The sequence below is a fragment of the Neurospora tetrasperma genome (genome assembly GCF_000213175.1).
Source record: "Neurospora tetrasperma FGSC 2508 unplaced genomic scaffold NEUTE1scaffold_81, whole genome shotgun sequence".
NCBI classification, from domain to species: domain Eukaryota; kingdom Fungi; phylum Ascomycota; class Sordariomycetes; order Sordariales; family Sordariaceae; genus Neurospora; species Neurospora tetrasperma.
In genome coordinates, this window is record NW_009799179.1 from 9,737,622 (window position 1) to 9,809,541 (window position 71,920).

At 38.1% G+C, this 71,920-nt stretch overlaps 12 protein-coding genes across 12 annotated transcripts; 4 read left to right on the forward strand and 8 right to left on the reverse strand.

The window, feature by feature from the left end:
• Nucleotides 1-18,865: 18,865 nt before the first annotated feature.
• On the forward strand, nt 18,866-20,746 carry NEUTE1DRAFT_52989 (uncharacterized protein; the record flags this gene model as incomplete). Its single annotated transcript, XM_009858314.1, has 3 exons — nt 18,866-18,978; nt 19,061-20,497; nt 20,557-20,746. The coding sequence occupies 3 exons, from the start codon at nt 18,866-18,868 to the stop codon at nt 20,744-20,746; spliced, it is 1,740 nt and encodes a 579-aa protein (XP_009856616.1).
• A 193-nt stretch (nt 20,747-20,939) lies between these two features.
• NEUTE1DRAFT_127012 (uncharacterized protein) lies at nt 20,940-23,050 on the reverse strand (the record flags this gene model as incomplete). Its single annotated transcript, XM_009859067.1, has 5 exons — nt 20,940-21,079; nt 21,139-21,315; nt 21,373-21,762; nt 21,819-22,113; nt 22,382-23,050. 5 exons carry the CDS (start codon nt 23,048-23,050, stop codon nt 20,940-20,942), a joined length of 1,671 nt encoding a protein of 556 aa, XP_009857369.1.
• NEUTE1DRAFT_119322 (uncharacterized protein) lies at nt 23,037-23,722 on the reverse strand (the record flags this gene model as incomplete). The annotated part of the gene is made up of 1 exon (XM_009859068.1): nt 23,037-23,722. The coding sequence occupies one exon, from the start codon at nt 23,449-23,451 to the stop codon at nt 23,251-23,253; it is 201 nt and encodes a 66-aa protein (XP_009857370.1).
• Nucleotides 23,723-24,987: 1,265 nt separating this feature from the next.
• On the reverse strand, nt 24,988-25,515 carry NEUTE1DRAFT_106670 (uncharacterized protein; the record flags this gene model as incomplete). The annotated part of the gene is made up of 3 exons (XM_009859069.1): nt 24,988-25,053; nt 25,091-25,340; nt 25,385-25,515. 3 exons carry the CDS (start codon nt 25,513-25,515, stop codon nt 24,988-24,990), a joined length of 447 nt encoding a protein of 148 aa, XP_009857371.1.
• A 3,387-nt stretch (nt 25,516-28,902) lies between these two features.
• On the reverse strand, nt 28,903-31,213 carry NEUTE1DRAFT_93419 (uncharacterized protein; the record flags this gene model as incomplete). The annotated part of the gene is made up of 5 exons (XM_009859070.1): nt 28,903-29,107; nt 29,273-30,294; nt 30,351-30,616; nt 30,674-30,808; nt 30,910-31,213. The coding sequence occupies 5 exons, from the start codon at nt 31,211-31,213 to the stop codon at nt 28,903-28,905; spliced, it is 1,932 nt and encodes a 643-aa protein (XP_009857372.1).
• A 1,443-nt stretch (nt 31,214-32,656) lies between these two features.
• On the reverse strand, nt 32,657-36,578 carry NEUTE1DRAFT_74716 (DNA-directed RNA polymerase I subunit RPA2; the record flags this gene model as incomplete). Its single annotated transcript, XM_009859071.1, has 2 exons — nt 32,657-36,027; nt 36,099-36,578. The coding sequence occupies 2 exons, from the start codon at nt 36,576-36,578 to the stop codon at nt 32,803-32,805; spliced, it is 3,705 nt and encodes a 1,234-aa protein (XP_009857373.1).
• A 3,814-nt stretch (nt 36,579-40,392) lies between these two features.
• NEUTE1DRAFT_93426 (uncharacterized protein) lies at nt 40,393-41,291 on the forward strand (the record flags this gene model as incomplete). Its single annotated transcript, XM_009859072.1, has 4 exons — nt 40,393-40,490; nt 40,558-40,630; nt 40,690-40,709; nt 40,812-41,291. 4 exons carry the CDS (start codon nt 40,441-40,443, stop codon nt 41,218-41,220), a joined length of 552 nt encoding a protein of 183 aa, XP_009857374.1.
• Nucleotides 41,292-43,802: 2,511 nt separating this feature from the next.
• Nucleotides 43,803-45,169, reverse strand: NEUTE1DRAFT_119323 (40S ribosomal protein S16; the record flags this gene model as incomplete). The annotated part of the gene is made up of 4 exons (XM_009859073.1): nt 43,803-44,483; nt 44,615-44,629; nt 44,702-44,901; nt 44,984-45,169. The coding sequence occupies 4 exons, from the start codon at nt 45,030-45,032 to the stop codon at nt 44,319-44,321; spliced, it is 429 nt and encodes a 142-aa protein (XP_009857375.1).
• A 1,578-nt stretch (nt 45,170-46,747) lies between these two features.
• Nucleotides 46,748-48,081, forward strand: NEUTE1DRAFT_93432 (uncharacterized protein; the record flags this gene model as incomplete). The annotated part of the gene is made up of 3 exons (XM_009859074.1): nt 46,748-46,972; nt 47,034-47,156; nt 47,222-48,081. The coding sequence occupies 3 exons, from the start codon at nt 46,920-46,922 to the stop codon at nt 47,532-47,534; spliced, it is 489 nt and encodes a 162-aa protein (XP_009857376.1).
• A 1,039-nt stretch (nt 48,082-49,120) lies between these two features.
• On the reverse strand, nt 49,121-49,558 carry NEUTE1DRAFT_143548 (uncharacterized protein; the record flags this gene model as incomplete). The annotated part of the gene is made up of 1 exon (XM_009859075.1): nt 49,121-49,558. The coding sequence occupies one exon, from the start codon at nt 49,556-49,558 to the stop codon at nt 49,121-49,123; it is 438 nt and encodes a 145-aa protein (XP_009857377.1).
• A 979-nt stretch (nt 49,559-50,537) lies between these two features.
• On the forward strand, nt 50,538-51,108 carry NEUTE1DRAFT_106677 (uncharacterized protein; the record flags this gene model as incomplete). The annotated part of the gene is made up of 3 exons (XM_009859076.1): nt 50,538-50,631; nt 50,692-50,912; nt 51,028-51,108. The coding sequence occupies 3 exons, from the start codon at nt 50,538-50,540 to the stop codon at nt 51,106-51,108; spliced, it is 396 nt and encodes a 131-aa protein (XP_009857378.1).
• A 275-nt stretch (nt 51,109-51,383) lies between these two features.
• NEUTE1DRAFT_127019 (uncharacterized protein) lies at nt 51,384-53,079 on the reverse strand (the record flags this gene model as incomplete). Its single annotated transcript, XM_009859077.1, has 5 exons — nt 51,384-51,452; nt 51,598-52,159; nt 52,224-52,597; nt 52,670-52,746; nt 52,815-53,079. The coding sequence occupies 5 exons, from the start codon at nt 53,077-53,079 to the stop codon at nt 51,384-51,386; spliced, it is 1,347 nt and encodes a 448-aa protein (XP_009857379.1).
• Nucleotides 53,080-71,920: the final 18,841 nt, after the last annotated feature.

Below are 71,920 nucleotides of genomic sequence, written 5' to 3' on the forward strand. Positions count from 1 at the left end.
TTATTAATAACTACCACTATATTAACTAAATATACTCTTGAAGTAAATTAATTAATTTCCATAGGGTTTCTACAACCTCTTTTTTTCTGTAGGGTTTTCGCAGAATTAATTTCTTTTCTATACAAATTTTGCAGGGTTGACTTTTTTTTATATAGTTTTTATAAGGTTAATTTTTTTCTTACTTTCTTTTCAAATATAAAGTAATATAATTTTTTTGGAAAGTCTTTAATAAATACTAGAAGTTTAAAACTTAGCCGAAAGGTTTGCCTGCGGTTATAGTTATAATTAATATACTACCTGCCAGAATAAGTATAGAGTTTTTTAAATCTTATAAAAGCGTTGGAGACTATTTAGAAACCTCTTACTAACCCTTTATTTTTACTAAAATAAATGATACCGTACGGCCGAACTTTACTTATATAAGAAGTTCTATTATATATTAGCCGATGGTAATAATATTTATTTTCATACTAAAATAATAAATAAGAACGCTCTTTATTACTATTATAAAAATAAATATAATATTATTTTAGGTATTAAAAAGGACGAATTTATGAGTATAAATATTAATAATCGTTCCAACTATAATAAATAAACTATAGTTATTAGTAAATTAATACTTTCCCCTATATTTTCTAAAGGGTTTATCGGAGGGTTTAGAATAAAATTTGAAAGGGGTAATTAAGGGTAAAAAAACCGCTAATGAATATAAATATAATATGGCTTAATATAAATTATTAAAATATATTTTGAATACTATTACTATAGATATTATAATATTTAATAAATAAATCGCTAAACTTAAGAAAGCGGTATCCTCCCCGGCCAAAAAGAAATTTAAACGCGCCTTAGAGCGCTAAACTATTATCCAAACTACTATTATTAAAATTAAATACCGCACTATAGTTTCTAGGGGGGTTTAGAGGGGTATATATAAGGATTATAAAGGGCCTTTAAAACGCTTAAAAACTCCTAAAAAAAACCCTTAGGAAACTATTTAGAAACCCTTTAAAAATATTTTGGAAACCCTTTACTAATATATTATTAAAAGCTAAAAAAACCGCTATTAAAGCTATTTATACTGAGGGTATTAAATACGAATAGTGTAAGGAGGTAAAGGTTTGTAAATGTATTATCTATTATATAAAGTATAATATTATATTTAAATAAAAGTTTAGAAAGGATTTTAAAAGCCCTCTTATTAATAATACCCGTAAGGCTTTTTGCTAGTTTACTAATATAAACGTTAATTTAAACGAATTATTAAATAGCGGAAAATACTATTCCGGCTATAGATACTCTAGGCGTAAACTTTTATCCCCTTTTTTAACCCCTTTAATATCTACTTTTTTAGGGGTTATTAAAAGCTTATTAATTTCTTAAAAACCCTGGCTAATTAGTAAATTTATAATTACCTTTTACAATTATAAGAATATATAAAACTATTACTTAATTCGCTCCTTTAGCATTCTAAAGGATATTATTGTTATTATTAATATAGTAGGTATAAAACTCTATTATAAGAATGTAGAGGTTTAAAACTTTGTAAAAGTGACTATGTAAATTAAATATACTAAATACAATTTAAAGAAATATATTAACGAACGCTATTAATATTATACTATTAATAAAATATATTTCAAACCCGAGGATAATAATAATAATAAGGACGAGGGTAGTAAGGCCGATACTAGTAATACCTAATTTTAAAGTTGGGTAGGGGTTTTTTAATAATTAGTTATAAATTTCCTATAATCTTCTTATAATATTTTTCTTAATAAAATTAAAGCGTAGGTGTAGGCTGGAAAAAGGGTTCAAAAACGGTTCCGGAAGGGTTTTAAAAAGGTTTTAAAAGGGTTTATAAACGGTTAATAATCAGTTTCTAGAGGGTTATTTCCTTATTTTAAAGGGGTTATTAAAGGGTTATTATATAGTTATAAAGTAATATATTATAATATTACATAGAATTTAGTATTCCGTTCCTACCGCCTAATAATATTTAATTCTTACCCTTAATTTAATCTTTGCTTGGTCTTTTCTTATAGTATATTACTATAAAAAAAACCTCTTTAATTTTTATATACGTAGTCTATAAATACTAAGTTTTTTTAGGAAAAAAATTTTTTGCTAAGTTTTTTTTCAAAGAATCCAAAAAAGAAATCGCCTAGTTTTTTTTTAAATAAAATAAAAAGAAATCGCTAAGTTCTTTTTAAAGAAAATAAAAAAAAACCGCTAAGTTTTTTTTTTTAAGAAAATATAAAAAAATCGCTAAGTTGTTTTTTCAAAAAAAAATAAAATAATTCGCTAAGTTTTTTTTCTAAAAGAGATTATAAGAAAATTATTAAATTTTATGATTTGTTTATAAAAAGAAACATGAATTATTGAATACTTTTTAATAATAGAAATTTAAAAAAATTATTTATTTTTCCTTTTTTAAAAGAATTGGAAATTATTTTATGATTTATAAATAAGACTAATTAATCACTTTTAAAATAAATAATAAAAGAAATATTAAAATTAAAATCTCTATAAAGAATATTAATTATATAGAAGTAAGTTAAATAATTAAGTCTCTAATTATAAAATATTTGAATTAAAATTATTTATTTATATATATATATACGTTTAACGCCGTACGGTTTTCCCCTCCAGAGAATTGGAGAAGAACCCCATGCTGATAAAACACTATAGTTATATAGTATAGGGTAAAAGATTATTATTATTATTATATATATATGTATTTATTTTTATAAAAGGTTCAAATATAAAAGAAAGTAAAAAAAAAGAACAATTTTCCTTTTTTATAAAAAAGAATATTATTATTATTTCTCTTTCAAATACTTAAATTATATTTTATAATTAAGAACTATATAGAAATATCTATAGAAACAAATATCTTCAAATTATAGCATATTAAATAGATAAAATAGGTATATATATATATACTTTATATATTCTATTAAAAACTTAAATAAATTTTGAAAATTGTATGAAAACTAATTCTTTCTCTTTAATAATAATAAAAATATAATCATTATAATAATATTAACAATTGATAAAAAAAGGTTCCAATTTTGAATTTTTACAATTTTATTAAATTATTTATAAAATATGAATAATTTAATAAAAGAGAATTTAAATTATATTAAATGCTCTTAAGAGTATGAAAAAATTACCTTCTTTTAAATATAATATATTATCGTTTAAATAAAAAAGACTGAATAAAAAGGTTTATTCTTTTCTAAACTAGAAATAAGAATTATAATTTTCTTTTTTAATTTTATTAGATTTTATTTATATAAAAAATACGTGATTTCTGAAATAAAATATATGGTTAAACTTTAATATAATTATATTTTAATTATATACTATAATTTACAAAGTATTCACTAACTCTTTACAATCTATATTTCAATAACAATTTATAAATAGTTTAGCCTAACTACTAACTATATATAGTACCAAACGCGCGTCCTATATACTATTCTATATAGATTATCTATATAAGTAAGGGGTTTTTTATATTGAAATAACCCTATAATAAATATTTATAGACTAATTACTAATATAAAGTAGGGTAGTTGTATAATTATCTCCTACATTGAAGTATATTATTACTTTCCCGCTTTTAAGAGAATGATAATTATTATATATAATATTATTAAGCGCTTTCTTACTATGCGTAAACTTTATACTTATTTCGAAATATACTATAATTAAAAGCGGACAATCGCGTCGCTTTATAATAATAAACCCTCTACCTTGATTATTTTGAAGAGAAAGCATATATTGGAAAACTATATAATTTAATTAATACTAGACTAAGATTTATAATTTAAAATACTATAATAGGTTTCTCCAAACCCTTTTAACTAATATAGAATATTCCGAATAATAGCGCTATTATAATTATAAATAATTAGAAGAACTAATTCTTACAATCGAATCTACAAATAATACAAATATAAAAATAAATTTATATAAATAATACATCAACTATATAATTATAATTCATTTTATATAGTATAACTATATAAATAACCTTATATATTTATTAATATGAATTATTATTAATATACGTATATAAATTACGGACACTACCTCCCTTTATTCTATTCCAATATAGAACGATAGAGGTTTAGAAACTAATTTTTAAAATTATAAAAGTTAAGAATCTTATACTATTTTCGAATATTCGAATATTAATTCGGAAGGCCGAGCTGAGCCGAACCTTAAATAGAGTAATATATCTACGGACAATAATATAAATCTTTCTTATACTATACTAACGGGTAACCTACTATTAAATAACGCCTATTTAATACAAATACTATATACCTTCTTTGCCAGTAGAAGGTAATAACGTATCGGTAGTATCCTTAAATTCCTACTGGCCTAAATATCGCCCCACCTATGGACAAAGCAAAGAATTAATTATAGATTCCCAAAATAACCCTCTGGACTAGAACGTACTCGGGCCTCTACAAATTAACCTCTCTACCGAATTACTAGTTATTAGCAATAATATAAATAAGTACTTATTACTATTAAATAGATAATAATAATAAATTTTACGTAAATTTATTAAACTATAATAAAAGACCCAACTAATATTAACTCTTATAATAAATATTAAAGTTATAGGGATAAATACTACAAAGGTACTAATATTATAAGCTTTTATATTTATATACCCTACTAATCTTCCTTAAATTACCCTCTTAAAACGAATTATTTAAATAAGGACTATAATATAATTAAATTCTAAATATACTAACTCTAAGAATAGGTAAATAATAATAATAGCTAATAAATTGGAAAGCAGCCTAAAAAGAGTAGAAATAAAGACAGTGGAAATATTATATAAAAATAGTATAGAATATAATTGCCGAAAATATTTTATATTTTTTTCTAGTCTTTTTATTTAATTAGTATACAATTTATATTATTCATTTATAAATATATTCTTTAATAAAATTAAAATATTATATACCTAAAACCTTATTCTACTGCCTATTTCCTTTGGCCCTACTAATGTATGATTAATACTATACTTACGCCTTTTTATTACCTCTATAATACAAAACTAATAGAACCTTTACAATACCTCTAATCTTAATTTCCTATAGCCTAAATTCCGTTTAGACTTATTCTCTTACTAAAATTACAACCTCCTTAATTTATAATATCCTTATCTTTGCCGGCTATTATAATATTACTTTCAAAAGTTATATTCCGCCCCACCCCACTACTAGCTCCACCTAGAACTTAATTATTACTACTATAAAATTATTATATATTATAAAATTAATTAAATTTACTATTTCATATTACGTTACTTTAAACTAAAACTATAATTCTAACCTCCGGTTCTCTTCCCGCTTAATCTTTAATTTAATTTATTTAAGAGTCTTTTTCACCTCTACCTTATATTTTTCTACTTTGATTATTTCTTTCTCTTTTTTAATTAAATAGTTTTATTTTTCAAAAACTTCGCTATCAATAGTAGCTATTCGTTCTTAATATTCAACTTCGGCTAAATTAAATTTATAGGCCTTTCCTTTACTGATGCGGGAGCTCTGGAGTATGTGAAAATATAGTATTATAAAGGTTAATACCTCGAAAAGAGGTTTCTAAGATAGACTGCCCTGACGGTGGGATAGATATATCCCGTGGTAGTCTTATTTTATTGGGCGTTCCGGCAGGCAAGTGCCTGCTGGGCGGGGTTGGTCCATGACCTTCACCTCCAGAGATCTATGTAAATACATGGGTCCGGTATCATTTACCCTTTAGATTTTATTAACGAAGGGTAGTTCGAATATTAACCGTTGCTTATTTAGATACTAATTTCTAGTTTACAAATAATATATATTTTCTTATATATACTAAATAATAATTTATTTATAATATTAGTTAAGAGGTAATAATAGATTTATAAGACTTTACTTACTTACTACAAATAAGCGCACTAAACGAACTATAAATATTAAATTAATAAATTACATCCTATACTTTATCATTATATAATTTATTATCCCGGCTATACTTTATACTTATAGTACAAGAAAATTCGCCTTTAATAAAATATTATAATAAAGCGGGTAAAATAGAACTATTCGGTAGTAGTATTATTATTATAATATTCTCCTTCCTAATAATATTAACGGAGGGAATTAATACTCTAATAAATAGAAAGTCCAAGTTAAAATCCAATTCAGTACTAATAATTATATAATTAATTATAAGGATCAGATTACCTAGATCTTTACTATAATAAACCATATCTACCATTTTACTAAATTTAATAATAATTATATTAATATCTCCATCCTTCCCCTTTCCCTTCTTATTCTCTAATAAACTATAAATTATACTAGTATAATTTTAATATTATATAGCCTTTATTTACCTTTTACTAAGGCCTAAATAAATTTACTTATAGAAGGGTTAATAATAAAAGTCGGGTCGTCCTTCTACTAACTATAATAGTATTTCTACTTACTCTATATATAAGAAATACTTTAGAAATTAAAATAATATTGAAAATTAATTTCATATCGAAAATACGTTTATTATAAAAGAGATTAATATATATTTTATAAAAAAAAAAGAATACTATAATAATATACGCTACAAAGGCTTCAATGAGGCTCAAATTTTTACTATACGTATAAAAAATACGGTAATTTACTTTTGTAATTTGAATATACTCTAAAATCCCTTAACAAACTTTCCTCAATATACTTAAAATATTTTTATTAAAAGTAGAAGCCCAAGCTCACTCTAATTTATATTCGGTTAAATTATTAAACCTATCTTAGAACTTACTACCTTCCAATATATAATCTTCTTAATAGTAGAATTTTTATTAGTTTAAATTTTATTAATAAATAAAGAAGGGGTTAGTAAAACTATAGTAATTTACTAAGAATTATAATATAAATATCTAACTATTATTTATAATCTTTTATATAGAATATAGACTCTATTAATTGCTATACTATAAAAGATGTCACGGCACTGGCGGACAGGCCTTGGCATAGGGTGCAGCCGTGTAGCCAGACATGTGACCGACCCATTGCCGGGCCGGCGCACAGGCTCTAGGCCGGCGCACAGGCTCTGGGTCAAAACCCCAGACCCCGCGTGCACCTTTGCACGTTTCCCTCTTTTCTTCTTCATCTTGTGATTCTACAATAGACCTGGTATCAACGTGTTAGCTTGCCTCTCGTAACCACGTCGCTCGTGACAAAAGACTCTATAATACTATAACTTCGGAAGGCGTATTTAAAATATACTTTATACTCTATTAGTATTTACTATAAATAATACTTCTAAGGACTATAGTTAAAGTTAGTATTATATAAATAAATACCGAAGGTTAACTATATATTAATAAATATACTACTAAATAGAGTACTTATTAATATACTACCAAGCTATTACTAATCTATATCCAATATAATAACTTTCTAATAAAAGTTATTGGAACTATAATATTTAGGGTATATATAAAACTATTTTTATAAAATATAATACTTCTTTTTTAGAATATAAAAAAGTTCTCGAAAGATTTTAAAATAGAAAATAAAGTAATGACGGTTAATATAAGCTCGTACAAAAATATAAATTATGGGGTATTAATTATAGTTTAAATAATATTTAAGTAGGAGAATAGTTATACTTAATTTAGAAATATAATTTTTGAATACAAATATAATTTGAAAAAGGGTTAGTAAATCCTTTTAAAAGATATATTTACTTTAAAGTACTCTGTTTATATTAGTTTATCGAATTATTCTAGAAAGAAACAAATATATAAAAATTACTTTCCCTTCTAATAAAAATATTAAATATATTAGAACGCTATTAGTAAAAGGTTTAAGAAGGGTAGGTAAAAAGTTTCCAAAGGGTTCCCGAAGTGTGACGAACAGGCAGTCTGATCTGCCTAAGTAAGATAGCTGAAGGTAAAGACTATTAGTACTATTCAGTAAAGCTAAAAGGTTTATAATAAGTATAATTGTAATATTAGTCTCAGTAATAATAATCTATTGACTACTATCGAACTATCTAATAATCTGAATTCTCCAGTCGTCCCTTTATACTTCCTAAGTTCATACTTAACTCCTTAGTTCTAAGTATCTATTCATAATAATATCCTTACTTACTATAAATACTTATTCACTAGTAAATGCTTACTTACTGTAAACTCTTATTTACTAGTAAATATTTACTTACTATAAACTCTTACTCACCCGTAAACACTTATATATAGTAAGCCTATATATAGTAAATTTATATTTATTTATACGCCTTTCTTAACTATTAAGGGTTATATTAGTCGGTTTGGGTAGGGCTATTGGGTCCCGAGGGCCTAAGCGACCCTTATATTATTTAAGTTCGTAATATAATACCCTTCCTCTTTAATTAACGTCCTTAACGGTTTATTAATCCTCTAATATTTCTACCCCTTTTCTTATTTTTAGTACTACTCCTTCTATTATTCTATCTATAGTAAATTCTTCCCTTATATATCCGCTATTATATCTAACCGTATTTCTAAAAATTTATTTATATTATCCGGGCGGCGTCGAAACTTGTTGGTTTATATTGAATTTTTTAGTTTTATAATTATACTTTACTAACGTTATTCCGATTATAAACTTATTTATAAGAAACTTCCTAAATACCCGAAATATAGCGAATACGTCCGTAGCGCCCACCCTTACAAAAAAGTTAATTATAATTTAGAATATAAATTACCTATTATTACCTAATTAGTTCCTTTATTAATATTATAGTAGCGCGAATAATCGTAGAAAATAAAAAATTGAAATAGGAGTAGGAAGTATTATTAAAAATAATATAGGATAATATTTTTCGTTTTAGCGGAAGTAAAGCGCTAATAGAAAGAATTAGTAATTAAAGTTAGTAATATATCCCGGGTCGCTACAACCGAATTAGAAGTATAGGAGGAAGAGGATAGAGCTACCGGGAAGGAATTTAAACTTTTATTTAAAGAGCCTTCAGCAGGGATATTTATTTCTTCTATTTTTATAATTATAAATTAAATTTCGTTAAATATATCGGCCTTCCCCTCTTCTTAATTAAATAGTCCTTTTATTCCAGTCGATCCGGATTCCTCCAATAGAATTCCTCTAGCTTTTTAGGGTAATTTAAATACCTAACGGGTTCTTACATATTATTTTCGGGTCTAAATCCTTTTTATTTAATAAGGTATTCTAATTCCCTATTTTCTAAAATTAAATCTAAAATTTATTCTATATTTTATTTTTCTTCCTTATCTTCAATATTAGTTTGTATATTAACCCACGCGTTTTTAGGTGCCGGTTTTAATAGTACAATATAGAATAAATGTAACCTTAGTTTTATAGTATTAGGAATATTTAATTAATATATTATATTGGAGATTTTCTTCTTAATTTTAAATAGTCCTACCCGTCGGTCGTTAAACTTCTTATTTAGCCTTTTTATCCTAAAGTTTCTAATTAATAAAAGGACTTTATCCCCCTCCTTAAAGCAAAGTCCCTCGAACTTTTTTAAGTTAAAATACCAGCTCATTTTTTATTAAACGAATTCTAATTCCTCCTTAAATTTCTTATATAATATATATAATTTTCCGGCCTTAACTAAAGCCCGGGGGACGTTCGTATTTAATCCTTCTACAAATTCCAATTTATATTTATAATTAGTAAAGAAAGGTAAAACTTTAGTAATTTCTATAGGGGAGGTATTATATACCAATTGTACTATAAATAGCAATTCTACTTAATTACTCTATTTAAAATTAACATAATTCCTCAAATATTATTCTATAATCTAATTAATCCTTTCTATTTATCTGTCCGTCTACGGGTAATAGGCTATTAATATTTTACTCTTAGTACCGAATTTAATTATTAACGTTTATTAGAATTTGGATACGAATTTAATATTTTTATCCATAATTTATTCCTTCGGCCAACCGTATACCGAAGTAACATTACAATAAATTATATTTATAAATTACTCTACTAATTATATCTCTTTATAGGGTAAAAAATAACTTTATTTAATTAGCCTATTTACTATTATTAAAATACTATTATAGGTAATTCCTATTATAGTATTTATAGACGGTAGTAATTTAGTAATGAAATTTATAGTTATTAAACTCTATAGCCGTTTTACGATTTTTAAGGGTTCGAAGAATCTATATAGCTTATATTTTATAACCCTAGTTTTACTATAGCGCTTATAGGCCTACAATATTCGAGCTACTTCGTTTTTTATTCTTAGAAAATCGTAATATTATTATATCCGTACTATAATTTTTATAATACCTATATATCCTCCTATTTTGGACGTATATATTCCTATAATAAAATCTTTACGTTACTTTAGCTATACATAGGCCTTATTATAGTACTATAGTTTATTATTCTAGAAGACGACTCCGTCTTTTTAATTATCTTCCTATCTCTATTATTCTTCTAGTATAACAATAATAGTATAAAATTTAGGGTCTTACAATTTAACCCTATAGATAGTACAATATTTTACCTATTTTTATAAAAGGTATATAAATAATTTATTTAATTATTCCTAAAATAAAAGTATAAAGGCTTTTATAATATTTTTTATATAGTCCGTTCGACGGTTCAAAGCGTTGGTACGGGCGTTTTCCAATCCCTTCTTGTAATTAATTTTAAAATTGAATTCCGATAAGAATTTAGCCCAATATATCTAACGGCTATTAAGTACCTTAATAGTTATAAAGTATTGGAAATTATTATAGTCTATATAGATTTATACTTTATATATAGTTTTACTAAAATATAGCTTCCATTCTTAAAATACTTCAATAATAATTAAGAATTCCTTATTATAAATAGGGTAATTACAATAGGGCCCTTCTAACTTCTTAGAAAAGAAGGTTATAGGGTAAAATTTTCCTTAATCGTTATATTATTCTAATTATCTTTTAATAGTATAGTCTAATATATTAATTTCTACTTCGAAAGGTTTATTTAAATTAGGAAGCTTTAGTATAAAGTTTATAATAATTACGTTGCAAATAGTTTTAAAGGCTACTTCTTCTTCCTTTCCCTATATAAAAGCAACCTCTTTCTTCGTAAATTCGTATAATAATCTAATAATTTTCCTATAATTATATATAAATATACAGTAAAAATTAGTAAATCTTAGGAACCTATAAATATTTATTATATTCCTAGGGATTAACTAATTCCGTATAGCTTCTACCTTACTTAATTCTATCCTAACCTTATTCTCTAAAATTAGATACCTAAGAAATACGGTTTCTTTTATATAGAATTCGCTTTTCTCTATATTAATTGAAAGTTTATATTCATATAGTACATCTAGTACTTTTTTTATATATTCCTTATATTCTACTAAAGTTTTAGAATAAATAAGAATATTATTTAAATAGTAAATAGCGAATTTATCGAAGTACGGGCAAATTGTATAATCGATAATAAATTGGAATATTATAGGTATATTAATTAACCCGAAGGGTATAATAAAGTACTTATAATATCCGTAGGGTATACGAAATACTATTTTCTATTTATTACCTTCTTTAATTCGGATATAGGTATAAATAATAAGTAAATTAAAGCGCGTAAAGTATTATACTCCTCCTAATTAACTTTGGATATATAAAATTAGGGGTAGGGGATAATTATTTTTTATAGTCTCTTAATTTAATTGCCTATAATTAATATAAAGGCATAACTTTTTATCCTTCTTCAGTATAAAGAGGATAGGGTACCCTATTAATAATATAAATTCCTAAATATATCTTCGTTCTAAATTTTTGTTTAAATACTTCTTTAATTCCGCGTTTTATTTTTCGTTAATATAATATATCTTAAAGAATTTAAATTTAATTCCTTCCTTAAGTTTAATCTTATAGTCCTATAGTCCGTATAGTAGTAATCCTTCAAAATATTTATTAACGAAAGCCGGGTATCCTTAATATTCTATTAGGATTACTGTCTTCGGTTTCTCCGCTTATTAATTCTAGTAATAATCGAATTTATATTGAACGTTAATTACCAATACTTCTACTAACGTTACTAACCCTTTTTCTATAACTTTACCGCTCTATTTATTAATAATATAAATTATAATTTCTTATACCTTACGCAGTAGGGCCTTAGGAATAATACCTTCCTAGTTTGCTTCCTTTTATACTCCTAGTTTTCTATTAGTAATTAAGTACGTCCTTAGATATAAGTAGCTACTATCCTTCTAATTAATATTTGGGTTATATATTTTATACTATAGGTACTCTAGGATTATATCCTTAAATAGCCCTATATCGACGATATCGAATTTAACTTCGACCGTCTTTCCTTCTACTATAATAGGGAGTAGATATATTTCCTATTTTACGAATTATATTTTAAAGGGTCCTTTTATTATAAAAGGGACCTTCTTCTTCTAATAAAGAATTTTTAATTAATTAACGAACTTAAATATAATAAGGTTTAATTAAATTCCGGAATTTACTAGCGCAAATACTTAGTAATTCTTTTAGTAAATTACAACTTTTAATCGTCGGTCCTCTTTTCCCTCCTCTATAATAGCGACCTCTATTATTACTATAGGATTTTAGATCCTATTTTTCCGGCGGTTACTTCGCCGAATAATCTATTTTTCTTAGGGATTTAATTTTCGTTGGGCCTCCCTAAAGGCTTTAAACCGTTTCCTAACTTTTAGCGTTAATTATAGAGAGCGTTCTCTCCCTCGGATTATTACTCGTCCTATAAATTATATTCCTATAATTATACTAAATATTTAGCTTTTTCTTCTTTAGTATATTTGGCCGTCTTAGCCTTTTAAATATAAATTTTAATTTCTACCTCAATATTTTCCACCTTCTATTTTATATAAATAAGATAATTAGGCGTCGGGTAATATCGCTATTAATAATTAATATTTCCCTATTGTATATAAGTATAGATATTATATAATTAAACTACTAGTCTTATAGGCGCTAATTAATTATTTATTTATTCGAACAATTGAAATTTAAATATAAATTATTTATCAATAACAGAAGTAAATTCCGAATTTCTATAGCTAAACGTACATTTAACAGGTCGGAACTAGCTATACGTATTAATTTTCCTAATAGGTTAAAAGTAATAATCTTATTTCTTCTTAAAATATTTAAAGTAATTATCCGTAATATATTGGAATTATAGTATTTTATAATAGGCGAAGTAGTAGGGGTATATTTAAACAGTATTTTTTTCAATTAATTTGTAGGGTTTAAGCGGGTTGGGGACTTTTCTTTAGGTAGCCTATAGCTTCCTTTTAATAATAATTACTCTTTTCTCTTAAAATTTATCTTATATTTAGTAGTTTTAATTCCTATTAAAGTACTAATTTAATAGTTCCTTCTATCGTTTTTAATCGGCGCTATTGGGGTAGCCGTATTAAAGTAGGTTAATAAATTTTAATATAGGACTCTTTTTAATATCGGGTAATACCGGGGGAGTAAAAGGACGATTAATATTTATTATATATATAATAGTAGAGAGGCTACGGTCCGTAGTAGGAAATTAATTAATAGCGTCCTCTATTAATAGTTCGATATTCTTTACTTCGAAATTCGTTTAATCGTATTCGTTATCCTCCTCTTAATAAATCTCCGGATTATAATTGTAACTTCTTTTTAAAGCGTCTTTAAAATTATTCTATCTATATTTAGTATTAACGATTTTAATTACCCGGGTTCCTTCTACGGCGGTTATTTCCGCCTTTTTCTATTTTAATTATTTAGGGGTACAATAATCCTTCTTTATATATCCCTTTTTATTATAATTGAAGTATTTAATTTATAATATATTTTACTGTCCTTTATTAAGCTATATAGTATTAATATTTATTAGGTCTCTTTTATCGTCCTATATATTATTCTTACCCTAATTGTACTTTAATTTAAAATTATTCTATTGCATAGCTATTTAATACTTTAAGGGTAGGTTATATTATTCTTAACTATATTACTATAATTAATTATTAATACGAATAGCATATACTATATATTCATCGAAATAGGTAAATTAATCTTCCTTATATAATTTATCCTTAATAGAGTTTTTTAATTTTTAATAGAATATTTATATAAGGTTTTCTTTGTTAAATTTGCTCTTAATAGTATACTATTTGAAAATAGTAGTATAAATTAATATAAATATAATTTAACGAAAATAAAGGAATTTCTTTTAGGTTCGTAGATCCTAGTCGGGTTTTTTAAATATATTAATTAAAATATTCGTAAAATAATATAGATTCGTTATAAACTGCTTAATACTATCTTTAGCCTTATCTCTTTAAGTATATTAATCCTAAAGGATAGGTTTGTATTAAGTAAATACTCTATTTTAGAAACGGGTTCTAGTAAAAACGATTTTATTAGTCTCCGTAGGAAAACTCTCGGGGTAATAATTAAAGTAAGTACGTATTTATAATAGGAATCCTTATAGCCGGTTTTATTATCCTTTATATTTATCCGGAATTTCGATTTTAATGTTCTTTTAGGGTAGGGTCGGCTTTTTAATCGGAGGCTCTACCAGGAGGGCCGCCGGAGGATCTATTAAATTAGTACTAATTAAAGGTTCCTTAGGGTTTTTACTATCGGTTCTTCTATTAATTCCGAATTGTATTTTAAATTATTAGATTCGGTTGTATAGCTCTTAAATAAGGCGAGTAATAGAATTAATATTATTATCGGTACCTTTTATAATAGTATTAATTAGTTTAATATAGGAAGATATAATAAGGTAAAGATACTTTTAGTACTATTTGAAATAGGCCAAAGGGAGTAATTAACGTATAACGAATAGGCAATTTAATTTACCTAAATAAAATAATTGAAGGTAAAGACTATTAATACTATTTAATAAAGCCAAAAGGTTTATAATAAGTATAATTATAATACTAGTCTTAATAATAATAATCTATTAATTATTATCGAACTATTTAATAATTTGAATTTTTTAATTATCCCTTTATACTTCCAAAATTTATACTTAATTCCTTAATTCTAAGTATTTATTTACAATAATATCCTTACTCACTGTAAGTATTTATTCACCAATAAGCGCTTACTTACTATAAATTCCTACTTACTAGTAAATACCTACTTATTGTAAGCTCTTACTCACCCGTGAGCACCTATATATGGTGAGCCTGTATATAATAAGCCTATACTTACTTATACGCCTTTCCTAACTATTGAGGGTTATATTAGTCGGCCTAGGTGGGGCTGTCGGGTCCCGAGGGCCTAAGCGACCCTTGTATCGCTTAAGTTCGTAACACGAAGGGTTCTTAAAGGCTTATAAACCGCTTTATAAAGAGTTATATACTTTATTTATTCAGTTTTATTCTCTTATATATTATACTACAAATATTACTTCGTTAATATTAGAAGGGTATTAAATAAATTTGGACCTACAAATTATAGCCCTAATTTAATCATTATTATCAAATTTATTAGTAAATTCAATAAGGGATATAGCCCCCTAGCGTTAATAAAATTCGAATATAGCTAGGTATAAATATAATTTTATTAAATATGTTAATTAAATAAATAATTAATATTATCGATAGGGAAACCTACCCAGGGTTAGGGTTAAATTATAAATTATTATAATCCTTTTAAAAATACCTTTCTAAAGAATACTAAGAATTTTATTAGGTATAGGCAGATTATAATTATATTTTCTGTAGATATATAGAATATAATATAGAATATTTCTTTAATCTACTAACGTAAGAATCTTAAAGCGAATTTAATAAGGATACTAACTATTTATAACCTATATAGAATTGAAAATATATTATACCTCTATACTAGGTAATATATTAATTAGATATTATATAATACTAATTAAAACCTAAACTAGGCTTAAATAAATTATAGTAAGGACGGAGGGAAGGGAAATATACTATAGTATTTTCTCTTCGATTTATTCTGTATAATCTCTATATAAAAATCGTTTTTATTCTTCTTATACCCAAAACTAATTATAATTACCCACCTTCTTCTATTATAATTCTATAAGGCTTCTATAACTAAATCCTAGTAACGTTACTTCGTAGCGTCCTTATAGAATATAAAGAAATACTTTCCTTACTATAGTTTAAATTTTACTCTTTAGTATTAATATTTAATACTATATATAATATAGTATGTTATTTAAATAATAATAATTATTAATATATATTCTAACTAGTCTAAAGTGAAGCTAAACTTATAGAGTTCTTAAAAGTAATTAAATAATAATTTTCTTTAGGAGTTCCGTACTTTACCTTCGTTATACTCGGGTTCTTATAATCGGGAAGGAATTTAATAAACTATAATATTATAGCCTACTTTCCGTCCTAATTGTATAAATATTGCCTATCTACAAACTCTTCTCGTACATTATATTATAATTATAAAATATTATTTATATTCTTTCTATTATTAATTACTTTTTAAATACGAGGATAAAGACGAAAGTAAATCTTTATGCCAGTATATCCTTTCTTAATACAACTAAATTCCGCTTAACTAAAAAAAAGTAGCAAACGGACCTATATTCGCTTTTGCTATAAGCGGAAGCCTAATATTATTAAACCTATTATTAACCTATTAATAAAACTAATATAAAATAAGCTAAATACTATATAAAAACCTACCTAATCCTATTAATTCCTTACCTTAATAGGAGTTCTACACTTAGTTATATATATATATACAATGCCCAACCCCTTAATATTATCTTTAAAAAAGTTCGGGAAATTGTAATAGTACGTAGAATATTTAATTTGAAATTAAAAGGCCTAATTCCCTTTACTAGGGTTAAAAAAGGTATAGGTAATTTACCGGATATTTTAGAATAGAATTGTCTCAATATTATTGTCCGAAGGTATATTTAAATCTACATTAAAAGTAATATTAAGGACTAATTCGCTAAGTAGTTATAAACCTTCTTCTTTATATTATAAATTTAATACTATAACTATATTAATAATTTATACTTCTTTAAAGTTTATAGCATTGAAGCTTAAACTCTCTATACTGATTAAAGTATTCCAATCCTTAATAAACAGTTCTAGAGGGATACCCTCTAATATATTTAAATAATACTAATATTAGTAAATAATTAGCTACAAGAAGAATATAGGAAAAAAGAAGACGTATTGCCCCCTATATTACCTATAGCAAATAAAAGTTAAGAAGAATAAAATAAATATAAGGAAGGAAATAGTAATAAAAGGAAAGAAAAGAATATAATTTATTTATATATTTAAACTTATATTAGGGCCGGCGTATTTAATTACTAAGTAAAATTATATAAATACTTCGTAAATACTTTATAAATACTTTGTAAACATTTTATAATAGTTTTATATATACTTTATACACACTTTATATTTAGTTTCGTATATAAAAAATACACACCCTAAAAGGCTATACTACTATATATATTAATTTAGACCTATATTTTTAAATATCTAAGAATTACATTCGAAGTATTCTATAGTAGTATAAAAACGCTATTCGGATAGTTAATATAAGTAGAGTAATTTATATAAATATAATAGTATATTTAAAAATATAAATAGAAATATAGGCAGATAGTATATAACTATTATATTATATCAATAAACTTGCTAGAAATAAATTTTAATTATAAGAAATATTATAAAATAGTATGTAAGGACTTAATAACTCCTTCTATTTATACTATATACTATAGATATATTAAAGGTTGCAATATGCCGATTTAGTTATTTCGCTATTAAATAGGATATATTTAGTATAACCTATACCTTACAAAAATACAATAATGCAATGTACTTCCGAATACTCTATACGCTGTATGTTAATGTATATGTTATTCGGGATAGGGTTATATATATAAAAGAATTTGTGAGTCCGACAAGGGGGGGGGGGGTCGCCTGAGCTATACGTCCGTTTCGCGTTCTGTAGCACCGAACTGAATAAACTGGATGTCCGTCTGTTGTTCCTGTTCAGTTCTCTTACCTGGGCCCGGTTCTCAGTTATATCTGAACAAAATCACAAAACCATCAAGAACATTGTCGATGAAGTTTAGGATGAGGCCAATTCGGACTTTATTTGCGTCCTAGTACTTGTAACTGTAAAGGCCTGTCATGCCTCAGGCTCCCGTCTTGTTGACATCAAACTTGAAGCCATAATGACGATGGCATTGAGCTTGGCACAGTAACAGGACCAGTTGGAGATTCGTCGTGGTGATGCGTGGACTCTTAACAGCCAGGATAAGAGCTCATTGCGGGGTCAAAGCATAAGGTGGGGTTAATGACCGCGGTTGGAGTGTTCAGATTCAGACTTCAGTTCCCGTCTCGTTCGTTCAAACAACAACAATCATTTTTCGCGGCGTAAACAGTCCGTCCCTCGCCTTTCTGTTGGCAGTCGGTTGGCGATTGAAGCTTGATCATTGAAAGGGCCCTCTTTGAAGCATATTCTCGTTCAGTTATCTTCTTGATCCGGTTCTCCCACTTTCGGCAGTCAGTGCTTCTACCCAAGGTACTTCATGTACACCAGCTGAGCTGGGCAGGAACAGCCAGTGTAGCTCCAGGTCCTTCCCACTCTGGGTGAACTACACAATCCAGCAGCTTTGATGATTGGCCGAATCACAGCAGTGTGGAGCTTCCAGTCGTCTTGCTGGCCGACATTGGGCATCATCGGCGTCAGTTCCTTCACATGATCTTTGAACTTTGCTTTCTTTTCTTCCTTTGGCTTTCGATTTCGAGTTCCTCCTGGAGTGACATCTCAGCTCCTCAGTTTACCCAAAGGATGGCATCAACAGAATCAGTCAACTTGGTCACACTGGACAATCTCGACGAGGTATGGCCTCGCTGGGACCCCGCCGACTCGAACCACCTCTATGCCTTGGTTGATATGGGCAGGTAAGCTGGCTACAGTACCATATTTGCACTTTTCTCCCTCGTGGCGTTCATATCCTGATCAATTTTCTTATTTCTTTCACAGTAATGGCATTCGGTTCTCCATTTCCGACCTCTCCCCGCCACAGACTCGCTTGCTCAAGTGTCTTTACCAGGAGCGAGCCGCCATCTCCCTCTTCGATGCCCTGAGCGAGTCTTCATCTGGTAGCCCCCCGCTTTTCCCCGACAAAACCATCGCCCTTGTGGCCGAGACACTGGCCCGGTTCCATGCCATTGCTGTCAACGATTACGGCGTACCCCCCGACCATGTCACCGTCTTTGCTACAGAGGCCATGCGGAAAGCGGGCAACGCTGCTGTAATGCTACAGACCATCGAGGCCGAGGTCCCTGGACTTGCTATCAAGATTCTGCACCCCCAGGTTGAGACCCTGTTCGGCTCACTGGGAGCCAGATCGGCCTTTTCTCGTCCCAAGGGTCTCTTCCTTGACCTTGGCGGTGGCAGTGTCCAGATGTCTTATCTGGACACCACCGGTCAAGATGCCGACTATCACATCCACGCAGCACAGGTCGGCAAGAGTTTGCCTTTTGGTGCTGCTCGCTTGATTAAAATCCTTGAACACGACGATGCTGACTTCAAGACCAACGAGGTTTCGAAGCTCAACCAAGGTATGAAGCTGGCTTTTGCCAGGCTTTGCGAGACCTTCCCTGCCCTTGCGGACGAAGCCAAGGGCACACAAGGCATTGATATTTATCTCTGCGGAGGAGGGTTCCGAGGCTACGGCAGCATGCTGATGCACAACGACCCAATCTCCCCGTATCCCATACCAGCAATAGGCTCCTACAAAGTCACGGGCGAATTCTTTGCCAAGACCAGTCATATGCTCGAAGTGAACACCAACTTCAAGAAGAAGATCGTCGGAATGTCCAAGCGTCGCCGAGCCCAATTTCCTGCCATCGTCACGGTCGTTGAGGCTCTCATCTCGGCCGTTCCACGCATACGATCGGTCACGTTTTGTGCCGGAGGAAACAGAGAGGGTGCGCTAATGATCAGGCTGCCCCAGGAGATTCGCGAGAGCGATCCTTTGGATTGTCTTCAAGCCGAGGCATCACTCCAAAGTATCGTTGATTTGCTGTCATCGGCTCTTCCAGCTGACTACAGCAGCCCAAAAACGGTCTTTGGTCTTGGTCTTGGCCGCCTGTTCGTGAGCAAGATTTGGTCTGACATCGGCGTTGATGCCCTTGACCATGCCTCTGCCGCATTGCACAGCGCCATCACGGAGCACCCGGATTATCCTGGTCTATCGCACGCGGCCCGGGCTGTAATGGCTCTGACACTTTGTGCAAGATGGGGCGGTAGCGTCACTCCGGCGGATGAACAGCTGTTGAAGAATTTGCGGGCATTGGCCGACACTGTCAACCCTGACACTGTGTTTTGGGCGGGCTACATTGGAGCTGTAGCTGCTACACTTGCGAAACTGGCACCAACGGTCCAGGATGCTCATCAATTTGGAGACAAGGTTCAGTAAGTTGATTGATGGACTAAACAGCTGTTTGATAGTGTACTGATCATGCTGGCGCCAGGTTTAGATCGACCGTGGAACAGTCCGATGATAACAAAGGGTTTCAAGTTCGCCTCAACCTCCAGGTTGTCGAAACAGCTCTTCGAGGCATTGACACCGGAGACCTGATATCCCATTTCGAACAATTCGGCACGCAGAGAGAGCAAGATGCCAGCAAAAAGGTCATTGTGGACATAAGCACGCTTCCTTGATGTGGCAAGTTGTTATGATGCTGTCGACAGTGATTATTCTATCTCTACGTCCATTGACATTATGTCAATATGCCATTACGATATTGTTCTACTTCTGTAAGCCCTTCGCAGTCTATCATACCCTTCCTCTAGTACCAAACGCCTGTATAGTCGGACCTATGTACTAGTATCTCTTTGTCTTCTGCTTGGGGACTCAAGCTTGCTTCTTCTCGCACACTTTCCCTTTTCCTTCGTTACTCCGCCGGTTCAAGACCAACTCTTCCCAGGTTACGACGTGTGTTTTTAGAAGCGTATCTTGACTGTTGGATGATGGCCCGTTTTTCAATTCGCAATCTATTGAGATGTCAACCCAAGAGTGTCAATAGGGGCAGGAAGGCTGATTTTTTGCTTACAGAAATCAAGACGCGTCCCCCAAGCTTTCCGAAAGGCTTGTCTAACTTGACCGTTATCGAATGCATCTGCACTGTCGAACGCCTTTTCCACGGTTCTGAGCACTTCTGCCGTACGGAAGAGCCTCGAGTATATCGTCACCATGCTCTGGAAGAGTTCATTAGTCTCCTCATGGAATGCTATTGCCAGTCAAATTAGCATATTAGTAGGGGGGATACTGGATGGGGTAGACTCACCAGTGCCAGGCGGCGTCAGGTTGAGCACGCTACGGTATGTCAACATCATCTGCCACAGAGCAGTCCAGACAGCAATAACAAGTGCTGAACCCATAGTGGACTCGAGGTCAGGTGTGATCTTGGTCTCCTGGGAGTTTGAGAACGCCTTCGTGATCTTGGTCTCCGTGGAGGTTGAGAACGCCTTGAGCAGCTCCAGTATCTGCCCTTCGATTGGCCCTATCACCTTCCCAGCACGCTGGCGCAAGAAAACCGACACTGGTTCAGGGTCGAAACCGAAGGGTACTCCGCTTACAGAGAATCGCCTAGCAGTCCAGATCCTTGCCATACACGCCACATACTGCGCGTTGTCCATCAGTTTGTGGAACTTGCCAGGCCTGGTCTGATCAGAGCCTGTGTAGATCGCGTTAGTCGACATGTTGCAAGAAAATCGAGGCTTTGAGGCTTACTCTTGACGTTCGCAACATAACGTTGATGAAACATCTGCTCATAGAGCAAGAGGAACTTCTCAAGACAATTCGGGAAATTTTCCTCGGTGTCGGCATGGGCCTCCACATCACGTTTGCCCCAGTCATAAAGATCCTTATCACTGGGACCCTCATCAGGGGCAATGCCTACCATATAATAGGAGCGAAGGTCTGGCCCCGATTCGATGAACTCGCAACCGTGAACCAACAGTATTGCGTTGCCGGCGTTGGTGCAGTGGGAGATGAGGAGCGCAGTACGCTTTGCATTGCCCCAGGCCTGTTCGCGTGTCGGTTGACACAAAACCTGGTTTGTCAGTGGCCAATCTTCGACAAGGTCAGCTATTTTCACCTGGTACGATGTCTTTTGGGCTACCTACCAGCCTTCGTCCTGATCATGGTCAAAATTGCCCGGTTGCACACAGTAAAAGGGCTCCCGACCTTTTTACTGAACTTGTCGCAGCGCGGACAAGGACCGTCAGGCTTACACTTTTATCCTTGTCAGCGAATCCGTCAAAAATTTCATATTTCGGATTAAGTTGTCTTACCCTGGTCTTCTGAATTTTGCAAGAGAGGCACGCTCTGTTTTCTCGGGTACGCGCTGTCTCTTCAGGATTTGATAGAATGCGCTCGCGCTTAGCAGTCTGCTTGCCAAGTCGGCTTCGAGATGAGGCCTGCGTTTCATCTGCATCATGACTGTCGGGTTCGGATAAATGGATATCGATGTCTTCAGACGTTGGATATCGTTTAGGGTCGAGATTTTCGCCGCGCGTCGGCTGATTGAGAAATGGGATAGCAAGGGGACTGGAGGTAGCGACAATGACAGTGCCTTCCGTCGTCTCGGATTCATGATCCAAGGTCATCCTAGTATCCTGGTCTTGTGTTGCGGACGGAGCCGAACGAACCAAGGAGTCCCCTTCGATGGAGGTCTCGGTCGTGACGGTAACCTCATCTTGTTTACTCCACAGGTCCCAGTCAAAGAACTCTTCGGTAATATCTCTGGTACCGGAAGAACTTTGGTCGAGGCCAAAGAGATGCTCGGTAGCATTCGGTATTCCTAAGGGATATTGGTTGAAATCCTCGGTGACTTGTCCGACCTCTGGGTAGGACGGCTGGCGGTTAAGGTACTCTCCAGGATGACAGGGACCTGGACAATCATCTCTCTGGAAGTCGGCACTTCCATTGAAGACACGACGGTGGAAAGGATGGTTCGCCATAGTCATACCTCCCTTATGGGCTCGGGCAGTTCTGCAGTGTCTGGGGATGTGCCGTTAACTGTAGGTTGGTGCAATAGGAGCCGGCAAGGCCGCGATGCGGAGGCAACTAGGAGGTACAACAAAGCAATCAGAAGATCAGGGTGTTTCGGTGTGACAGAATCGAGCATGCGGTATCGAGGCAATTGCAGGCTATTACTGTATCAGGCTCGGGATGGTGGAAACCAAGAGGAGAAGAGCGCGGGGGTCAAGTTGGGATGTCCTACGAGAGACTGTGCCTTAAAAGTAGCGCTGCCATCCGTTCGTCGAAGCTCATGTGGAAAAGGAGGCTCTTTCTCAGAGTCCTTCTCACAAGCCCTCTGCGAAAGCAGGCTGGAAGTCGGAATGGCTATGCCCCAGGCCATACTTGGTCCGTCTCCTGTCTCGGTCTGCCGTCTACTTTCCCATTGGTCAATATTGTTTACTTTGGGGTTGCACCCTTCCAATGAGTCGCTTGTCTCGACCGAGAATTGCGGTAGGTACCGTCAGGAGGTTGGGGAGATAGAGGGGTTGTGGTCACTCGTCATCTCTTCCACCATGGCCGCAGGTCTATCTTACAATCACAGGACAAATACGAAGAGACATGAAGAAAGAGTATGAGGCTTCCAACGCAATACACGACTCGCTGCAGACGAAATTACCCCGAAGACACCTGCATATTCTGTCAGGAGTACTTCGCTGCAAACCGTATTGGTTGATATCGCCCACAATTGCCCGTCATCATTTTCCAAAGTATCTGACGGGCTCGTCGGGGTAGCTAGTGCCACCCCCTCCAGCTTCTGTACCTGCGTGGCATGCTTCCAGGTGCCACGTATGATGCTTAGCTCCAATTACCTATTTGCGTACCTTGCGCAAGCGTGCAAAAAAAGCCCAATCACGACAATTACGGCGCACCGACAGGCGGAAGGGGAGCAATGAAGTCGAGGTCAGGTTGGACTGAACAACTTCACCGCCCTTGGATCACCTCGAAGCACACGCTTCCATACCGGTGCCTGAGCCAGACGTACACCCAGAATGATCCTTGTGTTCCCCAGTTTCTTTCCTTTCTGTTCATATGCCATGGCGCAGCAGTCACGAGTCCCAGATGCTCTACTAGCAGTTGCAGCCTAAGGTTGGGGTCAAACTTCGGCTCCCGGTTTGGACGAAGACGTCCCGAAAAGCTTAGTTGAAGCTGTCAAGACTGACTTACATGGTATGTCGTCATTAAGCCATGCCTGCTGCTTGCTGCAGTATCACAATGTCTCACATAACAACGAGAACGCCCTTGAAGAAAGAAGCAAAGAGGCAGTCAGCCTGCCGTCCAGATGCAGCTCCATGTCAGTCACCTTCCGTCGGGCCTTGTCGCCGCTAGGCTTGGATGGGCTTGCGCATAAGGGCCTCTCTATTCACTCGTGGAAATACCCTTCGTTGTTGTCGAGGCTTCAAGGTCCCCCTGCAACTTGCGGCGTCGTAAGAAGTGGATGCGCAAGAAGGCCGGGGGATATGCGGAGATAAGCCATCGCCATTTCTGATTGCGTACACACAGTCCGCCTTGATTGACAACGTAGAGTACAGCATGTTATAATCACCAAGCCCCTTTCACGGCACGTCCCGCATCTCTTGTCGTCGTGCTTCGATGACTTTGTCTTGTCGTCTACAGTTAAACATGCTACCGAGGCCCGAACAAGGGCGGCTTGCAGGCATAGCGGGGTGTCTATGCAGGGTTGCATTGACGCACCGCTATCACTCACGTGTACATACCTTGGCTATCAAACCTACAGCGCATCGTCACTGGTTAACTGGTAGCTGACTGGCCAATGGACTGACCCATGGGTGGCTGAAGCAAAATTTCCAAGATGCTGATCACTATCGCCAATCTTACCACCGCCGGCTTATAGAATCACGCCTTCGGAACTCGGCTTCTAGAAGTATGCCACTGTCACCTTTGACGTTTCATGACCACCAGGCTTCGGTCCCGGGACGGCAACCTTCGCAACTGAGTAGCTTGGATCGTACCATGGCGACAAGGCACAGAGTCTGATCGGATCGGCGGGCGGTGTGACTGCTACCGTTCATCACTGACACTAAAAACATGTGTGAGTGTCCCTGGAAGACAAACCGGTCACACATCTCGTCATGCATGATGAAGTTCTGGCCGCCGATGATCCGGAGAACGGGCGCCAGGCGACGGGATTGGGCTTGCTCTACTGGCCTTCTGACGAGGCGGACTTGGACGCGACTCTTGCCGGGCTTCAGAATAGCCTCCTCACGCGTCCTGACATGGAAATGTTTTGGGGTTCAACTGAGGCTTGAAAAGACGGTGAAGTTGATTTTCTCATTAAACTTGCATTGGCATCGTGGCGAAGCAGCTTCGAAGGAATTCCGCATGTGGTATTGCTGTTTCGCATGTAAGTCTGCTTGGCCGATTGGATGCCTTGAGCGGAGACCATGTTTTGAAGCCATTCAGATGCCATTCTCGAGGTCCGGCATGAGTGGGCCAAAAAATTTGAAACACCGATTTAATTGAAGGTTAAGCAGCCGGAGGGGAAAGGCTGAGGCCTTGGTCCAGGAACGGCAAAAGAAGCAAAAGAAGGAAATTGCGGCGACTGCGGTGCAGAAGGGCGGGATACGCTAAGGAAACCGCAAGGAAGCTAATGTTCGTTCAAAACTTGCCCTTTCCAAATTTGTGATAGTTTCAGAGGCCATTCCAAGTCTTGGACGCGAGTCGAGCTCTCATTTGCTGACTTGTTATGCATGTCCATGTAAGTCGATGGTTTGGGACTTCGGGTACCTGGACCTCGAACACTCCTTCATCACGCCTCCGAAGCTTTGTTCTCATTCGCCATTTGCTGACAGAGACGGCTTATCAGACGTGTCTATAGCGGGCGTTCGCGGGTTACTGTCTCACAAGCCAAAGAATCACTCCGGCCAAGATGGTGTGGACTGGCGGGGCTTGTGAAACGTTGACGGCCTTTCCAACGCTGAACCAGTGATATCATCCACGGCAGGAAGTCTTTCCACGGCAGAGGCGGGAAACTTTTCAGTCACAGTGCTGATACGCCCAAAAGAGATCAGCTACGAACTGGCAGCGAAAAAAAAGTTTGGTAATTTGGCCGCTCTCAGAGGCCGGTGCTGATCGTTGGGACTGCACAGATGTGGCGCAACGGCCACGCTGGGACGGCCGAAGACACTCGCACTTTTTCCATACCACACCAAGCCGAAATTCATTCTCAAGCACACATTTGGCATCTCCTATTTCCAATTCCTATACTTCGCATGAAAAGTTGCCAAAAATGGTGGTGTAAGCCGCTGATACGGGCAAGATATGACGATGACCATGACGACGAGAAGCAGAATTGGAAACGCGCCAAGCATCTCCGCCCAGCAACAAAAGTCAGCGAAAGCAAAAAGATCTTCAAATTTTCAGCTCACAAGCACAGAAAGACAGCTCCTAAACTCCCAAAATGCACTTCCAGTTTCCAAAAGCGGCAGACTGTCGTCGCATCATGTTCTCTTTTGGGCTTCAGTTTCCACACACACGACATTCTGGACTGCACACACAGGCCTCTCCGGCTTTGAGTTTGGGTGGCTATTGTAACACACCATCACTTCAGTGAGTGTCATCCCGCATGTTTCGAAACAAATTTGTTTCCGTCCTCACTGCCCCCTGTCTCTTTGTTCGGTCGTCGCTTCATTATCACAGCCTGCAGTGGGTGAAGTGTATACACTGGATGCCTATCGACACGACGACACCTGGGTGGACCAGTCCGTACTATTCGTTCTTGTCCATGATGCTCCTTCTGTTGTCCTCAGATTCACGGTCTTCAAGCGCGGTTCCCAATTATGATTCCACACACACCGCCAATTTCGACCGGTACACTGAGCTTGGGTGTCTCGAGGCGGCACAGCACATAACTTAGCATACCGACCTGGCATCAGGCTGGAGATGAGAGTATCGGATGCCTCCGAGCAACTGACCCGACTCACTAAGCCTCTCTTTGTTCATGTCTTGGACTTGCCGTCTTTCCGACCACGGTTTGCGACCGCGATGCCAACACTCGCACACGCACACTCAGATTCAAGCACTTGCCAGCGTACCTACCTAGTTACGTACCTACCTACCTACCTAAGAAGTATCAGCGACAACCGGACTGAGTAGACTGCACCCTGACCGTGAAACCAGCAGCACAACGAGGCGAAACAAGGCAAGACAAATTTGTCCAATACCTTGAGTCAGTCACTTCACCGCTCAAATTGTCAACTCGCCCGACTGCATACCTCTATGGTCTCATCCCGGGCTGGGAGTCCGTTCCTTCTCCTTCATTGAGGCAGTGACAAACAAATTCCTCCTCAGTCCGTCTCACCTTTCTGCCTTGTGCTCAAAAAACTCCACGTCAACCGGTTGGCGCTTCCTGGAAAGAACCAAAACTCACCAAATCATGACACTCCATCGAATCCAATCTCCGAGGACTGGAACTGCGGAATGTAGCTACTAGGCAAGCTTCCTAATGGCACAGCAACGAAGTTGACTACCTACCTTGAAGACTACTCACTGATCGCCTTACTGAGAAAAGGTGTCTGCTGTTCCGTTGATTGCCTCACATTGAAAATCTCCAACTTTCGACTACGTCTCCATGAGCTTCACTCCCTACAGGTAGGTAGGCACCTCGTCCTTTTCACTTACATCTTCCCAACAAGGTACATGTACCCACAACTTAACCGCCTTGTGTTCAGCCTGCTTGGTCTGTCCCCCTCATCAGCCAGTTCCAGTCATCAAACCACGTCAACACACATATCACCCGTATTCTTCAGAATAACCACCACACAGCCCTATTCTCCCTGGCTCTACATACATGTTTATGGTAGTATATGGTGGCTAGGTAGATGAGGTAGTGAAATCCTCAACGCCCAGCCGCCTCACCTCACCTTCCATGAAGCCACCAACAACAGCAACGTGACGCCTACAAGGCGGCTCCATACCATGAACTCGAAGGGGGCTTTGTCCCGAGCAGTCCTGCCCTGCCCCGTCTTGGCTGGGGCTGGCGATGAATGAAGCGGTGACGTGACAAATGGAAAAGGGATAGAAAACAGACAAGAGTACAAGAGACAAGTCTGGCTGGGAAGATGAGGCTCTACCCCCTTGCAGCAGTGGGCAGCTACCTAGCTTCGCCTCGAATTTTCCACGTGGATTTTCCTGTCATCCAAGCAGTTAGGCAGTCAGTCAGTCAGTCAGTCAGTCAGTCAGGCAGGCAGCTCCTAGCTACCTTATCTAGGTTTACCTTGAGTTAACGTCGAGGGGGTAGCTCTGAATTCTAGTGTCCAATAGCCACACAGTGTTCAGACTTCGCCTTGGTCATTGGTGCTTACCTACTACACCCTTGCCGCTTGCCTTGGCCGCCTTGTCAAGTTGTTGTCTTGAGGGCGGTGAGGCAACGGAGTTTCCAGTCTTGTTTTGACCTGACAAGGCGCAACAAAGTCTACCTACCTAATATACAGCTCCCTAGCTACAAGTTACATGGCTATACCCTACTATTCAACATGTCTTTGTCGAGAAATCATCGAGTGTCCTGGTGGTATCCACAACTGCAGACGAGCAGTGGCGAAGAACGTGGACATGTTCAACTCGCTGGGGGTATTTGGAATTTCTGTCGAATCTCCTCACTGAATAATCACTGCCTTTCATTAATCTCAGCTACAATTACACCCTAAAGGGCCATTATCATCCCCATATTCTAACAAAAAGCCATACCCTTATTTTCCATCACCACCAATACAACATATAACAACTACAAGTCTTGTCAAAGAACCAAGCCAACACCTCTTGACATGATTGTACCTCAGACAACATCAAACCCACTCTCCGCTTGGCCCCAAGCAGGTAACTCCTCCTCAACTCTTGCCGCCCTCACCCTAGAACTGACCACATGAATCCCCAAACCCTCCACATAACTCCCATGCATAACCACCTTCCCATCCACCTTGACGATATTCACCACCAAGTTTCTCCTTAGAAAGGGTTCCACGTCCTTGGGGTCCAGACTCCTCAACATCTCCCCCTGTCCTAACCAATCTCCATCTTCTCCATATCCTTCGTCTTCTCCCCTGAAGCCATTGCCAACGTCACCTTCGAAGCCCACAAAACGACCACCGACACTTCTGCCTCCCGCACCTGCAACAACACCCTTGACCGCACCGCCAACGCCGAACCTCCCCGTCCCCATCACCTTCTCAACTAGCGCCTTTGTCAACGGCACAGTTCCCGAAACCATAACTTCATCCATCCCATCCATCTTACTCTCCCCATACCGCTCATCCGACGCAAAAACCCCCATCGACCCGACATGATTCTTGGCCGACGCCCACTCCTTCGAGTCCTTTGGTGCTTCCCCGAGAAACAGATGAATGAAGAACGGCCCATCCAAGGCTTGTTTCTTCACCCTCACATTGGCTAGCCACTCCCTGTATTGCCCATTACCGCTGAAGACCCTTCCGGCAGGTAGATTGCCGGGGACCTTTTTCCCTGGTCCTAGTCTTCCGGCTCGTAGTTCCTTGCGGTAGAGACTCGAGGGAGTCGATGGACCGTAAAGGCGGTTGATCGCTGCCATTACCCTTTCCCTTGCCCTCCTTGACAGTGATCGGCTCTGGCTGTTCGGTACACTACCCGACACTCCAACCAGCTCGGGGTAGGTGTATCCAAACCTCGTATGATCGCGGACCATGTCCGATGTCCAGAACGTGCCGTTCGCGTTAAAGTAGAATGGTGTCAAAGGGGTGGCGGCGGTCTGGAACTCGCCTCGAGAGGTGGTGTAGGATGCGATGTAGGCTTGCATGGGGGTGACGTAGCTGCTTGGGTACAGGGACTGCCAGATGGCGAAGATGCGGTCGACCATGGCGTGGTGAAGAAAGAAAATGGGGTCAAAGGAGGAGTAGGGGATGTAAGCCATGTGGCCGCCTTGAGCGTTGGGTTGGCCTAGTCCGCCGCCGCCGGCTAGGTTGTGTACAGTGTCATGAATGGCTTCGAGGGAGTCGAAGGAGCCATTATTGATGTAGGGTATCCAGGCGTTGTTGCTAAAGGTGCTGTAGTTGCCGTAGTTGGAGAAAAGAATGTAAAGACGTTGGCCAATTGAGTCGAGATTTTGGTCAAAGTTCACAGCCACGAGGGAGTTGTTGGATTGCGCCTTGTTATCGCTGGTAGTCGGGCTTCTGAGAGTAGTTGTCCATATATCCCACTGTCGTACACCAAATGTCAGCAGAGGTCGCTTCGCCAAAGGTGACTTGCACTCACCGGATCCTGAAGAAAGGCAGTAGCATTCAGCGGCTTGAAGGAGTAACTGAACAAGGGGTTGGCAATTCTCTGCACTCCATTGGGGCCATTCACATCCACGTACGGGCTCCCACCAACACTAAGAGGCAGAACGCTCTGTCCTGAAGGCGGGCTGGAGGCCCAATCCCAGTAGGGTATGCGGAACCGGAGAGCAGCCGCCTGGTATCGGTTTCGTGGTTCGCCCTCGGGCCACCATTTGGCAATGTTTTGGATCAGGTTGTAAAGTACTTGCTGTGACGGGTCTTGGGTCAGCAGGCGTCATTATCTCAGGGACAGAGAGAGACGTACCTCGTAGAGGGCAAGATAAGGACGATGCCATGTCGGGAAGAGGATCGAGGAGTGAGTACAATATCCTGTTTCCTCATTTCCGGGAGTAGGAGTCACACCGCCCCAGGTTTGGTGAGGTATGCCGTGTATCCCTGGTTGACGTTGTTGGTTAGCATGACAGAAAGCACACGTGTAGCGTGTCAGTAGACAGAGAAGAATGAAGAGGGGGGAACCTCAAGTGTAACATTAGTACCAGTAATCCCGTACCACGACACCGGCGATGACTGATCGGTGAACTGCATCAGACTGAGCCCCAGGATATAGAGCGTCCATAGCTCTTTGTCCTGTTCCAGCTGACGGATTTCTTGTCGAGGTCGGATTGTCTCCCCACCCTCGGCTCCCGTTACTACCGGCACCGGTTCTTGCGAAGCGAGCTGGCGCTTTATGAGCTTTGCTGCGTCAAATCCGTAGTCGTACGCGCCATATTGTGCGAGAACGGAGTGCGCAGCGAACACAGCGAGAAATAGCAGAGCGAGTGGTAACCGAAAGCGTGCCATTGGCATGGGTTGCGATGTGCAAGTAGTGTCAATCTCGGTTGTCGTAATGATTGAGACGTAGTCTTTGCTCGGAGAAGAACCGGTGAAGCGTACGAATGACTGACCAAGAAGGAGATTGGTCGAGAAAGACGTGGGCGAGGTAAACGTCCGTTGCGGGTGGGTGGGAGAGACCGGAGAGGAATGGGATGTAACCAAGGCGGTGATGAGCTGCGATTAGGGGAGGTAAATGGGTGTCGAAGTAGTCATTGACGAAGTCCTTGAAGGTCCCGAGCCAGAATGGAATGCTGATGGTCGAGAATTATGGCAAAGATTGGGACGTGACTCGAGTATGCTGATTAGGAGGAGTTGGCGAGATGGACAGATTAGAAGAAAAGAAGAGAAAAGAGTTTCTGGATCCAGAACAAAAAAAATCTTGAAGTACGAAACGAGTGACTGATTGCTGTTCCGATCACGGTGGACAGTGGCTTTTCTGATTGTCAAGCATGCCTTGACTACCGATCATGGCAAAGTACAGATTGTCGTAGTAGGCAAGGTACTCGACCCAAAACACCAACACAGCGAGACGAACTGAAGCTTGCGATCGCCAGTCAGATGAAATTGAAGATGTCAAAGAAAAGTCTGAAACTGCCCGGGAAGTGGAGAGACAGCCAAGTGCCATGGAGTCGAGCCGAGCGTGATACTGTAGTGACGATTCTATGGAACGGACGAGAACTTCCTCTGGAAGGAGCAGCGAGATTGAAAGTGGAAGGTACTTACCGACATAATTTCCACACCGGTTGACACAAGGAAGGTACATCTGGCAAGAGACTGGGGGATCCGAATGCCGTGATCGGAAGTCGGGCCTCAGAGAGGCAGGTGAAACCCGACATCGGTACTGAAATTGCTTCCTTCCTGGATGGGCGTGTTGCGTGTCAAGTGTCAAGTCACTGGAGGTAACTATCCGTATCAGCGTTGTATCCATTTCAGCTGTAGTGTGATCTTACGTTGGAGTGTCTCACCTGGTCATGGTAACAAACTGAAAGTATTTTGAAAGAAAAAGTCACCTCGTTGTGAATAGCTTCATAATATCGAGTTCCTCACTCGGGGACAACACTTCCATTATGCTGCCAATCACATCATCAAACCCCATCTTCTTCAACTGCACCATCGTTGACACGCATACCTATCATTAGGGGTCACGGCAGCTATCCGATCGTGTTAAACACAATCTTGCGTCCTGGTGTCGTCTCCCGCTCTTGTGTTCAGGTACATCGTTCTCTTGTGCTACCGTCAAGTTTGCATTTGTCATCAAACCACTGCTCATAGCCATGAAGAATGACCTGTGGATGACGGGATTCAGCTCACTTGCGTCAAAGTCAAATCCACTCGAGTGTCCCACCACATGCTACTCCTGTTCATGGTTTCACCATGCCATGGGAATAAGAAAATGTCTGCCGGTATGACCGAAACAGGAGAGAAAAACATTCGAACATTGCAAATTACACTACCCTAACTTACTCCCATGATGCTGCTAAACACATAAACCCATACATAGGAACTTTTCTGTACCCTTTGACCAGACCCATCCATACATAGAACTCTCATATCTCTTAAGCCGTCAACATCAAATCACCCGCCTTCTTCCCTACCAACTGTCCCCTCCTAATCTCATCCTTCTTATCTACCTTGTACTTCAGCTTGATGCCCATAGCCGCCAGCTCCACATCCAAGTACTTGAGCGCACCCGGCACCGCAACGATGGTAGTGTTCTCTCCACCGATCCACTGGGTACCGCTGCCATCTTCCCAGATCTCTCCGTCAATCTGCATGAGATCGACATCCTCCATATCGTCCAGCCTGACCGCGCAGTTCCTGCACCTAACAGTGCTGACGGCCTTGCGCTTGCCGATAAATGGCGACACGGTGGGTTGCGTGGAAAGGAAGGAGCCGCACTGACGGCACATCCAGCTCTTGGAGTAATCCGAGCAGTTGAGAAGACGGTCCTGAAGGAGGAACGAAGTACCGTGAGCGAGAAGGGCATCGCGCTCCATTTCACCGACACGGATACCACCACCCTTCTTACGACCCTTGATGGGCTGACCAGTCGTAGGCACGACGGGGCCAGTAGTACGCACTTGGTACTTGTCGTTAACCATGTGACGCAGACGCTGGTAGTAGACCACACCAATGTAGATATCCGCTTGGAACTCCTCGCCCGTAATACCCGAGTAGAGGGGCTCGTTGCCGTGGTAGTTGTAGCCAGCCTTCATGAGCTGGTGGCCAAAGTAATCGCCCGCCGTGTTTTGCTCGTCGAACTTGAAGGGGGTGGAGTCCTGCGCGAGACCGTGCAGGGCGCCAGCCTTGCCGGCTAGCGACTCGACAAACATGCCAATGGTCATGCGCGACGGGAAAGCGTGAGGGTTGATGATGACGTCGGGCTGGATACCGGTTTCCGAGAAGGGCATGTCGGTGGCGGGCCACTTTTGCGAAAGGACACCCTTTTGACCGTGACGAGACGAGAACTTGTCACCAATGACGGGGGAACGGGGAATGCGCAACTTGATGGAGACGGTCTGCAGGGGCTCGGTGCCATTGTCGGCGCCGATGACGCGGACTTCCTCTACAAAGGCGTCTTCCGAGTCCTTATACCGCTCGTAGTGAGTGACGCCGTCGCGGTTGACGAGCTGGCCGTTGTAGTCGGCGGAAACGGTGTGCCACGCGCAGATGACGTCGCCCTCACGGAGAAGACGGCCGACGCGAGGGAGACCGTCGTTGTCGAGCATGTCGCGGGTGGACTCCCGGATGGTACTGTTGGGCGCAAAGCCGAACATCTTGACAATGCTCTTGGCCGAGCGTGTCCTGCTGTCATCCTTGAGACTGACCTTCTTAGTCTTGTAGATGCTACCGTGACCAAATCCTCTCTCGTGTGCCGACTTGTTGAGAATCATGGCGTCGTCCATGTCGTAACCGGTGTAGGAGATGACAGCGACGACGGCGTTCATGCCGTTGGGGAAGTTGTCGAAACCGTACGTGTTGTGCAGAGGTGCGCGGACAACAGGCGTCTGACCCGTCTGGAGACGGTACATCTTGTTGTCCGTACGGTGGGCAAGAGCCGTTGCTGGTGTACCCATGGTTTGCTTACCCATCTGACACTGGTACATGTTACGGGGAGACTGGTTGAAGTCGGAGAAGGGGGTCATGTTGGCGAGGATGGAGAGGATGTTAGTAGGATCGAACTCCACGTGGGTAGAATCCCCGGGGATGACCTCCTGCTCTGTGCAGGCAATCGACATGTAAGGCTGCTCCTGAGGACCGACAAAATCCTCCTTCTGCAGAGGGAGGTACTTGACGGGACGGACCATACGAGCGGGCTGAGAGGACATGTAGAGACCGGGGTAAGAACCGCCGTTGGAAGGAGGGACGTAGCCAATCTCGAGCTGAAGAGGTACGCCGTTCTCGCCGTTGACCTTCCAGTAACGGAGAGTCTCGGCGATGGACTTGCACTCCTCAGGGGTGCACCAACCGACGATCCTGCCATCAAGCATAACGACTACACTCTCGCTGGTGGCAGCCGAGGAAATGTTGACAACGCCGAGCTCGAAAGCCAGACGAGGAATGGTAGAGGCATCCACAGACTCCGTCATGATCTTGCACTTGTGGGCCAAATGGTTGAGAAGACCGCAAGGAGAACCATCAGGAGTGTGGACAGGGCAGAGGAAACCCCACGATTCGGGCAAAAGCTTACGGACCGTTGTCGTTTTGAGCTGGGCGAAGAAGGAACCACGATGCACCATGCGGAAGTGACTGATGAAACGCAAGAAGTTAAGCTTCTCGGCAACGACGGTGAAGCCGGAAACCTGCTGCAAGTCGAGACCGGAGGGAGACACAAGGTTGCCGGTAGACAAGAAGTACTCGAGCGACTGACCAATGTTTTCGTTGGCCCTGCGGAAGATGGCGATGGGGAAGTCCTTGAGGAAAGTGTCGGACTGGAAAGATACCGTGGGGTTCCTCCTGAGGTAGTCGCGAAGGGAGGCCCGGAAGGAAACGGTCAACAGCTCCTCGAGTCTCTCCTTGATGATCTGGCCGTAGAGGAAACCACCCAGGAGAATCTCCTGGTTCTGGACGGCATCGGGGTTGTCGACAGCGCAGTCACCGGCAACGAGAGCGTACAGCTTGCGGCACATGAAGAGCAGCATGTTGAACTTGTCGGCATCCTGCTGCTCGGTAACGTCCTGGCAGCCGAGATGGACAAGGACAATCTTGCGGAGGAACTCGGTGCCGACCTCGTAGTCGGACATGGTGTCGGGGACGCCGAGAACGACGCGGAACTTTTGGCCGAGGTACGCGCGAGTCTGGGTCTTGCTGTAAAGGCCGTATTTCTTGTAGGTGCGGAGGAGGAGTTCGACGCGGTCGGTCAAGAAGGTGTTGGCGACGCCCTTGGACTGGGGTGGGCCGACAAGACCCTCAAAGATTTCTCGATCGTTTGTCTCAACGAGGGCCTTCATGATCATCATGACGGGGATGAGGTACTCGTTCTTTCTCCACGAGAAACGGAAGGTGACATTGCCGTCGCTGAGGTAGTGGAGGACGTTGGTCTGGGAGGTCTCGTCAGGGCGGACGGATCGCATTATGATACCGTACGGAGTGTAGGAGGCGCCTCTGTTCTGGAAGCTGGGACGGACGATGGCGAGCGGGAAGTTTCTCCGGTTAAGGAGGAGCATGCGAATGAGCTTTTCGATACCGTTGACGATGAAGTAACCGCCCAATTCTTCGGACTCTTCCTTTCTTGCTACCAGCTGGGCAGGGGAGTTGTTTTGGAGGTGGCACTTGTTGGACTGTTTTTGACAAGCAGAATTGTTAGACATGAATGATGTAGACTGGGAATATCTCCGGTCACCAGGCTTACCTTGACCATGATGGGCATCTGGCCGAGCTCGCGCACAAACTCGTGAGGCTCGCCATCGTTAATGCGATACTCAAAGGTGGCCGACAGCTTGCCCCTGTATGAGACATGTCGTTCTCTGCACTCGGCCGGGAAGATTTCACGGTTCTTGGCCCAGCGGTTGGTGGGCGGGACCTGAGACTTTTGCAACTCGATGCTCTTGTAGCGGATGGTGAGCTTGTTCTTGCCCTGGGGATCAGCGCGCTCATCGCCGTCTAGGAATGTCTTGGTGCCAATCTCGGCCAGAGCGTGGTCGAGAAGGGAAGGCTTGCCATCGTCGCGGAAGAGGGCGTTGAAGGACTCGATGTGGGGGTCGACGGCGGCCTGGAGGGCGGGATAGGCGGTGCGGTCGGTCGGGGGGTCTCGGAAGAGCTTCTCGCGGCGGACCTGGTTGAACTTGACGTCCCAGTCCTGGCTGGTCGGCTGCTGTTGTTGGGGAGCCATTGTGTGTTGGTGTGTGAGGAGGACTTGGGGTCCTGTCCTGGGGTACAGTATCTCGGGATATGCGGGTTGGTGTTTTCAAGGTGGATATAAAACCCAGAAGTATGGATGGGCTTTTGTCTGCTTTCTAAGCAGCAAAGTGAAGCGCTCCTTGGATTATTCCTTCATAATCTGCCGGCTGGGTATCTGGCGGTTGTCAGAGATATGCGCCGGGGGCATTGATCTCTAGAACGGGGTATATGGTTTAGTTTGTTGACTTGGACTGTTTTCCGTCCCTTCAGTCAGTCGCAGGCGTGGACACCGACCTTCAACTTTTCGAGCGCGTCAACAACTGGAATTGAATGCGCTGCCCGCCCCAGCGCTGCATTGATTTTTTTTTTCTCGAATTGTTAGAGCTTATCGCTTATCGGACCGCTGCCCCACAGTTCGATTTTGTCACGCCCGTTTGGATGACGCTAAGCCGGACAAGGAAGTACCAGCAGGGTTTTGATGGCCAGTGAGGTGCTTGGTGCCTGGCGTCGGCGATGCTGTGCAGAGTGCCGTACTCAGTAGTGTACTGAGTTTGAGCTGAGGATGGAGGGGAGTGAATGGCACGACGAAAGAGACACAAGATGTGGATGATTCAACGGGCACGCAGTGCAACCTCAACATGTTCCATCCCGGGCATGTCAAGATTATTGTGCACAACAGGTGGTTCACTTCTTCCTGTTGATATCAGACCCTTTTTGCACGCCACTGGAGTGTCAAGTTGCTTGCCGTGACGTTGTGACCCATGATGATGAGAGTCGGAGGTTCGTCAGTGGTTGAGCTCCACAGCAGGAGACTGTTCATTGGTCCAGTCATGACATTTCTTGAAGAGGAGAAAGTCGGCAGTCTTCCTCAAAATGTTGGCTTCTTCCAACGGCCAAATGTTTGCTTTTCAAGTCGAATCCCGTTGGTACACTAGTAAATTGCATTCCCCGAGAGGCCATATGTCGGCCGTCTTCGAGGCCTTACCTCATGGCTTTCCGGTCCCCCTTTCTAGGTACCTGTGGTAGGTAGTTCGTCCCTTTCCCGGCCGAATGAGAAGTGGACTTTGGACACTTTGAGTCGTTTCGGTAATTATCGTCAGCAGCAAAAGAGCTCATGGCCCGACCTGGGCAACCACTCTGCCCGGCCCTATCGCGGACTGTGTCAGTATTATTGAAGAGGGAGTGGCCGTCGGCCTATAAGTCAGTCAAACCAACGGCAATCTCAAACCCGTTCATCCCATTCAAGGCCGCAAAAACGGCTAGCACAAGTTGAAGTGGATCAAATGCCATCACTCGAATCTTTCTCCGTACGCGTCCTGCATTGCATGTACTAATCCTCTCCGCAAAATCTATGCAGCTGCCTGCACTTATGCACTGCAGTCCCCCCTCACTCCGCACTCCGTCAGACGGGATGGTCGTTTAATCAATCACTGGTAATCTTGGATAGCCATGACTGGCGGGTTGTGGCATTGGTCGATGAGCCTGGGAGAGCCTCGAGTTGTGTTTACTGGTGGTGGTTATTAGCATCAGTGTTTGTGGAAGTACTAGATAGAGGTAGGCAGTAAGTATCGCGGACTGGAACTTGTTCCCTCCACTCACCAAGACATCTCTTAAGCCCGAGGCAAAGTGGCCCTGTCTCCTGGTGACCTTGATTGAGCCTTGGGGCCTGTACACTAAAATAACACGAGCTGCTCGGGTTTCACCATGACTGTATTGAACTTGATGGGAAGTAGTTCGAGTCATTAGGTATACCTAGCATCTCTCCTTGGCAACAACATTCCCTTAATGTCGCCTTCCACACTAATGTGATGGCTGAGGATTGATCTCACTGAGGTTGACACTTGACAAAAGTCCAAAGGGCTCCTTCCGTCATGGGCCTTGAAAGCGTGCGTGGGGAATGGAACCTGCCCCGAAGCTCACTCAATGGGCCAATCAGAAGAACGCAACTACCCCGCTGTTGCGTCTGTTGGTGGCCTCTACAATACACCACCTTCCCGTCTTGATCCATTCAGGGTTCCTCTTGTACTGTAGGCTCAGTCTTCAGGTCTACTTACCAGTCCAGTCGCTACTACTGTACAATGACAGACAACAAAAGTCTTGACGGAGTCTCTCAAATTTTCACACAAACTTGACTTTTGACATCTCGGCCTCATTATATCACTGCCCGTAGTACAATCAGTACTATCCGTCCTCACTGCACTCAACCCTATCAGTCACACTCTCTCCTCGTCCAGCGTCGAGGAACACAAACAACGGTTCTCCAAGGATTACACAGCTTTTGGAGACGGAAGAGAAAAAAGGGACTAGAGCAGGACAGATCCATCCGGCTACCGAGCCCTGATCTGATTGTCCCTGGCGAGCGAGATCCATCCCAGCCAGTTCCCGGTCCTTGATTGATTGACAGACGGACGAACCAGCAGCCATCTTGCGTCTACATATCCAACGAACAGTCCTCACCCGAACGGAGGCGACTTTACCAGGCTAGACTAGACTCTGTTGACTGATCTACATATTCTACGTATTGGCCCGTTGACTGCGCACAGAACGAAAGCAGACGGGAGCACCCAACCAGCAGAAGCAACAACAGTCCCTGCAGTACTAATCTGCCATCTGCCATCCGCCATTCGCCATCCCATATAATCCCAGCATCAGCATCAGCATCAGCATCCCACAGCGGCAACCTCCAGTTCGATCCAACCTTATACACCTTTCCCATCCGCCCTCAAACCAAAAGGCCCGCCGATACTACAGTACCTATCTGACTCTTCAGTCTCTAGCCTACATCAGACACCTTGGTTGTCTTGTCCCAAGACTTGACCATTTTGGCACACCGTCTTCTCTTCCTCGTGCGACCTTCAGTCTTATTGCCGCCTCCGCCTCTGCCGCCGTCAACCCCAGTCTCTCCCCCGAGCTAGTCTCTAGAGACCCTAGCATCGATTGATACTCTAGACACCCTGCTTTTGCTCTTCCCGGTCCCTCTTTTCAGACGCTCTCGTCCGTGATCACGGGCGGGTATCACACAGTTCCCTTTCTAGTTCCAGTTGGCGACTTCCGTTTCCAGTCTGTCTCCCCCGCCGATGATCATCTCCCAACACTTGCTACCTCGACTATCCTCGCTCATCGATATCCGCCATCGCACGCTCGCAGTCTGATCACCGCCAGCAACCCCGGTTTACTACTGCCCTGGGAGGGAAACGAATGAAACCCGGGTCTTAGCCGCTCTCATCTGTGTACTACAGTTAACAAAGTACATCCGTCAATCATCACGGCTCGAGGCACGGACCACTCTTCCTCCAGAAGAGAGAGGTCATTCATCATCTCACCTTGGCGAGCGGCGGCCCGTACGGAATCCCAGTCGCTCACACACACACACCTACCCACAGTCAAGTCACCCACTCGGTCACTCTCACACCCGCGCGGCACCCCAGCAGCAGCCAGACAGCCAGATAGCCCCGCGTCGGCTTCGGACGGACTATCCTCAACCACCCCATATCCCACCCAGATCGCACAAGAACTGCATCTCCCACCTCGTTGCGAGATTCGCCAGCCCGTGACGGGTGTGCCAGAGTCATACGAGACATTCTACTTTTATTTTCTTTTCACTATCTGCTCTTCGTGTGTCCTGTACCATACCTGTTATATCGTCTGCCTGCAAAAGTAATATCCCGACTGAGACCTGCCTGCCGCTCTGCGTGCGCTGCTGCTGTCAATATCCGGACCATACAACCTGTTGATCAGTCCGGTCTACGCCTACGCCATTGTCTATAACTCCTTCGGATCCCGACGATTTCATTCGTTCTCGTCCTGTTCGCATCTACTACCGCCATCGCATCACTTCACATCAATTACCCACCATGGCCGGGCTATTCAAGAAAGTCTATGACTGGTTGCTCAGAACTTTCTGGTGAGTAGTCACAGAAGTTGCCCAGTTTGTCCTATCGCATCGATTGCTCACATATCAGATACAACAGGGCGACGGAGATGGATGTGACAATGATCGGCTTGCAGAACGCAGGAAAGACGTCACTGCTGAGAGTTATTTCGGTGAGTCGCCAATGCCGTCCACCTCTTCCATAGCTGAAGCTTTTGCTGACCAATTCCAGGGCGGAGAATTCACCCTTGAGTAAGCCACCTCTTTTTGGTCCCATCCCATATTTCATCAAATCCCCTCCTGACCCCCTCTCCCCTTCCTTATCCCCCACGACTAATATCACACCACACATAGCTCTATCCCAACAGTAGGCTTCAACCTCAAGCGTGTCCAACGCGGGCATGTCACGCTCAAATGCTGGGATCTCGGTGGCCAGCCGCGCTTTCGGCAGATGTGGGAGCGCTACTGCCGAGGCGTCAACGCGATAGTCTTTATCGTCGACATCGCCGATCCTCGTCTGCTCCCGCAAGCCAAGGAGGAATTGCACTCCCTTATGCGAAACGAAACCCTCCAGGGTATCCCCTTGTTGGTGTTGGGCAACAAATCCGATTTGCCGGAACGGTTGAGTGTCGACGAGCTGATTGATGCGATGGATCTGAAAAGCATCGCCGGACGGGAGGTCAGCTGTTATGGGATCTCGGCCAAGGAGGAGATGAATCTCGATGCGGTGCTGCAGTGGTTGATGAGGTTTGCTGGGAAATGAGCGGATCCGAACGGTTTCGAAGGATGAGGGTTTTCTTTGCGTTTTACCAATACCCACGCGCTGTTTGGTTTCGATCTCCGGCCCGGACATATGAGTTTGTCGCTGGTTCAACAGTCCAGCGACCTCGGCCTGGGTTTGTTATTGTTCTTCATCTTCTTTTCCGGACCTCGCGCCATTCGAATTTCGATTTTGATATTTCGGTATCCTTTGCGACGACGAACCAGCAGACGACGACGTTGTTTGATTCTTTTTCTCGGTCGGCAACAGATCGCGGTCGTGTAGGTATCTTCGATTCGATCTCGGCTTGCGCGTTTGTTTGGATATATTTCTGGTATGCTGTTATACATTGACGGCATTCGTCCCCTATTGTCCACGTGATGAAGGGGACAGCGTCGTCGTTTTGGTGTAAGAGCGAACTCCTTTTTTTCATTTGAATATTGGGAAAACTGTCCGTCGGCGACGACTGGGCTTAAAACGAATCTTAGAACGAAATGGCACTCGCCACTCAAACCACGGGAGGGAGTTGGAAACGATGTGGTAATAGGAATGGGGTGATATCTTGTGTAGTTTCTTGTCTCCTTTGTTTCGACGTGTGCTTTACCTGGTTTGGATATATCATGGATGGAAAGTTGAGAGGTTCTGCGAAGACGAGGTGTGGACAAGGAAGGGATCTGGGAAACGAGGAAGAAAGGGGATTTGGGTTAACCTTGTAACTTTCCAGATATCCGCTTCTCTTCGTGTACTCAACTTTGAGCGAGTGAGCGAGCGAGTTTGAGTATCAGAGGGATAGTTATAGTGACAATGACAAGAGGAAGATCCCAGAGAGTCAATTCCATGATTTGTAGACATAGTTAAGAACGACAGGTCTGTGACAGGAAGGAGAGTAGCAGTAGGTAGAAATACTCATTCGAATGGTGACATGGACGACGCGGATTACCGCGAACTCAATCGTATCGGTCGATGAAAACCAAGGTGAGTGACATGGAGTAGCACCGTACGGTGTGTATGTAGGCAGGTGAGTGACCCTGAGGTGCAAGAGACTCGAGACTCGAGCGAGTTCAGGTCCCAACGAGGCACGAGGCGTGAGGCGGATGAATTGGTTGTTGTTGTTATTGTTATTGTTGTTGTTGGGCTGCTGCAGGCGCGAGATCATTGAAGGCCTACACGAACACCAAAAACAACGGATGGGGAAAATGGACGGGAGGAGAAGGAAAACAAAAGAGACAAACAAGAGAGAGGAACCAGGCATGCCCTCATGAATATTTCTGTCAGGTCCTTGCCTGAAACCCAGAACAAAATTCCTGCCTTGCTCCTGGCTGGCCTCTTTTGCATCCTTTCAAAACCATTTGGTAGGTTGTAGGTACGGGGGGAAGGACAGGAAACTGGGACTTATGTTGTTTGGGGACCTGACTACAGTACCCTTGATCGATGCCAGCGAGGCCCTGACTGACTGACCCCTCGAACTGACTGACACGACTCCATCGTTTATTGACGTGGGTCGGTCTGATTGGCTGGAGCAAAGAGCGCAGGGCTGCGCGCCGCGCGCACCGCGGGTTTGGAGAAGGGGGGGGAAGGGATGGTGGTCATGGATGCCAGCTGGGATTGGGATGGGATGGGATGGGGGACTCGACTGGAAGACATGTTTGGGGAAATTTCGCACTTGCTTGCAATACGGACACTCACTCACACCATTGTTCATGAATGTGAAGCTGCATGGGTTCCAAGTATTGAATCTCGTCGTTCTTGGTTTGTTTATGGCTGTGTTGAACCGTAACCGTTAAAGATGTTGGTGATTTCATGAAAAAAAGAAGAAGAAGCACGTATAAGTCCAAACAAGCACACAAGGAACTGAGTAGGTACCTGACGATCAAATTGCTGGGCTGAAGGTGCACCGTGCTGTACATGTAAATGTTTGAGTGAGGGTGTAACACCATGTGAATCAGACCGAGAGAGCCTGGGTTTGATGGTTTCGTCCAGCAACTGCTTTGTGGGGGAAAGAAAAAATCAAGGAAAAATAAAATGAAAATTAAGAAAGGTGTTAGGGGTTCATGTGTGCCTACACACCTGGAATGTTGTGAGCGTAGTTGGGTAGACATCACATTACCCTACGCCGTTTTTACTTCAACTTCCAGAGTGATGGCTCGGCTTGGTATCCCGGTTTGTTCATTGACCTCCGGCAAGGCTCAAGATACTTCTACGCAGTGATTCGTTCGGAGGTTATCACGATGATCGTAGGGCTGAACGAACCAGAGGACAGCTGACCTTCATCAAGCGGGTGTGCCAGTGGTAGAGACCTTTGGCATTGTGATTGACTTCACAGCCGCGTCGCCCAAGCAGTCATGATGAACTGCGGAAAACCAGAGACAGCTTCTACAACACTGACCGTAGTTGCAGACCAGGCAAGGCCTAAAGGCTGTCCCCGAGTCACTCTGGCCTTCTTGATTCCCCTGTTCATAACGGATGGTCGCTCAGTCGGTTCTATCGTTAGCTTCAGTGACACTGTCACCGCGACTCACCAGCGAAACACTCGCTCGCCTGCTGCCTCCAGTCACAATCGCAGAATGGCACAAACACAGAAACCGCAGAGGAACATGAAATGGCTTGATCCTTCTTATTGTGTGGTGTGCTGGAAGTTCGATCGCCCCAAGTTCTACCCTTAGAGCTCTCTCTCTATGTGACGTTGCTGAACCGGTCGTTATGTCTCGTCGTTTCGCGCATGATTGATCATTAAACCACCAAAAAGATTCGGACCTGTTGTAGTGTAATGGATGTGTGGTATCTCTTTCGCTTTTTGGGAGGTCTGCAGAAACAAAACAGAAGAAAGGACTCGAGTCTTTTGTTTGCATTCCCTCTATCTCTGGCCGAGATGCGGCAACACACGGCCGTGTTTGTTGCTGATAATTCCTCCCTTAGCAGACAAGCAGCAAGCCATATCGTGGTCGTCCGGAAAACTTGACTCGGGTCTCTTTCTTGATCAATGCAATGCCGAAGAACGCCGTCCGCCGTGTCCACGCATCATGATGCTCGCCAACAAAAGCAGCCAGCGCACAACCACAACCATCCAAGCACCACCACTTTCTCCCTCTCCAGGTAGTCCTTTAACGGTAGGACTTCTGGAAGCGAGAGCGGGCACCCTTACCACCGAACTTCTTGGGCTCGCAACGTCTGGGATCGGCGACGAGGAGAGTACGGTCGAACTGGATGAGGGCGGTCTTCAGGGTGTTCTTGGAGTGCTCATCGACGTACTTGGCGTAGTAGGCGACCTGTAAATCCACCAAAAATGCCCTGGTTAGTTTTCTCGTCTTTGCATATTCTTCGGGTGCATCGTGTCATGGAATTCGGCAAAGTGTTATCGGTCGGGGAAAAGGGGGCTCGTGAATCGGGAGATACTGACAATGGCCTTGGCAATCTGTAGAGAGCAATTCTGTTAGCATATCTGTTGTCGCAAACTGTTTCCGGAGTCGCAGATTTCCAAACTTACAGCCTGACGGACGGCATAGACCTGGGAGACGTGACCACCACCGGAGACCTTGAGGCGGATATCGACCTCGGCGAACTTGTCGGTACCGAGGAGAAGGATGGGCTCGTAGAGCTTGGCCCGGAGGATCTCGGGGGCGTAGAGCTTAAGGGGAACACCGTTGACCTTGATGAGGCCCTTGCCCTGCACACAGCGGGCGACCGCTACATTTGTCGCAAAAACGTCAGCAATTGTCGCTCTGTCATGAGATGGCCCGAAATTCCAAAATGCAATATCTCGACATACCCGTGGCGTTCTTCTTCTTGCCGAAAACCTGGACCGCTTGCGTAGCCATTTTGTCTGGATGGCAAGATCACGACGATGCGTACGTTCGGGACTTGATAATTTTCAGAGTCGTTCCTCAAAATTTGTGTGGGAGGGGAAAACGAATGGGGCTAAAGTCTGTCACGTGCTGACTAAGCCAGCTGGTAGTGGCCTTTTTGGCGAGTGCGCTGGGCCGCTGGACCTGGAAGCGTGTGCAGTGGTCATTGCAGTGCGGTCGGTGCGCGCCCAGACGGGGACGTGGTTGAGGCCGGCAGGGTCTGGGCCAGCGGGCCGCCACCAGCTGGCATTTCTGGAGCATATTGCACTGCAGCATTACTTGGCAATCTTGGCAGAGCTGTGCCTCGCAGTGCAGTGAGCCAAATGAATCTCATTTTTTGGACTGCGAGAGAGTTGTCGAGTGGAATTCAGTTCCTTCCCTTTTTGCATCATCGCAATGAAACATGACCATAACACAACGCCGCCATCTGTCATGCCGCTCACTGTTTTTGTTACCTGCGTAACTTAACTGCAAGGGACTTGGCATACGGGCGGCCTCTCATCAAGATGATTATTGACAGACGATCGCTTCCATCCACGCGCGATGCCATCTGTCTGTCGCACCGAAGCACCCAGGCACCTTGGACAGGAACAGCGACGGGAGTCTGATGTTCAAGGCTGATACGTCGGCAGTGTCGCGTTGCACCTCCACTCAACCCGTCCACTGCAATCTTATTCAAGTTTCCCGTTTGGGTAGGTATCGATCTTGTTCACTTCCACCGACGATGCCAACAAAGGACAGTTTATGTCATGCCATGGACTTTGCCACAGGCAGACAGACAGCCACACTCTGTGAATATTCCCGTCTTTCTGAATTGGGTAACACTCCCTGATACCAGCGATATGTAATGGATATGCGCAGCAAAGATACCTACTTACCACGCAAGACGGCAATGGTACGGCTAATATCGCAACCACAACCACATGCCATTTATACTACCTACCCATTGTCCCAAACAAGCTCGCCGTCGTTGCAGCGGGCGGTTGGTTGTCTTCTAGGTATATGCAATCGAGGGAGAGTGTGTATTGGACTGTTGGCCGCTATGAGTCTTGTCCGAGATCACGACGTGGGATCGGCCGATGCTGTATCTTTCTGGTCTCGGATAGGCGGCTTGGCAGGTCAAAGTTCTCGCAACAGAGGTGAACCATTGAGCAGACCATTGGTGACCTTAGGTTGGTGACCCCTATTTGATAATCATCACCATAGGATTCGCTTGACAGGTGAAATTTGATGGAAGACGGAATTGGTGGCCGAGGTGTTGGTTTGACAGTGTCGAACCTTCAAGATCTTGCTCAGTCAGCCAGCTAGATAAGTACAGCTCAGCCACTGTGTACCTTGCGTAGATTATATGTTCCAACAAGCACACCTGGCAATGAATGAAAACAAAGGATTTCAGGGCCGGGGGTCGGTGACCAGCATTAGATTTCTCCGGCTTTTTCCACAATATGCCCTGCTAGAGCTGCCTAGAACATTGGAGTGGTGCCTCGCTACGGATACAAGCGTCAATCCTTCTTCCAGGTCCGTCGTGACGGGGAAGCTGCCCTGGGGCTTGGTGTTCTGAACCTGTGACTGTCTGAGCCCCTCCCCGCCACGGACGCCCTGACGACTCCCTGTGAACATCAAACCCGACTTTTAAATCCAACGTCACCCCCCAGCGCAGGGGAGGAACGTCCCGTCAAACCTCTTTCTCTTTTCTTTCACTTTCGCATCTCCTCGCTTTTCCACCTTGACCTGACACAATCGAGTCCGTCGATATTCGACATCGACATTATTGCTGTCGCAGCAAAGACATCGAGACATCGCAATCTGATATCAGAATCGAAGGAAATCCACAAAGTCCACTCCCACCAACAGCCCGCAATGGCTCCTCTAGCAGAGATGGCCAACCAGGTCCACGAGATCGCCAAGCGAGGGTAAGCCATTCATTTTCGCATCACCAACAACACATCTTTAACCTTGCTAACGTGTGTCTAGTCGTTGTGATTACGTTGATGCATACGGCCGACCCTACTGCTATAGCCACTGGTACTACTACGGCCGCTGGATCTTACTAGCCGTGGCGATTCTTTGTGTCTTTCTCTCGGTCTACCTTATGGCGTACGTCGTCCCCCTACCATCCCAATCATCACCTGACCATTGCCACTGACATCTCATGGCTGTAGACGTAAAAATTCCCGCCGCCGCCGCCTCCAAGGGGCGCAACCCATGTATGGAACGGGCTGGATGGCTCCCGCCCCGCCCCCATACGCGCCGCCCCAGTATTCCGCCCAGCCGCCACCGGGTAGTCAAGTCCCAGGAGGGTACTACGCACCACCGAATGGCCAGAAGGCGGACCAGAACGGCGAGTACGTTTATGGCAACCAGCAAGAAGGTATCCAACTCCAGCAACCGACGAGCGCATACCACAGAGGTGCGGATGATCAGTATGCTCCGCCCGAGGGGCCACCGCCTAACCAAGCACATCGTTTCCAGTAAGCTGGGGTCTGGTTCACAGGAAAACGGAACGTGAGACGATGCGGGGGACATAGGAATAGGTGACAGGCGACTATCAACAATTCGAAAACCCATCGATCGACCGATGAACAAACAGCGACGAATATAATACCTTTCAAACAAATGGGCATGGAAGGAAAGCACTGAAAGGACCTGCGCCGGGGATAGCAACTTGAAGGGTTTGCGACTGGCGTTTAGGATCTTTCAACGCTTGCGTGAGGAAACAAAGCAAGCAACGGTCTTCGTATCGGCATGATGGATGAAGGAGATGACGGGATGATTGCGATGGGAGGAAGAACAGACAGCGACTCAGCACTGACAATGAAGACGTGCAGAGTTGGCGATGCTAACAAGCAATCAATATTGGAGGACAAGCACACAACAGCGCTTACCTATTCGCCTACTATCTAGTCCAGCTCCGTCTGATGTATCAACAATACCATTTCTTATTTAATCGTATGTCTGTATCATCATGTACGTAATCGCCGATGTTGTAGGCCTGACGGGTAATGGGTTTGACTCTTGATCTCATGAATTTCCCGACATGCCGCCCTTGTCGACGTGTAAAAGATAAGGGTCCCCTTGCATGGGCCCATCTCCACCTGCTGTCGTGTGTCGTGTGGAGAGAACAAAGTTCCACTAGCGTACTGCACCGCTGCAAACTCAACGTCACTTTCCAGATGCAAATTGATGCAGTGTTCCTCTGGTTTGCCGATTGTCCACCATCATAACCATCCAAACAGATCATCGAACGGTAAAAGTTCGCTATCGGAGTCGTACCGGACCCCTTCGGCCAATTGTTGGTGGTAGTGCTGGTGGTTGGTCCGACATGCAGAAAAGAGGCGTAGCTGAATCTCACGTGCTTAGAGAGGCAGAGTTGAACGCTTCGGGAGAAGAATGAATGATTTGCTTGAGCGAATGCTGACTTGATTCCGCCTTCCGCGTATCGCAGGGAAAGAGAAGAGAATGACCAGTGATGAATAAGCCAACCGAATCGCTGACCGTTGTCGCTACGGCGTCACGGTAACGGCGGAGGAAATTATTGGGCGACAACATTCACAATGTGGAAAAGCATATTGGCTCCGAGAATACCATAGATGGAAGATGTAGGACAGAGAGGATCAAGATCTATGGTACAGAAAAACGCCAAACCAGACAGAAAGAAGAACAAAGTATCGATGAGGAAATTGAGTCAACCCGACGGGGATTGCACTCCAAGGCAGCACGAGGAATTATACCTCTAAAGATGATCGAAATTGACATTCCCCGATCACCCGCCATTATTGCCTGTACTTCCAAGTTTGCAAGCTGACCATAGCCAGAGTAATCTAGACAGACCCTCCTTGCATTGATCAACAACATAAATGCCTTCCCTCGATCAATGTGCCTTTTAGCACTTTTTCCCACAGATGGCTAGCTGGCTGTGCAGGCTCAGCATACACCATCATATAAAGGGAACCACAGCCATATCATCACCGACTACAGAAAAAAAGAATATGTTACCAAGTACCTTATCCACGCAACACCAACGAGAGTCTTCCCAACAAATGAGTATAACCATCCACGGCTCACGGTGTTTCTTCATCATAAGTCGGGGGGAACAAATCCCCTGCCCCCTCCAGTTCCGTCTTTTTCCCTTCCAACCCTCCCACTCCGTGAGGCAACCCTTCCTGCAACCGCGGATTTTTCTTGCCCTCTCTGTACGGATTATATTCCTCCGTCGCCATCATGTCCAGCGTGTCCTTCAACCCTGCACCGCTCAGCGCCCCGCCTTCCTTCTGCGCCTTGGCATCCAGCTTCTCGGGAGCGCCCATGTTCTTCTCCGCGCCCAACACGTGCGACGGTCGGAGGGCTTCGTCAAAGGGGTGCTTGGGCTTGTCGGCTTCGTGCTCGGCGCGCGTCTGCCCGCCCGAGGGGTCTTGTTCGCCGGTGCCGCGCAGGTCGTGGTGGTGCCGGGCTTGATGGGAGGCTAGGGGGTTGTTGAAGGTGCGGGTGATTTCGGGCATTTTGTCTTTGGGCGTGGATGATGGTACTTGTTGTGGTTGTTGTGAAGATAGGTAGGTAGGATGTGCTGCCTCCCGTTGGAGCTTTCTGTTTGCTGCTCGAGGTTTTCTGTTGTGTTGCGATTTGTTTTGGATAAAGATGGGATATTGGATCTGGCCGTATGACTTGGACAAGGCGTGTCTGATTCGACGGGCTGGAATCAAAAAGAGTCGATGGGCGTCTGGTAAGGAAGAGAACTGTTCATCTGTTCCTGTCAAGGGGGAGAAGTCTCGAATGTGCTCCTGCGTACCTCTATCTGGTGCTGAGAGAGGTGATGTCATTGCGCGAGGTGGTCACAGGACTGCAATCAGTTAATTGTCTATCAGATTACGGGCAAATACGGGGCATTTGTTGTTAAGAACTCATCACTTACTCCACCACGCTTGCTGACGTAACCCGCTGGACCCTGAAACCATCTTTCGGCTCGACATCACTCGAACACTCCTCATTCACATCATCAAGTTGGTACCTAAGATATAGGGAGATAATTCTGTCAACTATCGCCGAAAAGATCCACTTGGACCACATCAGACTGGAAACAAACCCACTGACATCTTGACCGGCGGAGAGGTCCCGATAGGCCCACTGGTTTCGAGTGGCTTCGACTGGAGGTTTCGGTGTACCAACATTCTTTGTCCCCGGGTTGTCGGCATCCATTCCACTCCTTGGTTACTTGATCTATGTTGACCCTTGCAATGGGACATAAACAATGGATCGGCTGAACAATGGCTTCATCAGATTCAATGCGACTTGTTCCGTCTCTTGTAAGGAACATAGCTGTTGTACACCAAGGACAAGACTGCCCTGAACAGCGCCCCTCCGTAGTTCGATCAGAAAATAATATAAGGGCGTTACGATTTCCTCATCAATAAGATCTACGTTGATTATCAGACGCGTTAACTGAGAGTAAACAACATTAAAGTGCCAGTAAACATCATCAAAATGACACTCTGCGATTACGACTCTTCCTCTGACTCGGACAGCTCGACTGCATCCTGCCTCTCTGATGGAAATATTCGCTACCCAGTATATAACGGTACATCGGGCAGCCGCAAATATGCTACATCTAGCAAAAAGAGAACTTGGTCTGAAACAGACGACGAAAGTGACCTCCCTGGTGTCCCGGACTACCACGCCGGCGGCTCTTCTGCTCGCTTCTGCTACGATTCGGATGAGGCCGAGTTTGAGAACAGCCGGGACACCAAGAGGAGACGGACTAGCAACGACAGATCGGTAGTCCCGATTAGTAGAGATGTGAGAGATTTGATCAAGTGTCCTGCGCCGGCACCAAGGTCGACAACTGCCCTAAGGCCGAATGTGCGTCAGCCATCGGCATCTCGGTTCATCAACAACTTGGATGAAGATCTCGAGTACCTCACCATCCACGATCTGCCTTCCATAAATGAGAGCGAACTCGAATATGTACCCGTAGCTGTTCGTCCTCCTCAAATTCGGCCATTTGTCCATGTCTATCCGGCGCCAAAGCCTACGACGGCGGCAACAGTACGGTTGAGAAAGGCAGCTTCGCCTGCAGAACCAAAGGTGGTGGTTCCAAAGTGGCTTGGGGTTGCTAGTACATGGTCTTTTCCCATCTCGTAGCGTAACAAAAAGAAAGTAAATAAGTTGGCGCATCCTGTAGACAGGATGCATCCTAGAGTATAGACCTTCATAGATGTCCCCACCACACAAATAACATTATACAATCAAGCAGTTTGATTCCCCACTGAAATTTCCCTGCAGGCAAATGTGCTCCAAGCCAATACGTGATTAGACCTAATCGAACCGTACCTAGTAGAACTGTTTTTGGTACCATCGCTCATAATCATTCAACACCCTTATCCCGTAGCCTGGTATCGTCTGTCCCATCATTACGAGATCATAACGCAGTCCCCTTTTCACACACCTCACTTGCCCTGTCTCTGCTCTCATTTCCACTCCCATCCTCATTCTCATGCTCCCTCGACTGCGCAACCTGCACCGTAACATCCACCGATTTCCTCACTTGGATCCCATCTTCTTCTCCAGTACTTCTACCCCCTTTCTGATCGTGGTGGTGGTGGAGTGTCCTCAGACTATTCCATTTCCTTACCCCCAAATGCTCCTTCTCCCCGTTCTTTTCCTTCTTATTCCCAACCCCTTCCTTCATCTCCATATCATTTACCGCTGCCCCCTCGAACCCCTCCCACGTATTATCCAGCTCTACATAACCACCATCCATCCAAGCATTCGTCCTCTCCCGTCGCATGTAAACCGCCTCTGCCGGTGATACCGGAGGCTTGAACGGCTTCGATCCAATGGTTGGCGGAGTGATACTATCGCTCAGTCTTCCGCCTTGCCCGTTGCTTCCAATGGGGTAGCGGGAATGGGAGGCAAGGAGTTTGGGGAAGTACTTAACGATGAAGGGCCTCAACGTCATGACGCAGGCACAGACAATGGCGCCGTTACACTCGAGTGCCGTAAGGTAAGTGAGCTCGGCGGCGTTGTAGGTCCAATCGGTCGGATGGTTACGGGTAGTTTGGACTTTGAGGAGCTTGAGGAGGCGGAGGATAGAGATGAAGCAGATCCTGTTTGTTACCAAAGTCAGTCGGGGGAGCAGGAGGGGGCAGCGGCGAAGGGAGAAAGACTTACACAAAACCAAATCCAAAGACCACGGAAAGCGCAATCTTTTGCCTCTTGGGCAACATGACTGACCACACCACAGGCAACGGCAGCAAGAAAATTAAAAAGTCTGTCGCCATGTGCAGACCTGTGCTGGACCACCACATTGACTGGGGCGCAGTCCATTGTCTCTGAATGGTGGAGTCCCAGTAGGAATTCAAGGGTATAGTAGCCACGAAGCACACGGCGAGCATACAGACGTAGCTGATGGTGACGATGGACAGGAGGATTTGGCCACCGAGCCGGGCCCAGCGAAAGTTGAAGAGGTGAATGTAAAGTAGCAAGATGGAGGCCTTGGAGAAGTAGAGACAAAGGGTGTAGAAGACGAGAGAGTACCAGGAGGCCTGTGGTGAGATGTATGTTAGTGACTGCGTCCATGTCTTTCTTTGTCGTGTTAAAGAAGGGGAGGAACGTACCCTGTACCAAGCAATCCCCACTGCTGCATCTGAACAGTCAATGTCCCAGACGTGAAGGCCGGAACCGTTGATAGCCTCTGCTCAGTTTTAGTATTCCCATCTGCTATCCATGAACATGTTTGGATAGGTAGGTAGAGGTACTCACGCTCTATAGTCCCAACACTTGTAGCCAACGAAAACACCAAAGCAGCCAAGATACTCCAATCCGTGGGTCCCAACACTCGAATAATGACGCTCCTCGTGTATAGCCGCAACCCAACAAAAAGAGCGGCTATAAGCCAGCAAATGACGGTTGAAGCGTAGATGTTTGGCCTTAGGGAATCATGGGCTCGTTCACTTGCCGGCGGCCATATATAATACGGGTCGCATAATTCTGATGGTGCCGTAGTGTTATTTGCCGTACTGTTCATCGTATGTGGATCGTTTCACGCTGTTGTAGATCAAGGTCCAAGTCTAATAACCCGACCTCGACACTGTCTCTCTGTCGTCCGTAAAGATGTCAAACGGTTTGAAGACTAGCATCGTGGGCAGTAGAAGTACTTGATGGGAAAGGGGGTCCTGTGGGGAGAGCGGATTCATGTATAGGTACAGGTATGGCTCGGAAGCCAGTACCCAGTGAGGCAGGTAGGTAGAGAGCGGGAGAGTGTAACAGCGGAAGTTGAAGCCAGTGCCGGGGAAGCATGCCCGGGGCCCCAGGGCGGGTAAGCGGGTGTCAATGTAACCATTTCTGTCTATAAAAGTTCAGGCGAAACGCAGTGGGAAAGCTTCCCGATTGAACCGGCAGTCTAGGACAGCCTTCACCGGTGAAGGGATTTGATCCTTTGTTGGCTGAATCTTATTTGAGCATCTGGAATCCCATACTCGAGATCCGCAGCTTGACCCCATGTCTGAGGCGACCACAAGATAAAAGAACAACAGACATGGCACTCAGTCCCGACCGAGTTTTGCTTGGCCATAAAATCCTCATCATGTCTGAAAAAAAGATGTCAATTCCACGAGACACCCGTTTCTCCTCAATCAGTCTCTCTTTCCGCCAAAGAAAAAGTCTGAGTCGAAACGAACTGCACGAAGCAGATATGGAAGTTGGCAAGTGCAGTGCAGTGCAAGGAAGGCGTCGGGTGAGTAAAGAGATCCTGCCGTGATTGTATTTAGGAGAGTGGCTCCATGCCGCGGAAGCGTACAGGAGGTTTCATTGGCCAAACATAGGATCAAGTGGAGTCATCAGCGGGAAAAGTGGAGAGTGCGGAAGAGTCCAGTCCGTCCCGCCCGTCCTCTGAGCCGTCGCTGCCGGTGCCTGGATCGGGGGTCGTTATCCAGGTCCGCGCAAAATCTCCCAATTATCGCTTTTAGCAAGTACTACGCCTGCCTCGAACCACCGTACGGACGCAACACCAATATCACTAGTAACTTTTATGTTCCGTGCGTAATGCGCTTAAGTAGGAACCGTAGCGACACGTAAGCGCTTGAGCTGCGGTCGCGGGAGCCGTATGTCGGCCGGCATTTCAACGACAATACCGGCATTGATATACAAATAGCAAATCTAGTGCGGAATATCTAAAATTTTATTAGTATAATTTGGATAGTAGGATGAATCTTACTTTTAAATATCGAACTTTTAAATTAAAAATTAATAGACTTTATATTAAGCTTTACAAAATTGAATATTCAAACTGGTTTTGTATAATAGGAATATTATTTAATAATTAGAATAATAATAAAAAAATTTTATTATTAAAATAGTTACTACTAAATACTATTTTTTTTTTATTCTTTAAATACTGCTTTTACTAAATTTGTAGAAGTATTGATTTAGGGTAGTTAGTTTCTTTTTGCTTTTTTTGTCTTTATTTTTGCTTTAAGCTTATTATTCTAGTATAGAATCCCTTAGGGATAGATAAGTAGAAGTATTAGGGTCTTAGTCTATAGTCTACCGGGGAGTAGATCTATTATATTAATTAAGAGATACCTTATAAATGTAATAATTAAAAGGATATAAGGAGGAGATCTTAAGTTAGGAGGAAAGAGGAAAGGATAGGAATTTAAGACTAGATAATACTTTCTCTCGAAAATAGATTAAGGAATTCCGCTCTAGACTATAGAATTATTATTGATCGTCCTAGTAATAGTAAGCCTAATAACCCTTCTAGAGGAAGACTAACTTCTAAATTTATTCCTCTATTTAAAGTTCAATAAGGGGAACCTCGCTCTCCTCTTTAACTTTTAATAGTAGTTAATAAATTATAATTTTACTATTCTATCTCAATCTTTAAGGACGAAGGTTATAACCAACTCTAAATCCGTTCCTCTCTATATTTTAGTATAGTAAGGTACTTCTCATATTAGTATAATTTTTATTTTATTTTAAATAGTAATAAAGATAAAATGAGTTTGAAATTCCTAATTAAATTAGTTAATATGAATTTAAAAAGTTTTTAAAAGGGATTTTTTAACGATGCGGAAGTTACCTTCGGGAACCTCAAGATACTAATTTAAGTACTAGGAATTAAATAGTAAAGAGCTAATTAATTCCCTCGGTAGAGGAATCTCTTACTCGATTTAGTAGAAACTTTAATTCTAAATATATTTAGATCCCCGTTTTATTAACTAATTTATAATCTATTGATAATAGACTACGGATATTTTAAACTACTATACCTACTAAATTAAATTAGAAATCCCTTATTTTATAATTTTAAAATTAATTATAATAAAAAAAGATAATAAGATTAAATTAGAAAGATTAAAAATAGACTTTAAGAAGAAAGATTAGGAAGAGAATAATAAATAGAAAGAAAGCTAGTACGTATCCGCCCCTTACTAAGTAGTACTCGGTAATTAAATATTTATATACTATATATAGAATTTATACTTCGAATTGCCGAAGTGATTATAGGTTTAATAATTATAGTATTCCGCTCTTTATTTAATATTTTTAGAGCAATTAAAATAATATTTTAAAAAGTTAATAAAGTAGGTAAGGAGGTAGTATTAGTAATCTCAATTCGCCTATTATACTATTCTCTAAACCTTTAAGCGCTAGTACTTATATAGGACCCTAAAATTTAATTATTATAGTTACTAAAGTACTTATATAAAGAAGAAAGCGTTAATAAGGAGTTTTAAATCTACTCTTTGCTAAGAAAGAAAAGTATTAATATTAATTTTCAATATTAATACTATAAATTATAAATTTACTATTAAAATTTCTATAAATCCTAATTATTTATTATATTTAATACTACTAATACCCCCTTTAATAAAACGCCTTTAACTAATACCCCTACCCGCCCGGTTAAAATATCCCTTAATATTACCGCCGCCTTCTTCGCTAATAATACTACTTTTACTTATAATATTCTCCTTAAGAAGAAGTTTGATAGAAAAAGGGTTTCTAAATATATTAAATTATTCAAAGGGGAGGTCAGTATTTATAAATTCGGAAATAAAAAATTTAAAATTAGTATTTAGCTCTAATAATAATATAAGAAGGAGTTTAAGGATATAAATAAAAGCCTCCTCTATAATTTAAAAACAAAGAAACCCTATATTTAGGAAGAGTTTATTAAAAAATTTAAAGTAATTTATAAAGCGAAGGACCCCGAATAGACAAATAGTATATTTATTACCTTAAAAAAGTTCTATACTAAATACGTCCCTTACTAGAAAAATAAGATTATAAATACTATTCTTACTTATTTAGCCCTATTTACCCGTTAGAATGCGTTGAATTAATATAGCGCTAACCGTAATACTATTAAAAACTTCTATAGGAAATTATATATTAAGATAAAATATGTAATTACTATTTTCTTATAGAAATTGAAGGAGGAATTTTATATTATAAATTAGACCGAATTCTCTTAAATTTCAATTAAACTTATAATTGGATAGTATAATAATATCGCCTCTAGTACTTCGTTAAATATTAATAATAGTAAAGAAGAAATATTTATTAAAAAGTATAAATATAAATCTAAGTATATAATTAAATTAAATAACTCCTCTAAATCCTTTAAGGAAGAAACTATAATGAAGATTCTTTTTAAAAAAATAATTACGAAAGTGTAAATCCCTATTAAAATTGCCCCGGCTCTTAATAAAAAGACTATAAATAGCCTAATTAACTATATAGAATAATTAATAATTATTTAAAGTACCGCCCTTATTCTTCTAATTTAATAGTAACCTTCCCTCCCTTAATAGTTTACCCCTCGCTAGCTTATTTAATTTATAGACCCTTAAATTAATACTATCCAAACTAATTCCCTTTATAAAAAAAAATAGGAATAAGTAAAGTATAAAAGGAGATAATAGAGGAGGGTATTAATAGTAGTACTATTAATATAAATAATTTAGTTATTTTATTTAGGAGTATAAATAGAAGGATATTAATTGTAATTATAGTATTACTATTTAGAAGTTTATTAATTAGGATAAGAGTATAAATATTACAGCGTTTAAGGGTTTTAGAAAAGAATTTAACGACCATATCCCTAACTATATATATATTAAGTCCTTTAATATAGAACGATTAGGGGATATAATCCGCTCCCTTATAATTTTAAATATTGATTACTCTAATTATTAGAAATTTAAGAAATAAAAATTCGAAGTTTAATAATAATAAAATTTACAGAATACCCTATTTATCCTATTTTTTAATTTACTTTAAGACTCTAAGTAGGTTAAATAATACTAGGACTAAATTTAAATTAAGAATAGCCCTCCTATTATCGCTATTAATTATACTTTAATAGGAGTATTTAAGGAGTTGTATAAAATATCTTCCTTTATTCGAAAATAAGTAATTCGAATTTGTATTATTTTTATTAATTTTAAAAACGCTATTTAGTTAGGAGAAGCCTTTAGGGTAAACGTTAATTAAAAAGAGATTTATACTATTTTCTAAAATACTATAATAATTATAGGCGAGTTAAAGAGATTTAAAACCGATAAAATAATATTAAATACTATAATTATTCCTCCCTTCGCGCTAATATTTCGACTTTTTACTACGGAAATACTTAAGGTAGCCCTTAAATAGCTTAGAATTATTCTAAATAATAAGGCTCGGGCGTATTCATTTACCCCTATTAATAAAATATTAGAAAAATAGTTTAAGAAGGTCTTATTTATATATAAAGAGAATAGAATAGATTAATTACTTATTAAGAATATTAAGATTCAAAATAATATTTTTAAAATAAAGGAAATATACCCTATAGCTATTGAATTTATAAATATTAAAATTATAATTATTATTAAGGATATTATTTAGAATAACCCTATCAATATTCTAGCGATTTATAATTAAATTAAATAATTCTTTTGAGTCCCTTATAATAAAGACGGGATCCCTACTATATAATTTAAATATTATAATAGTATTATTCCCAATAATAGTTCGGAGGTTAATAAATTCGTTCTTATTAGACCTAATAAAATATAAATTTCTAATATATTTATAGAAAAGTAAAGTTTTAAAATAAAAATATTAGTAAATTTAATTAAAATTGCTTTGAGGAATAATAGCTTTATATTCGCCTAACCTTCTTCGGAAGAGGATATTTTCTCTTTATTCGAATAATAAGATATTAGAAATTAAAAGAAGAATAGATTTGTACCAGCCTAGATTATCTCTCTTCGGGATATTTTAATTCTAGTAACGAATTAGATAAAGTTTATTAATAAATCCCCGCTTATAGAAGGAAATGTTATTTACTTCGTCCCTTTATTTACATTCTATATATTAATGAAGTTTTAGGGAGGGAAGAAAGTTATAGCCTTATTAAATATAAGGGCCGAATATAATACTATTTATAAAGTATTAATATTAACTAGGCTTTTTGAATATTATTATAAATATTTTTAATATTAATAGTAATAGAAGGAGGAAGGGATTTTTTAATAAAATTAATAAAAAGGTTTAAGTATTTAATAAAGGAAGAGAGGTATACTTTTTTATTACCAAATACGCCCTATTGAATTATAATATTATTTTAGGCTTACTATTCTTTTAAAATACCGAAGTTTATATAAAGTATAAGGAGGGTGGAAGGAACTATATAATTATAATATTTAATAAGGTAGTAATTTATATTATATTAATTATAAATTTAGAGACCTTTAAAAGAGAATAAAGCGACGGATAAAGGGTTTAATTCCCCTATTATTATAGTGGCCTTATATATTTATAAATAAAATAGTAGGCCTAATAAGGATTATTTAAAGAGGATTGTACTATTAATAGTTAATACCCTCCTATAACCGTTAATAAATATATTAAAAGAAGATAATAAACGGATTGCCCCCTTTATTAATAAGGTTGTAGAAGATTTAGTAGTTCTTTTAAGGTTGGAGCGAAGCTATTTAATAAACCTATAGAAAAGGAAGGATTTTTAGTAAATTTATTGCTGCCTAAAGAAACTTTTTTCAAAATTTTTAAGGAATACTGGTTTGGGAATTATATTAATTAGAGATTTATTTGTAATTAAAATTTAAGGAAGGAGTTAGGAGGAGATAGAGGATATTAAAAGAAGATGAGAGTATATTATAGTATAAATTAATATAATATATAAGTAAATAATATAAAAAGTAAATTTAATTAATAATATTATATTTAATAGATTAAAACTTAGCGGGGACACTAATTAGAAGGAAAAGAAATTAATAGTAATTAAAGATTATATTATTACTATATTTAAAAATTGCGGCTCTAAATAGGACTATTATATTATACCAAAGTTTATAGAATTAATCCAAGGGTTATATTTAATAGAAGAATAATTCTAAGCCCTACTAAAATTAATTTAAAATACCCAAAACGGAGGAGAGATCGAATTATTTATTTATATCCTCTTTAATAAGAAATAAATTCTAATTTAGGATTTTACTAAATACGAAAAATTAGACTCTAATATTATTCCGCCTTAGAAGATCCGTACTATCCTTTATTCTACCTAGTAAATAAAAGCTATTCTAATTTTTAAAGCTCTTTATAATAAGGTATACAATTTATTGAAGGATTGAATTGAGAAGGGAATTTTAGAAGAAAGTTATGTAGTATATAAAAAGAATTGGTTTCTAATTATAAAGAAGGATAGTAATTTACATTTTATTAATAACGCCTAGCGGATTAATAGAGTAATTCTCCGAAATACTAATTTACTATTAGGCTATAAGGAATTTAGTAAAGCGTTCGGAGGTTATAAAATAATATTTTTATTAAATTTTTTTTCTAAATATAATTAAATCCCCCTCAATGAAATTAATTGTAATTTTACTACCTTCTCAACCCCTATCGGCTATTTTTGAATAACTATTCTATCATAAGGAGGTACGAATTTTATTACTTAATTTATAAAAATAATAATAAAAATATTATATAATTTAATTCCTAATATTTATTAATTCTATTTCGACGATATATATATTAAAGGGCTTTGAAATAATTATAACGAGGAATAGATTAATACTAAGGGAATTAGGAAGTATATATTGGAATATCTTATAAATATTAATAAAGTATTTATTAATATAGAATTAGTAGGAAGAATAATTATAATTATTAAATTCTAATAGTACTAAAGGGAAATAATATTAATAGGATATTTATATATATTAAATAGAAGGGCCTTAATTATAAATAAAGTTATAAAGATTAATAAATAAATTTATTATAAATATTAAATAAATAAGAAGGGGAAGGAGCTAAAATAGATTCGCGCCTTCTTAAGTATTGTAAAATACTATAGAATTTGAATTAGAAAGTTCGGTATTATTGCAATCCCTTTCTACAATTCAATTAAAAAGGATATTATATTTTAGTACATAAAAAACAAATAATTTGCAATAGAGTACCTATAGTATATAGTTACTATAGTACTAATCCTCGCTACTCCAATCTATAATAACAACTATTATAAAATAATTTTCTTTATAATTAATATATTATTAGAAGGTTGGGGAATTATCTTAAAGTAGATTGGCCCTAATAGGAAAAAATATTTATATTAATTTAAGAGTAGAATTTGGACCGGCGCTAAAAAAAGATATAATACTATAAAAAGAGAATTTCGAAGTCTCCTTTACGTATTAAAATATTCAAGGAGGTACCTATTCGGTATTTACTTTATTATTAAAACTAATATTATAATTCTAATTTATTAATTAAATAGAGCTACAAACAATATACTTGGGGCGCTATTAATACAATAAATTACTCAAAAAATTTTTTTTGATTTTAATATTAAATATATTTTAAGGAGTAAGAATATAATAATTAATAATTTATTTCGTAAACCCCCTAGCCCTTTTAACTTCCACGAATAAATATATTAGGAAGATATTAATAATTTTATAAATATATAAATTTATTCTATTTTTGTTATATAAATATATAATTTAGAATTAATATTCTAAGAAGAATAGTCTAATAGGTTAGAGGAGATTATTAAGTACTTATTAACCTACGAAATGCCTTTAAGATTAAAGGGAGCCGCTATAAGACGTTAATTCCATACTAATATTATTAAATTTATAATATATAATAAAATTCTCTAGCTACGACCTACAACCTCTATTCAAAGCCTAAAGTAATTTATTAATAGTTTAAAAGAATATTAGTAGATTATATTCTATTATTATAATAAAGTAGGATATTGGGGTCGGGAAGGGATATATTATTATATTATTAAATACTATTATTAGAAAGGGATATATATTTAAATAGAAGAATTAATCCGTTTATATTTTAATTATTAAATATTTAACCCTAAATGGTTCGAAGATAGTTATTAATAGATTTATTCGAATTCCTATTCTTTTAGAAAGTAGATATTAGATATTTAATTCCTCTTAAGTACAAATAGTAAAAAAATCCCCCTTTTAGAGGCTAGGGACGATCTAATAGGTTATATAGAAGTTACCCTACTCCCTATAGCCTCCTTAAGTAAAGTAAAGGACTTCTTTAAATTCTTATTTTATTAATAGAAGTATAGAGTTTTAAAAAATAATTATTAAATACTTACTTTAATTAGGGATCTTTAAAGAATTTATTGTACTTTACAATTTAAGAACTAATAGTATAAATAAATAAAGGTATATAATAATCGCTTCCTTACTAGTAAAATAATTAAAAGAATTAATATTAATTAGAAGAAGTATTTATTTTGTATATTTTCTATAAACTAAATTATTATTAAAAGTAATTATAGGTATATTCCTTTTTGATTAATATATAGTTATAATTTAGCATTACTAATTAAATGTAATTTACCCTCCTAACGGGTAATTAATTAGAAAAATAATAATAGGGTAATAATAAGGGAAGAACTAATTAATATGATTACTAAAATATATAAGGATTCCGAATATAAGTTTACGTAGGCTACAAAAAAAGTTATAGTAATAAGGGAAGTAATAGCTAATTATTATAATAAATAAAATTAGGAAAAAATATAATTTATGAATGTTTAAATTAAGGTTAGAGATTTAATTTTAAAGTATAATAGTATTCGAAGGATTAATATAAACTCTATAAGGAAATTTTCCTACTAATGATAGGGTCCCTATAAAATATATTGAATTTCTAATTTAGGGAGTATATATTATATTGATACTTTCAATAGGATATAGCTTAGTAAATTTATAAGTACTAGAAGGATTGAGAGATTTATAGTCTAGGATGGAGTAATATTGGACGTTAAGAATTTAAGTATAATATTTAAAGAGGAATAGATCTCTCCTAAAAATAGAGGAGGTTAAAGAGATTTTAAACTAATCAATAATAGATTATTTATAAAAGAAATTCTAAAAGGGATATTACAATACAAATTTAGAGAAAGTACTACTATAGAAAAAAGGAAGACGAGGAGAAGTATTTTTAATAATAGGATAGGGAAAAATCTATTAAAAATCTAAATTAAAGTAGCGCTCCTAAAGGGAAGACCCCTAGGGGCGTAAATAAATTTTAGGGATTAACTAGATACCCGACTTGCGTATATTAAGGATAGGGAAATCCGAACCTAATATATATTAACTAGTCTAATATATCAATATTAAAGTAATAATATAATTCCAATCTTTCCTTATATACTTTTAACTTCAATAGTTTTTCCTTTTTAATTTTAGCTTTATACCTTTATTTTTATATTTTTACTTTATTAATATTTTTTCAGTTTTAGCTTTTTGTTTTTCAACGAAGGGAAATCCCCGCTAGTTCTATAATACGAAGAATATTAGATCCAAGCCGGCCCTAATATAATAGTACTATATTATGGAATTATAGAAATAGGCAAGGAGCGGATTTATATAATATAACTAAAATACTAGTAATTTTAAAACTATATATTTCTTTATATTCTATTTCTATTTTGTAATTTTTTAATGAAAGTAGCGGATTAGATTCTAGTTATTTTCAAAGGGGAAAATTAGATATTATAGTAGGTAAAGGAATAAGGGAAGACTTTGGCCTATATATAATATAGTAGGAGATTCGCTCTACCTACCCCCACCCCCCTCCCCCCCCTCTAATCTCTTTTTTCTTCTTAAAACTATTAGATTTACCCCTACTTTATATAGAAGAATTATTATTCGCACCCCCTTCGGTATCGTTATTAAAAGCCTATTAGAATAATAAATTTTTACGAAACGATAGTTATATTACTTTATAATTACTATAAATAATAATCCCCTTCGCCTTAAAGCCTAATTACTTACATTCGAATATAGTGTATTTAGACTATATTTTCCTATTAAAAGGGATCCGCTCCTTAAAAACCTCCTAATTTAATTAGGCGATACTATTGAAAATAAGGAAATTACTACCTTACCCCCGATTAATAAATAAAGTACGAAGAAGCTTAGTATACTAAGGATAATATTGAACGAAAACTTTTAAATATTTAAAGTTTTTTTTAGAAGAAGTATATTAGGTAGCCGACTTACTAAATTAAATATACTTAGTATAAATACCCCTCTTAATATTCGCTGGTATAGAAATATAGTTAATAAAAGGTATTTAGACGTTTAGTATTTTTTATTTATTAGTAAAAGTAAAGATAGAAATAAAGGTCTTTTTAAAGCTATTTGAAATAATAAGAATAAATATATTAATTTCTAAGGAAAAAATAGTTAATAGAAGAAAATATTAATTAAAGAGGAATACATCCGTATAGTATATTAAATCTCTAAATAAATAGAATTAAAGTACGTTCCTTCTTAATACGAAGGGAATTAATATATAATTCTTAGGGCTAGCTGCTTTTTTTCTTAATAAAAACTCTTTATAGAGGGCATTTTACTATTTCTAAACCTTAGAGGTAGGTAAGGATTGCCTTATAATATTTATTAATTATATTAAAAGTTGATATAAATTTTTAGAAGGTATTAACATTATTTAGGAGTCGCTATTTGAAATATATTAGGCTAACTATAGGAGGATTCTTAAGGGAAAATATCTCTACCTCTCTAGCGAAAATGTAGTAAGAAGAATTATATTCAATCCTTTAAAAACTATTTATTAAGAGTAAATTAATTAAAAGGTTGATAAAAACCTTCGATAAAAGCTAGTGTTTACTATTAGAGCGCTTATTAATATAGTGTAGATTATTTTAAATAATAAGAGGGAGAGTAGGAATAAAATCTATTAAGAGAAGGACTAAAAATTTCTTCTCTATTAGGAAGGAAAATTTAGGAATATTTGTAGAAGGCTAAAGGTTTTTACTATAAAATTCATTTAAAAGGTCGCTCTTTTGGATCTCTATTTAAATAGGATTAAAGAAGTTAGAAAGAGAGTTTTAAAATATAGTACGGATTTATACTATAAAAGGAAAGGAGTTTTGAAAAAAGTTAGCTTATAATGAGTAAAAAAGAAGGTTAGTAGAAATATAGACGAAGGGAAGAAGTATAAAAAAGTAAAGAGAAGATAGGTGCTTATTATTAAAAGTAAAAGAGGGTAGTAAATATATTTAATTAAATATATATTACTTAAATAATAAGGACGGGAAGGTTTTTAAATAGAGATGGGAAGTAAGAAAATATTGTTAGGAGGCAAATAAATGGAGTATTAAGTACTTTACTAATAGATTAGTACTTAAAAAATATTTAAAGCTCTAAAAATAATTATATAAAAATGCCTAAATAACTTTTTAAACTCTACAATGTAATATATTTATTACCTATATTAAAAAACCTTTAATAAAATAAATTAGGCGCGGGAAGAAAAACCAAATTTTATTAAAATAATCTCTTTTATTTCTTTATACTATTAAGATAAGAGCGAATTTATATTCTAATTTATATTAAATTACTTACTATTTAGTAATTTACTCGATACTAAATAATAGCCCTATAAATATATTAAAGGTTTTATAATTTAAGAGACCTTTTAATAGGGAATTCGAAATTCTACTATATTTATATAATACCTTTATATACCCTATAATATTTAGAATTAGGTCTAAATATAAAGGATAATTCGAATACGAATTAAAGAAGGGAGTAATCGGCCCCTTACTATACTATAAAATAAATATTATTTAATTTATAATAAAAAAAGACCTTTCCAATAGTATAAAACAGATATATTAATTCTATATTTACTATTAGAAGTTTAAGGGCGATAATAGTAATAATAAGGAGATTGCTAATGAGTAGGAAAATAAGGGTAGAAAAGAATTTATATATTGTTATAGAATTAAAATATAATAGCTCCTAAAATTATTTATTAAGGAATTATAGCCTATTATTTTGCCTTTAATTACTATTGAAGAATCAACCCCGCCTATTAGTAAGTTAGAGAGTAAAGGGAAGTTTATTATTAATAAAGAGATTTTTAATAAAGTATTAAATTTTATTAAAAATTTGCTTGCTATTGAAAAACTAAACTACGTATGAAAAATATTATAGGAAATCCCTTCTTGTAAGAAAGAATTTACAATTAAAGGAAATACCCCTAAAAATAAAAATTTTACTATAAATTCGCTTATCGACGCTAGAGACCCCGAACCCGAATTAATATAGAAAGTTTCCTCTTTAAGAATAAATAAAATAATTAAAAAGTTAAAAGAGTAGTAGCGAAGGGATATATTAGAGTAGAAGGATATTAATATATAAATAAGAGAAGTCTATTTATTGTACTTAGAATTATTAAGAATATTATTATCTAATCCTAATTAGTACTTCCCGAAATATAAAGAGAAAGGAAATTAGAATAGCGTAGAAGAACTACTTTTTATCCTTATATTTTATAAAACTGATATTAAAACTTTATAAAGTTTAAGGGTAGATTTACTCTCCCTTAATAATTGGCCGGAGTTCTATTAATTAGATAGGATATTATAGTACGTATACGCCCTAGGGATAATTAATTTGTTGTGCTATATAAATTAAAAATAGTAGTTAAATAGTATTAAGGTTTATACGGCTTTTACTTAGATATTAAGGAGTTTTGGAAATTAAATTTATATTTTGCCGATAACTTTTAATTTAGAAGGGGTAGATCTATACTTTATAACAATTAGAATAAATGTAAGAAAGTTTATAATAAAGACTAAATAGTAGTATTTATTAATTTAGAGGAATAATTACTTTTTTTTAATTATTATTAATTAATTAAATAAAGCGTAGTATTTTTATAATTCAAATTTTATTAATATAAGAACGGAGCGGATCAAAATTATATTTAAAAAGTTCTATTATAATAATTCGGGCTATAAGAATATTAATAGGAAGTGAGAAGAGGTAAATATCCGGTACCTATTGCGGAAATTCTCTAAATAGTGAATTAATTAAAATTATAGTCTCTAAGTATTAAAAATAGTTAGAATATTCTTCATTGAAATAAAGTATACTAATTAATACTTAATTAATATTTGCCTAATCTTATAGGAAAATAGAAATTATTAGAGATTATAGGTATAAATTATAAATATAAAATAGTTAGAAGAGGTAATAATATGATAATAAATGCGAGCGGCTTATAATTGTACGAGAATTTAATAGATTAGTAATATTAAGGAGTTATTAAATAAATATTAATTAGAAGATTTAAGGTATACCCTAAACGATAATATAATTAATAATTTCTACTAATATAATAAAGAATTTAAGATATTAGACTTCGAATAGCCGCTAGGAGACTTAATAATAAGAGATTTTATTATTTTCTACAATTTAATTTAGTAGGGATTAGAATTAATTAATCTAATATTAGTACCTCTTAATTAATATAATAAATCTACTCTCCAGTAGATTATAGACTAAGACTTTAATACTTCTACTTATTTATCCCTAAGGGATTCTATACTAAAATAATAAGTTTAAAGTAAAAATAAAAATAAAAAAAGTAAAAAGGAACTAACTACCCTAAATTATACTTCCTTTTAAATATTCTTATAATCCTTCGCAAAAATATCTATATATATATTATTAGAAGGAAAAGAAAAGAAAATAGTATTTACGGTAGAGAGGAGAAATCCTTACTAAAACTGAAAAAAAAGAAAAAATAAAATATTAATTATACGAATAATAATTTAGAGTAAATAATAGGGTAAAAATATTTCCTTTTACTTACGTCCCTTCTTTCTATATTCCTTCTTTCCTCTATTTGCAATCCGCTCCCTTCTTCTTACTTCAATCTCCCTCTTATTTTTCTCCTCAGCCTCCCTTACTAATAATTCCTTTATTTCTTCCAAATTTTCGTTTAAGAGTTCCTATACACCGTATATATCTACTACTTTAAATTAAACAATTTCCTACTTTATACCTTTATTTAAGGTCTATATTTATATTTGTAATTATAGCGAATTCGCAACTACCAAAATATGTTTATTCTAATAAAAATATTTAATATACTTACTAACTACGTAAACGAAAAAGGGCGATTTAAATAGCGCTTATTTTAAGATATATAATTTACTTATATAAAGAGAAAAGGATTTATCTTTTATTAAATTAACGAATATATATAATAATTTACTATCATAATTGAACTTAATAAATTCGTTAATAATATTAACGCCTAAGCGAATATCCGCTTTAATAAATTTAAATTTATATTCTTTATATATATATTTCTTAATAGCCCTATCGGCTATATTTAATAGCTAACTAAGCAAAATAGTATTTGATATTAATATATTCAAGCTATATATATTTTAAATAGCGAATTGGGCTAATCGGATTAGGATTATATTTAAAACTATTTTACAATCCTTACTTAAATTAACGGTATAAATATTCATTTTATTAACTTCGTAATTAAATAGGTCTATAATTATACCCTTAAGGAATTCGTTCTTAAAGGATATAATTAAATCCCTTTTTATCCTATATAATAAATAGATTATAAAGATCTTTATAAGCGGAATCTCCGCCGAAGGGTATACTATAAACCTATTTGGAAGTTTGAATAGGGTTATTATACCCCTATTAATAACGAGGACTTAGGTTTAACTTATAATTTTATTAATTAATTAGTTAGTAACTTTAGCCGAATTAGTAGTAGGGATAATAGCCTATACTTAGGGATATAGGTACTACTATTTAAATCCCTATTCGTATTTAATATCCCGTAAAACTTTATAGACTATTTTTAAAATATTTAATTTAATAATATAATTATCCCTACTATTATATTAGGCTATAAAATCGTCGTCTTCGATTATTACTACTATATTCTTAAATTTCTTTAACTTTTCAAAGAAATAGTAAAAGTACGTCTCCTAAACGAAGGTTATAAATATAATAATATACCTAAAGTAATTTAGAATAAGAATTACTGAATAAATTAATTGTATTTCTATAAAGATTATTCTAATAGTATAGAAAATAATCAAATTTATATTCTTAGCGAATTACGCCTCATTAATAACAATTAACCGGAATTTTATATTCTTAACAGATATTATAGCTATATAAATAATAACCGCTTTAATTTCTTATTATACTTATATAAAATTAATAATCAATATATTTTATTTATACCGGAATTAGGAATCGTTATTCCCGTTGGAATAAAAATTTAATTAAATATATTAATAAAATTTGCGCAGGCGCTATCCAACTTAATATCTAATTCGGTACTTAGAAGAAGGAAATCCTTATAGTTCTCTTTATTATCCTCGTTCTTATCCTCGTCTCCTAGCGTTTAGTTCAATATAAGAGCGGATATAATCTTATTGTATATAATAAATTAATTATAATTATAAGGCAACTCGCCCTTACCAATTATAATAATATATTTAATAATTTAATACTTTATAAACGTATAATATACTATAATAATAAGGACCTTCACTATATCCGGGTATTTGCGGTGCTAAATATAAAGTTCTATTGAATTGTGAAAAGATTTTTAAATAAATATATAAGCCCGCTGAAGGTCCGTTTCTTTAACCTAATTTAAATACTTATACTAAACGTAAATATTAAAGCCCGGGAAAGATTCTTAGAACTTTTTAAATATTTATATAACTAAATTAGGTAATAGAATTAAAATAATCGGGTATATCCGTACAATTTTCCCTTCCGAATAAAAGTATTACGCTAGTAAATACTCTATTTACAATATTATACTATAAATAAATATTTTACTAATTCTACTTTTATTTGTAAGTATAGTACTATTAAAAAAAGAATATAATATCCGATAAATAATATAAATATTTAATAAAGAATTAGTATAAAATAGACTTTATTCCTATAAGAATAAATAGTAGGTTAATTATAATCGGAATAAAATATACTTACTAATAATTTAGTATGGAAAGAAATTCCGTTTTATATATTCGTTTAAAATAAAGTTAAAATCCGCCCAGTTATAAATAGCTTTAAATTTTTTATAGTTAAAAATAAACGGATTAATATCCTTACCTAATATATCCGTAATTATTTTACTTAGTATTCGAACCCCCTCAAAAAATAATTCCCCGTGGAATATAAAATTAGTAAAAGGGTAATACTTAAAAATTAAAGCTTTTAATTATATATTATTAATAATTTTATAGCAAATATAGGGGCGGAAATTGTCCCGGGTGAAGCGAAGTATAGGTTAAAAAAGCGTTTCCAAAGACCTGTATAACGAACGGCAGTCTAATCTGCCTAAATAAGATAACTAAAGGTAATAAACTATTAGAATCGTTCGGTAAAGCCAAAAGGTTTACAATAAATATACATACGTAATACTAATCTCGGTAATAATAATTAATTAACTACTATCGAACTATCTAATAATTTAAATTCTCTAATCATCCTTATATTCTAACGTCTACTATAGACGTATATAGGGTTTATAGTCCCGTTCCGGGCTTATAAACTCTTTCTTAACTTATAAGCTTATTATAGGCTTATAAGTTCGTTATAAGCTTATAAATTCATTGTAGGCTTATAAATTTATAATATTAATTTGAGCCTTTCTTAATTCTAACTCCAATTTCTTATAGTATTATAATTATACTACCCAACCTTTCTATAGCTATTGCATTACTAGTAACTTAATTAACCTATATTATTATTTAAATTCGTAATATAATACCTCCCCTCCTTAACCGACGTCCTTAACGGCTTTACTAATTTATTCTTATATTATCTATAGTTAGTTTCTAATTTACCCCTTTTTACGTTCTATACTATAAATTCCCTCTCGTTATTCTTCTATTATATCCTTTTAAGTTAAAAAGCGTCCTTCTAAAGCCGCGTCCAAACGCTAGGCGTTACTAACTTATATCTAATAGTTCGGATCGATCGTTACACCCTATACCCGCTATTTATAATATTCCTTAATATATAAAAAACTTCCTTATTATAAAAAATATAAAGAGTATATTTATAATACTTATTTTTATAAAATTATAAATACTAATATAGAACGTTTATTTTCCTCGCCTTCCTTTAATATTCGTAATACTAATATTAACGCTAATAATTTATATATCTATAGAGTATTTACGAGTACTTGAATAAAAATCTAAAGTTTTAATAAATATTTAAGAATTAACGAAATTGCTTAAGGAATAAGCGTCCTAACTAAATTAATTAGAGTAGGAATAAGAGCGTTTAATTAAATAAAGTTAAAAATTAATTGCGTTAAATATAGAGAAAGTAGAAGTACTAGAGGCTAAAGAGTACGTTAAATAATAAATTAATACTCTATTTAGGAATTAAATAGCGGAAGTTATTACTTATTTTACAATTATATTCGGGTTTAATTAATTCTTAATAAATATTTTAATTTTCCCTCCTTCCTAGTTGGATAACCTTTTATCCCTAACCGGTCTAAGTTCCTTTAATAGAATTCCTCTAGCTTCTTAAAGTAATTCAAATTCTTAATAAATTCCTAAATATCATTTTCAGGACCAAAGGTTTCCTATTTAATAAAATATTCCAATTCTCCTTTTTCTATCCTTAAATTTAAAATTTATTTTATATTCTATTCTTCCTCCTCATCCTTAATACTAATATATATATTAACTCGTACATTCTTAGGTACTAATTCTAATAGTATAATATAGAGTAAATATAATTTTAATTTTATAGTATTAAGAATATTCAATTAATATACTATATTAGAAATTTTCTTTTTAATTTTAAATAATCCTATTCGTCAGTTATCGAATTTCTTATTAGGTCTCTTTATTCTAAGGTTTCTAATCGATAAAAGGACTTTATCCCCCTCCTTAAAATAAAATCCCTCGAACCTTTTTAAATTGAAATACCGGCTTATCTTTTATCGAACGAATTCTAATTCTTCCTTAAATTTCTTAAATAATATATATAATTTTCCGGCCTTAACCGAAACCCTAGGGACGTTCGTATTTAATCCTTCTAAAAATTCTAATTTATACCTATAATTTATAAAGAAAGGTAAAACCTTTGTAATTTCCGTAAAAAAAGTATTATATATTAATTATATTATAAGTAGTGTCACGTCACGTAGATCTCGAGTGCTGGGATACGAATAATTAGACGAATGTAATAAATAATTAAAGCTAAAGAAGAAGAAGAAGCTAATTACATCGGATAGAAGGAGTAATAGCCTTATATATTTGAGATAGAAGGATTGAATATATATGTAATTTAGTATATCTAGCAGCGCTATAATATTACCCCCTCCTTCGAAGAAGATTTAGCCCTAGAGTCGAAGAGAAGTAAAGATTGAAATAATAGGACCCGATAATCTGGATAGGTATACCTAATATTATAAGAAGTAACGCAATTTAGAATATATAAAAGAAAAGGATAAAATGGAAT